The sequence below is a fragment of the Argopecten irradians genome, chromosome 7 (assembly GCF_041381155.1).
Source record: "Argopecten irradians isolate NY chromosome 7, Ai_NY, whole genome shotgun sequence".
Classification (NCBI taxonomy): domain Eukaryota; kingdom Metazoa; phylum Mollusca; class Bivalvia; order Pectinida; family Pectinidae; genus Argopecten; species Argopecten irradians.
The window spans coordinates 39,494,288-39,548,421 of NC_091140.1; the positions used below are offsets into that span (position 1 = coordinate 39,494,288).

General features: G+C 37.9%; 2 protein-coding genes across 2 annotated transcripts; both read right to left on the reverse strand.

The window, feature by feature from the left end:
- Positions 1–25,985: 25,985 nt before the first annotated feature.
- LOC138327213 (E3 ubiquitin-protein ligase XIAP-like) lies at positions 25,986–35,876 on the reverse strand (the record flags this gene model as incomplete). Its single annotated transcript, XM_069273193.1, has 5 exons — positions 25,986–31,518; positions 31,999–32,091; positions 32,223–32,346; positions 34,486–34,664; positions 35,009–35,876. Coding segments are annotated over 5 exons (1,377 nt in total), but the record flags the coding sequence as incomplete, so codon positions are not given.
- Positions 35,877–42,394: 6,518 nt separating this feature from the next.
- Positions 42,395–46,491, reverse strand: LOC138328415 (E3 ubiquitin-protein ligase XIAP-like). The gene is made up of 3 exons (XM_069275218.1): positions 45,108–46,491; positions 44,884–44,976; positions 42,395–44,442 (listed from the first exon to the last, which is right to left on the reverse strand). Exons 1-3 carry the CDS (start codon positions 45,235–45,237, stop codon positions 44,261–44,263), a joined length of 405 nt encoding a protein of 134 aa, XP_069131319.1. The 5' UTR covers positions 45,238–46,491; the 3' UTR covers positions 42,395–44,260.
- Between the last annotated feature and the right edge of the window lie 7,643 nt (positions 46,492–54,134).

Here is a 54,134-nt window from a genome sequence, read left to right on the forward strand (position 1 = left end):
GGTCAACAAGATGGCCGACTGGCGGCCATCTGGGATTTTGATAGTTAAAGTTTGTTACGGCAAACTTCTCAGAAAGTTCTGAAGGGATCTCTTTCTCAAATTTCCTATGTAGGTTCCCCTTAGGATCCCTAGTAGTGCTTATTTGCATTTTGGGATCTTGAATCGGTCAACAGGATGGCGACAGGTGGGCCATCTTGGATTTTGATAAGTTAAAGTTTGTTTACTCGCTATTTTCTCAGAAACGCAACTGAAGGGTTCTTTCTTCATTATTATCATATGTAGGTTCCCCTAGCTCGACCCTAGTTGTGCATATTTCATGTTGGGGACTGATCTCGGTCATACAAGATGGCCGACCAGGCCGCCCATCTTGGATTTTGATTAGTTAACAGCTTGCTTACGGCTAATTATCAGAATAGTATTTCAGGAAGGGATCTTTCTATCAAATTTCATATGTAGGTTACCTAGGACCATAGTTGTGCATATTGCATTTTGGGACCTGATCGAGTCAACAAGATGGCGTCGCCAGGGTAGCCATCTTGGATTTTGATAGTTAAAGTTTGCTTACCGCTATTTCTCAGAATAGTAGTGAAGAAGTTCTTTCTCAAATTTCATATGTAGGTTCCCCTAGGACCCTAGTTGTGCATATTGCATTTTGGGACCGATCGGTCAACAAGATGGCCGAGGCGGCCATCTTGGATTTTGATAGTTAAAGTTTGTTACCGCTATTTCTCAGAAAGTACTGAAGGGATCTTTCTCAAATTTCATATGTAGGTTCCCCTAGGGCCCTAGTTGTGCATATTGCATTTTGGGACAGATCGGTCAACAAGATGGCCGAAGGGCGGCCATCTTGGATGTTTGATAGTTAAAGTTTGTTACCGCTATTTCTCAGAAAGTAATGAAGGTTTTTTTCTCAAATTTCATGTGCAGGTTCCTGAAGGGGTCTAGTGCATTTTCGGACTTATTGGTCAGCAAGATGATCGACAGGTAGCCATCTTGGATTTTGATAATTGAAGTTTGTTTCTGCTATATATGTCAGAAAGTACTGAAAGGATCTTTCTCAAGTTTATATATATAGTATGTAGTAAAAGTTTTGAAAAGCAGGGAAAAGATCCCTCTTTCTGTTGTCAGACATAGATCATTCTTGGTGGTGGGCGCCAAGATCCCTCTGGGATCTCTTGTTTCTATCCTATTTTTAGCCCACCATCATCAGATGGTGGGCTATTCAAATCGCCTTTCGTCCGTCCGTCCGTCCGTCCGTCCTTCCGTCCGTCCGTCCGTCCGTCTGTTAACAATTCTTGTTACCGCTATTTCTCAGAAAGTACTGAAGGGATCTTTTTCAAATTTCATATGTAGATTCCCCCAGGGCCCTAGTTGTGCATATTGCATTTTGGAACCAATCAGTCGACAAGATGGCCGACAGGCGGCCATCTTGGATTTTGACAGTTAAAGTTTGTTACCGCTATTTCTCAAAAAATACTGAAGGGATCTTTCTCAAATTTCATATGTAGGTTCCCCCAGGGCCCTAGTTGTGCATATTGCATTTTGGGACCGATCAGTCGACAAGATGGCCGACAGGCGGCCATCTTGGATTTTGATAGTTAAAAATTGTTACCGCTATTTCTCAGAAAGTACTGAAGGGATCTTTCTCAAATTTCATATGTAGGTTCCCCTAGGACCCTAGTTGTGCATATTGCAATTTGGGACCGATCGGTCAACAAGATGGCCGACAGGCGGCCATCTTGGATTTTGATAGTTAAAGTTTGTTACCGCTATTTCTCAGAAAGTACTGAAGGGATCTTTCTCAAATTTCATATGTAGGTTCCCCTAGGGCCCTAGTTGTGCATATTGCATTTTGGGACCAATCGGTCAACAAGATGGCCGCCTGGCAGCCATCTTGGATTTTGATAGTTAAAAATTGTTACCGCTATTTCTCAGAAAGTACTGAAGGGATCTTTCTCAAATTTCATATGTAGGTTCCCCTAGGACCCTAGTTGTGCATATTGCATTTTGGGACCGATCGGTCAACAAGATGGCCGACAGGCGGCCATCTTGGATTTTGATAGTTAAAGTTTGTTACCGCTATTTCTCAGAAAGTACTGAAGGGATCTTTCTCAAATTTCATATGTAGGTTCCCCTAGGGCCCTAGTTGTGCATATTGCATTTTGGGACCAATCGGTCAACAAGATGGCCGACAGGCGGCCATCTTGGATTTTGATAGTTAAAGTTTGTTACCGCTATTTCTCAGAAAGTACTGAAGGGATCTTTCTCAAATTTCATATGTAGGTTCCCCTAGGACCCTAGTTGTGCATATTGCAATTTGGGACCAATCGGTCAACAAGATGGCCGACAGGCGGCCATCTTGGATTTTGATAGTTAAAGTTTGTTACCGCTATTTCTCAGAAAGTACTGAAGGGATCTTTCTCAAATTTCATATGTAGGTTCCCCTAGGGCCCTAGTTGTGCATATTGCATTTTGGGACCGATCGGTCAACAAGATGGCCGACAGGCGGCCATCTTGGATTTTGATAGTTAAAGTTTGTTACCGCTATTTCTCAGAAAGTACTGAAGGGATCTTTCTCAAATTTCATATGTAGGTTCCCCTAGGGCCCTAGTTGTGCATATTGCATTTTGGGACCGATCGGTCAACAAGATGGCCGACAGGCGGCCATCTTGGATTTTGATAGTTAAAGTTTGTTACCGCTATTTCTCAGAAAGTACTGAAGGGATCTTTCTCAAATTCCATATATGTAGGTTCCCCTAGGGCCCTAGTTGTGCATATTGCATTTTGGGACCAATCGGTCAACAAGATGGCCCACCGGCGCCATCTTGGATTTTGATAGTTAAAGTTTGTTACCGCTATTTCTCAGAAAGTACTGAAGGGATCTTTCTCAAATTTCATATGTAGGTTCCCCTAGGACCCTAGTTGTGCATATTGCATTTTGGGACAGATCGGTCAACAAGATGGCCGAAGGGCGGCCATCTTGGATTTTGATAGTTAAAGTTTGTTACCGCTATTTCTCAGAAAGTAATGAAGGGATTTTTCTCAAATTTCATGTGCAGGTTCCCCTGAAGGGGGTCTAGTGCATATTCGCATTTTGGACCAATTGGTCAGCAAGATGATCGACAGGTAGCCATCTTGGATTTTGATAATTGAAGTTTGTTTCTGCTATATTCTGTCAGAAAGTACGGAATAGGATCTTTCTCAAGTTTAATATATAGTATGTAGTAAAAGTTTGAAAAGCAGTTGAAAAAGAATCCCTCTTTCTGTTGTCAGGACATAGATCAGACATTCTTTGGTGGGCGCCAAGATCCCTCTTGGGATCTCTTGTTTCTATCCTAATTTTTTTATTCTTGTTCAAGTTCGTGAACCTGATAGATAGGTTCTTTAAAAATGGAGTAGTTTGGATTTTTCCATTCTATTTTTTAGCCCAGACCATCATCAGAAGGTGGGCTTATTCAAATCGCCTTTCGTTCCGTGGTCCGTCGTTTTGTCCGTCTCGTCCGTCTCGAGTCCGTCCGTCCGTCCCCGATAACAATTCTTGTTACCGCTATTTCTCTAAAAGTACTGAAGGGATCTTTCTCAAATTTCATATGTAGGTTCCCCTAGTGACCCTAGTTGTGCATATTGTATTTTGGGACTGATCGGTCAAACAAGATGGCCGCCAGGGCAGACCATCTTGGATTTTGATAGGTTAAAGTTTGTTACCGCTATTTCTCAGAAAGTACTTGAAGGGATCTTTCTCAAATTTCATATGTAGGTTCCCCTAGGGCCCTAGTTGTGCATATTGCATTTTGGGACCGATCGGTCAACAAGATGGCCGACCAGGGCGCCATCTTGGATTTTGATAGTTAAAGTTTGTTACCGCTATTTCTCAGAAAGTACTGAAGGGATCTTTCTCAAATTTCATATGTATGTTCCCCTAGACTCCTAGTAGTGCATATTGCATTTTGGGACTGATCGGTCAACAAGATGGCCGACCGGTGGCCATCTTGGATTTTGATAGTTAAAGTTTGTTACCGCTATTTTTTCAGAAAGCACTGAAGGGATTCTTTCTCAAATTTCATATGTAGGTTCCCCTAGGGCCCTAGTTGTGCATATTGCATTTTGGGACTGATCGGTCAACAAGATGGCCGACCGGTGGCCATCTTGGATTTTGATAGTTAAAGTTTGTTACCGCTATTTCTCAGAAAGTACTGAAGGGATCTTTCTCAAATTTCATATGTAGGTTCCCCTAGGACCCTAGTAGTGCATATTGCATTTTGGACTGATCGGTCAACAATATGGCCGCCAGGTATAGCCATCTTGGATTTTGATAGTTAAAGTTTGTTACCGCTATTTCTCAGAAAGTTGTGAAGCGGATCTTTCTCAAATTTCATATGTAGGTTCTCCTAGGGCCCTAGTTGTGCATGATTTGCATTTTGGACCAATCTGTCAACAAGATAGCCCACCGCGTCATCTTGGATTTTGATAGTTAAAGTTTGTTAACGCTATTTCCACAGAAAGTACTGAAGGAATTTTTCTCAAATTTCATATGTAGGTTCCCCTAGGACCCCTAGTTTGTGCATATTGCATTTTGGGACAGGATCGGTCAACAAGATGGCCGAAGGCGGCCATCTTGGATGTTGATAGTTATAAGTTTGTTACCGCTATTTCTCAGAAAGTAATGAAGGTTTTTTTCTCAAATTTCATGTGCAGGGGTGCTTCCTGAAGGGGTCTAGTCGTGCATTTTCGGGACTTATTGGTCAGCAAGATGATCGACAGGTAGCCATCTTGGACTTTGATAATTGAAGTTTGTTTTGCTATATATGTCAGAAAGTACTGAAAGGATCTTTCTCAGTTTAATAATATAGTAAAGTTTAGTAAAAGTTTGAAAAGGCAGGAAAAGATCCCCTCTTTCTGTTGTCAGACATAGTTCATTCTTTTGGGGGCGGCCAAGATCCCTCTGGGATCTCTTGTTTCTATATCCTATTTTTAGCCCACCATCATCAGATGGTGGGCATATCAAATCGCCTTTCGTCCGTGGTCCGTGCGTCCGTCCGTCCTTCCGTCCTTCCGTCCGTCCGTCCGTCCGTTAACAATTCTTGTTAAAAAAAAAAACGCTATTTCATCAGAAAGTACTGAACACGGATCTTTCTTCAAATTTCATATTGCAGAATTCCCCCAGGACCCTAGTTGTGCATAATGCATTTTGGGACCGATCAGTCGACAAGATGGCCGACAGGCGGCCACTTTTGATTTTGGTAGTTTAAGTTTGTTACCGCTAGTTTCTCAAAAGAACTGAACGGATCTATTTCTCAAATTTCATATGCAGGTTCCCCTTGGACCCTAGTTGTGCATCTGCATTTTGGGACCAATCGGTCAACAAGATGGATGCCAGGCGACATCTTGATTTTGATAGTTAAAGTTGTTACTGCTATTTCTCAGAAAGTACTAAAGGGATCTTTTTCGAATTTAAATAAATAGGTTCCCTAGGGCCCTAGTTTTGCGCATATTGCATTTTTGGACCGATCGGTCAACAAGATGGCTACCAGTGGCTATCTTGATTTTGGTAGTGGAAAGTTTTTTGGTAACCCTAATTCTCATAAAGTATAGAAGGGAACTCAAGGCAAATCCAACATCACAGGTTTCCTCCCTAGGGGGGCCCAAGTTATGCATATTGCGTTATGGGACCCAAATCGGTCAACAATAGGCCTCCATCCCTAGGATTTTGATAGTTAAAGTTTGTTATTGCTATCTCTTAAAAAGTACTAAAGATATGAATCTCTCTTCCAATTTTAAAATGTATGTTCCCTTAGTGGCCCTAGTGTGCATATTTGTCATTTTGTAACCTGATCCTCATAATTCCATATGTGATTCCCCTAGAGGTCTAGTTTTATATTAGACTGTGTTGTTGAAAAAAGATTTTGTAAAGCAGGGTATAGATCCCTCTTTCCAATGTCAGACAGAGAATCATATCTTGGTGGCGCCAAGATCCCACTGATTCCTCTTCGTTCAAATTTCATTATGTAGGTTCCCCCTAGGGCCCTTGTTGTGCATATTGCATTTTGGGACTGATCGGTCGAACAAGATGGACGCCAGGCCTGTCGGCCATCTTGTGATTTTAATAGTTAAAAGATTGTTACCTCCGCTATTTCCCAAAAAGTACTTGAAGAAATCTCTCTCAAATTTCATATGTAGGTTCCCTTCTAGGACCCTAGATGTGCATATTGCCTATTTGGGACAAATCTCGGTCAACAAGATGGCCGCCAGGGCAGCCATCTTGGATTTTGACAGTTAAAGATTGTAACCGATATTCCGAGGAAAGTACTGAAGGGATCTTTCTCAAATTTCATATGTAGGTTCCCTAGGACCCTAGTTGTGCATATATTGCATTTGGGACCGATCGATCAACAAGATGGCCGAACAGGCGGCCATCTTGGATTTTGATAGTTAAAGTTTGTTACCGCTATTTCCTCAGGAAAGTACTGAAGGGGATCTTTCTTAAATTTCATATGTAGGTTCCCCTAGGACCCTAGTTGTGCATAATTGCAATTTGGGACCGATCAGTCAACAAGATGGCCGACAGGCGGCCATCTTGATTTTGGATAGTTAAAGTTTGTTACCGCTATTTCTCCAAGAAGTACTGAAGGGATCTGTTCTCAAATTTCATATGTAGGTTCCCCTTGGGCCCCTAGTTGTGCATATTGCATTTTGGGGACCAATCGGTCAACAAGATGGGTTGCCAGGCGACCATCTTGGATTTTGATAGTTAAAGTTTGTTACTGCTATTTCTCTCGGAAAGTACTGAATGGGATCTTTCTCAAATTTCATATGTAGGTTCCCCTAGGGCCCTAGTTGTGCATATTGCATTTTGGGATGATCGGTCAAAAAACAAAAAGATGGCCGTCAGGCTGCCATCTTGGATTTTGATAGTTAAAGTTTGTTATCGCTATTTCTCAAAAAGTAACTGCAGGAATCTGTCTCCAATTCATATAAAGGGTTCCCTAGGGCCCTAGTTTTTGTGCATTATTTCGAATTTGAGGACGGATCGCAAGATGGCTAGGAGCCATCTTGGATTTTGCATAGTTTGAAGTATGTTGCTGTCTATTTCTTCAAGAAAGTACTGAAGCGATCTGGTCTCAAATTTTATATGTAGTATGTTTGCAAAAGTTTGAAATGCAGAGAAAAAGATTCCCTCTTTCCATTGTCAGACATAGATCATTCTTTGGTGGGCGCCAAGATCCCTCTGGGATTCTTGTTTTCTATCCTATTTTTTTTATTCTTGTAGTCAAGTTCTCTGATCTGGATTAGATAGGTTCTTTAAATTGTAGTTGGATTGGATTCTGTTCCTTCTATTTTTTTAGCACCATCATCAGATAGTTGTGCATATTCAAAATCGCCTTTCGTCCGTGGTCAACAAGATGGCCGTCCGTCCTTCCGTCCGTCCATCTTGGATTTTGTTAGTTAAAATTTTGTTACCGCTATTTCTCACATTTCTCAAAAGTACTGAAGGAATCTTTCTCAAATTTCATATGTAGGTTCCCCTAGGGCCCTAGTTGTGCATATTGCATTTTGGGACCTCGGTCAACAAGATGGCCGACTGGCGGCCATCTTGGATTTTGATAGTTAAAGTTTGTTACCGCTATTTCTCAGAAAGTTGTGAAGGGATCTTTCTCAAATTTCACATGTAGGTTCCCCTAGGGCCCTAGTTGTGCATATTGCATTTTGGGACCAATCGGTCAACAAGATGGCCGACTGGCGGCCATCTTGGATTTTGATAGTTAAAGTTTGTTACCGCTATTTCTCAGAAAGTTGTGAAGGGATCTTTCTCAAATTTCATATGTAGGTTCCCCTAGGGCCCTAGTTGTGCATATTGCATTTTCGGAATTTATGGGCAGCAGATGATTCGTCAGGTTAGCATCTTGGATTTTTGATAATGGAAGTTTGTGTTTCTGTATATATGTCAGAAAGTACTGAAGGATCTTTCTCAAGTTTAATAGTATAGTATGTTTAGTAAAGTTTGAAATGCTAGGGAGAAAGATCCCTCTTTCTGTTGACAGACATAGTTCATTCTTTGGTGGGCGGCAAGATCCCTACTGGGATTCTTGTTTCTATCCTATTTTTAGCCCACCCCCATCATCAGGGGTGGGCTATTCAAATTCCGCCTTTCGTCGTGGTCGTCGTCCGTGCACGTCCTTCCGTCCTTCTCGTCGTCGTCCGTCCGTTAACAATTCTTGTTAACGTATATTTCTCAGAAAGACTCAAGTAGGATCTTTTTACAAATTCTATATAGTTAGATTCCCCCAGGGCCTAGTTGAATTATTAGCATCTATGGGTCCACAAATCCAAGGTCAAACAAGCATTGGACCGCTCAGGCGGCCATCTTGGGATTTTGACAGTTAGAAAGTAATTGTTCACCAACTAATTTTTCTAAGTAAAAAAGCCTGTGCGTAGGGATAGTTGTATCTCAAATCTTTCATATGTAGGTACCTGAGGCACCTTTAGTTGTTGCCTAGTTGCATTTTTGGGCACCGATGTTCGGCAGACACAGAACTCCGGATGGACCGAATTTGGCGGGCCTTCTTGGATAGATTGATTAGGTTAAGTTTAGTTACCGCTCATCGTATGTCAGCACGAAAGTACGGATGGGATTCGCCTATATCTAATTCATAAATTTCGACAATGGTAAGGTACCCCTAGAGGATACTCCATAGTAGGTCATATAGTCATTGTTTGGAGAACCGATCGGCGCAACATAGATCGGCCGTGGCATATTGCAGGGCCTCTTGTTGTGCATAGATTGCTATTTTGGGACCAATCGGTCAACAAGATGGCCGACTGGCGGCATCTTGGATTTTTTGAAATAGCTATTTTTCAGAAAAGTAGCAGGCATGCTGGGGTGCTCAAAATTTTTGTTATACCGCTATTTGCTCAGGACAAATCGGCTGTGCCATCTAAGGGATCTTTCTCAAATTTCACATGTAGGTTCCCCTAGGGCCCTAGTTGTGCATATTGCATTTTGGACCATCTGTCAACAAGATGGCCGACTGGCGGCCATCTTGGATTTTGATAGTTTAAGTTTGTTACCGCTATTTTTCAGAAAGTTGTGAGGGATCTTTCTCAAATTTCACATGTAGGTTCCCCTAGGGCCCTAGTTGTGCATATTGCATTTTGGGACCAATCGGTCAACAAGATGGCCGACTGGCGGCCATCTTGGATTTTGATAGTTAAAGTTTGTTACCGCTATTTCTCAGAAAGTACTGAAGGGATCTTTCTCAAATTTCACATGTAGGTTCCCCTAGGGCCCTAGTTGTGCATATTGCATTTTGGGACCAATCGGTCAACAAGATGGCCGACTGGCGGCCATCTTGGATTTTGATAGTTAAAGTTTGTTACCGCTATTTCTCAGAAAGTACTGAAGGGATCTTTCTCAAATTTCATATGTAGGTTCCCCTAGGGCCCTAGTTGTGCATATTGCATTTTGGGACCAATCTGTCAACAAGATGGCCGACTGGCGGCCATCTTGGATTTTGATAGTTTAAGTTTGTTACCGCTATTTCTCAGAAAGTTGTGAAGGGATCTTTCTCAAATTTCATATGTAGGTTCTCCTAGGGCCCTAGTTGTGCATATTGCATTTTGGGACCAATCTGTCAACAAGATAGCCCACCGGCGGCCATCTTGGATTTTGATAGTTAAAGTTTGTTAACGCTATTTCCCAGAAAGTACTGAAGGAATTTTTCTCAAATTTCATATGTAGGTTCCCCTAGGACCCTAGTTGTGCATATTGCATTTTGGGACAGATCGGTCAACAAGATGGCCGAAGGGGGGCCATCTTGGATGTTGATAGTTAAAGTTTGTTACCGCTATTTCTCAGAAAGTAATGAAGGTTTTTTTCTCAAATTTCATGTGCAGGTTCCTGAAGGGGTCTAGTGCATTTTCGGACTTATTGGTCAGCAAGATGATCGACAGGTAGCCATCTTGGATTTTGATAATTGAAGTTTGTTTCTGCTATATATGTCAGAAAGTACTGAAAGGATCTTTCTCAAGTTTAATATATAGTATGTAGTAAAAGTTTGAAAAGCAGGGAAAAGATCCCTCTTTCTGTTGTCAGACATAGATCATTCTTTGGTGGGCGCCAAGATCCCTCTGGGATCTCTTGTTTCTATCCTATTTTTTAGCCCACCATCATCAGATGGTGGGCTATTCAAATCGCTTTTTGTCCCTGGTCCGTCCGTCCTTCCGTCCGTCCTTCCGTCCGTCCGTCCGTTAACAATTCTTGTTATCGCTATTTCTCAGAAAGCACTGAAGGGATCTTTCTCAAATTTCATATGTAGGTTCCCCTAGGGCCCTAGTTGTGCATATTGCATTTTGGGACCAATCGGTTAACAAGATGGCCGCCAGGCAGCCATCTTGGATTTTGATAGTTAAAGTTTGTTATCGCTATTTCTCAGAAAGTACTGAAGGGATCTTTCTCAAATTTCATATGTAGGTTCCCCTAGGGCCCTAGTTGTGCATATTGCATTTTTGGATCGATCGGTCAACAAAATGGCCGCCAGGCTGCCATCTTGGATTTTGATAGTTAAAGTTTGTTATCACTATTTCTCAGAAAGTATTGAATGAATCTGTCTCAAATTTCATATATAGGTTCCTCTATGGCCCTAGTTGTGCATATTTCGATTTGGGACCGATCGATTTACAAGATGGCCGCCAAGGAGCCATCTTGGATTTTGATAGTTGAAGTTTGTTACTGCTATTTCTCAGAAAGTACTGAAGCGATCTGTCTCAAATTTTATATGTAGTATGTTTGCAAAAGTTTTGAAAAGCAGAGAAAAAGATCCCTCTTTCCATTGTCAGACATAGATCATTCTTTGGTGGGGCGCCAAGATCCCCACCCTCTGGGATCTCTTGTTTATTCTTGTTCAAGTTCGTGAACTGGATAGATAGGTTCTTTAAAATGTAGTTTGGATTTTTTCCATTCTATTTTTTTAGCCCACCATCATCAGATGGGGGCTATTCAAATCGCCTTTCGTCCGTGGTCCGAGGTCGTCCGTCCGTCCGTCCGTATAACAATTCTTGTTATCCGCTATTTCTCAAAAAGTACTGAAGGGATCTTTCTCAAATTTCATATGTAGGTTCCCCTAGGACCCTAGTTGTGCATATTGGTATTTTGGGACTGATCGGTCAACAAGAATGGCCGCCAGGCAGCCATCTTGGATTTTGATAGTTAAAGTTTGTTACCGCTATTTCTCAGAAAGTACTGAAGGGATCTTTCTCAAATTTCATATGTAGGTTCCCCTAGGACCCTAGTTGTGCATATTGCATTTTGGGACTGATCGGTCAACAAGATGGCCGACCAGGCGCCATCTTGGATTTTGATAGTTAAAGTTTGTTACGGCTATTTCTCAGAAAGTACTGAAGGGATCTTTCTCAAATTTCATATGTAGGTTCCCCTAGGACCCTAGTTGTGCATATTGCATTTTGGGACTGATCGGTCAACAAGATGGCCGACCGTGGCCATCTTGGATTTTGATAGTTAAAGTTTGTTACCGCTATTTCTCAGAAAGTACTGAAGGGATCTTTCTCAAATTTCATATGTAGGTTCCCCTAGGACCCTAGTAGTTGTGCATATTGCATTTTGGGACTGATCGGTCAACAAGATGGCCGACCAGCCGCCATCTTGGATTTTGATAGTTAAAGTTTGTTACCGCTATTTCTCAGAAAGTACTGAAGGGATCTTTCTCAAATTTCATATGTAGGTTCCCCTAGGACCCTAGTTGTGCATATTGCATTTTGGGACTGATCGGTCAACAAGATGGCCGCCAGGCAGCCATCTTGGATTTTGATAGTTAAAGTTTGTTACCGCTATTTCTCAGAAAGCACTGAAGGGATCTTTCTCAAATTTCATATGTAGGTTCCCCTAGGACCCTAGTTGTGCATATTGTATTTTGGGACTGATCGGTCAACAAGATGGCCGCCAGGCAGCCATCTTGGATTTTGATAGTTAAAGTTTGTTACCGCTATTTCTCAGAAAGTACTGAAGGGATCTTTCTCAAATTTCATATGTAGGTTCCCCTAGGACCCTAGTTGTGCATATTGCATTTTGGGACTGATCGGTCAACAAGATGGCCGACCAGCGGCCATCTTGGATTTTGATAGTTAAAGTTTGTTACCGCTATTTCTCAGAAAGTACTGAAGGGATCTTTCTCAAATTTCATATGTAGGTTCCCCTAGGACCCTAGTTGTGCATATTGCATTTTGGGACTGATCGGTCAACAAGATGGCCGACCAGCCGCCATCTTGGATTTTGATAGTTAAAGTTTGTTACCGCTATTTCTCAGAAAGTACTGAAGGGATCTTTCTCAAATTTCATATGTAGGTTCCCCTAGGACCCTAGTTGTGCATATTGCATTTTGGGACTGATCGGTCAACAAGATGGCCGACCAGGTAGCCATCTTGGATTTTGATAGTTAAAGTTTGTTACCGCTATTTCTCAGAAAGTACTGAAGGGATCTTTCTCAAATTTCATATGTAGGTTCCCCTAGGACCCTAGTTGTGCATATTGCATTTTGGGACTGATCGGTCAACAAGATGGCCGCCAGGCAGCCATCTTGGATTTTGATAGTTAAAGTTTGTTACCGCTATTTCTCAGAAAGTACTGAAGGGATCTTTCTCAAATTTCATATGTAGGTTCCCCTAGGACCCTAGTTGTGCATATTGCATTTTGGGACTGATCGGTCAACAAGATGGCCGACCAGCCGCCATCTTGGATTTTGATAGTTAAAGTTTGTTACCGCTATTTCTCAGAAAGTACTGAAGGGATCTTTCTCAAATTTCATATGTAGGTTCCCCTAGGACCCCAGTTGTGCATATTGCATTTTGGGACTGATCGGTCAACAAGATGGCCGACCGGTGGCCATCTTGGATTTTGATAGTTAAAGTTTGTTACCGCTATTTCTCAGAAAGTACTGAAGGGATCTTTCTCAAATTTCATATGTAGGTTCCCCTAGGACCCCAGTTGTGCATATTGCATTTTGGGACTGATCGGTCAACAAGATGGCCGCCAGGCAGCCATCTTGGATTTTGATAGTTAAAGTTTGTTACCGCTATTTCTCAGAAAGTACTGAAGGGATCTTTCTCAAATTTCATATGTAGGTTCCCCTAGGACCCTAGTTGTGCATATTGCATTTTGGGATCTGATCGGTCAACAAGATGGCCGCCGGTAGCCATCTTGGATTTTGATAGTTAAAGTTTGTTACCGCTATTTCTCAGAAAGTATTGAAGGGATCTTTCTCAAATTTCATATGTAGGTTCCCTAGGACCCTAGTTGTGCATATTGCATTTTGGGACTGATCGGTCAACAAGATGGCCGCCAGGTAGCCATCTTGGATTTTGATAGTTAAAGTTTGTTACCGCTATTTCTCAGAAAGTACTGAAGGGATCTTTCTCAAATTTCATATGTAGGTTCCCCTAGGACCCTAGTTGTGCATATTGCATTTTGGGACTGATCGGTCAACAAGATGGCCGCCAGGCAGCCATCTTGGATTTTGATAGTTAAAGTTTGTTACCGCTATTTCTCAGAAAGTACTGAAGGGATCTTTCTCAAATTTCATATGTAGGTTCCCCTAGGGCCCTATTTGTGCATATTGCATTTTGGGACTGATCGGTCAACAAGATGGCCGACCAGGTGGCCATCTTGGATTTTGATAGTTAAAGTTTGTTACCGCTATTTCTCAGAAAGTACTGAAGGGATCTTTCTCAAATTTCATATGTAGGTTCCCCTAGGACCCTAGTTGTGCATATTGCATTTTGGGACTGATCGGTCAACAAGATGGCCGACCAGGCAGCCATCTTGGATTTTGATAGTTAAAGTTTGTTACCGCTAATTCTCAGAAAAGTACTGAAGGGATCTTTCTCAAATTTCATATGTAGGTTCCCCTAGGACCCCCAGTTGTGCATATTGCATTTTGGGACTGATCGGTCAACAAGATGGCCGACCGGTGGCCCATTGGATTTTGATAGTTAAAGTTTGTTACCCGTGCTATTTTCTTAGAAAGTATTGAAGTGGATTGTTCTCAAAATCATATGTAGGTCCCCCTAGGACCTTGTAGTGCATATTGCATTTTTGGGACAGATCAGTCAACAAGATGGCCGCCAGGTAGCCATCTTGGATTTTGAAGTTTGAGTTTGTTACCCGCTATTTCTCAAAAAAGCACTAAAGGGATCTTTTTCATATGTAGGTTCCCCTAGGACCCCAGTTGTGCATATTGCATTTTGGGACTGATCGGTCAACAAGCATGCCGCCCAGGTAGCCCAGACAATGGACTTGAAATAAAGATAAACGAAATAACTCCCCTCGCGAAAACTCACATCACGATAAGCTACAGTAAGGGACATCTTACACAAAAATCCATAAGTTACGTGATCCTTAAGTGACACCCAGTTTGTAGCATAAATGGGATCATGTGGACTGGGGAATCGGTCACAAAGATGGCCCGACCTGGTGGCCATCTAGGATTTAGATAGAAAAAAATTTTGTTATATACCGTCAAAATTCTCAGAAAGTACAGGAAGGGATTTTTCTCAAATTTTCCATATGTAGGTTCCAATAGGACCCCCAGTTGATGCTTATTGCATTATATAGGGAATGAACGGACTAACAAAGAAAGGCCGACCGGTGGCCATACTTGGAAATTGAAAGTTTTAAAGATTTGTTAACCGGCTAATTTCTCTCAGAAAGGCACTGAAAGGGATCTTTCTCAAATTATCATAAGAAGGTACCCCTAGGACCGCCAGCTTGTTGCAAAATGCATTTTGGGACTGATCGGATCAACAAGAATGGCCGACCGGTAGGCCATCTAGGATTTTGATAGTTTAAAGTTTGTTACCGCTATTTCTCAGGAAAAGTATTGAAGGGATTGTTCCTCAAATATCATATGTAGTGTTCCTCTAGGACCCTAGTCTGCCTATTGCATTTTGCGACCATCCATCTTGGATTTTGAATAGTTTAAAGTTTTGAAAAGCAGAAAAAAATGAATTGTAAGTTTGAAAAGCAGAGAAAAGATCCCTACTTTCATTTGTCAGAACATAGATCAATCTTTGGTGGGCGCCAAGATCCCTCTGGGTAGATCACTTGTTTTTATACTATTTTTTAAGCTCACCTGGCCCGAAGGGCCGGTGAGCTTATATTCATGGCGCGGCGTCCGTCGTCCCGTCCGTCTGTCCGTCCGTTCATCCGTCAACATTTCCTTTAAATCGCTACTAGTCATAGAGTTCTGCATGGATTGTAACCAAATTTTGCCACAAAAACATCCTTGGGGGAAGGGGAACAGAACTTGTATAAATTTTGGCTCTGACACCCCGGGGGCAGGAGGGGCGGGGCCCAATAGGGGAAATATAGGTAAATCCTTTAAATCGCTACTTGTCATAGAGTTCTGAATGGAATGTAACCAAATTTGGCCACAAACATCCTTGGAGGAAGGGGAACAGAACTTGTTTAAATTTTTGCTCTGACCCCCCGGGGCGCAGGAGGGGTGGGGCCCAATAGGGGAAATAGAGGTAAATCCTATAAATCGCTACTTGTCCTAGAGTTCTGCATGGATTGTAACCAAATTTGGCCACAAACATCCTTGGGGGAAGGGGAACAGAACTTGTATAAATTTTGGCTCTGACCCCCCGGCGGCAGGAGGGGCGGGGCCAAATAGGGGAAATAGAGGTAAATCCTTTAAATCGCTACTTGTCCTAGAGTTCTGCATGGATTGTAACCAAATTTGGCCACAAACATCCTTGGGGGAAGGGGAACAGAACTTGTATAAATTTTGGCTCTGACCCCCCGGGGGCAGGAGGGGCGGGGCCCAATAGGGGAAATAGAGGTAAATCCTTTAAATCGCTACTAGTCATAGAGTTCTTCATGGATTGTAACTAAATTTTGCCACAAACATCCTTGGAGGAAGGGGTAACAGAACTTGTATAAATTTTGGCTCTGACCCCCCGGGGGCAGGAGGGGCGGGGCCCAATAGGGGAAATAGAGGTAAATCCTTTAAATCGCTACTAGTCATAGAGTTCTACATGGATTGTAACCAAATTTGGCCACAAACATCCTTGGGGGAAGGGGAACAGAACTTGTATAAATTTTGGCTCTGACACCCCCCCCCCCCCCCCCCCCCCCCCCCGGGGGCAGGAGGGGCGGGGCCCAATAGGGGAAATAGAGGTAAATCCTTTAAATCGCTACTTGTCATAGAGTTCTACATGGATTGTAACCAAATTTGGCCACAAACATCCTTGGGGGAAGGGGAACAGAACTTGTATAAATTTTGGCTCTGACCCCCCGGGGGCAGGAGGGGCAGGGCCCAATAGGGGAAATAGAGGTAAATCCTATAAATCGCTACTTGTCCTAGAGTTCTGCATGGATTGTAACCAAATTTGGCCACAAACATCCTTGGGGGAAGGGGAACAGAACTTGTATAAATTTTGGCTCTGACCCCCCCGGGGGCAGGAGGGGCGGGGCCCAATAGGGGAAATAGAGGTAAATCCTATAAATCGCTACTTGTCCTAGAGTTCTGCATGGATTGTAACCAAATTTGGCCACAAACATCCTTGGGGGAAGGGGAACAGAACTTGTATAAATTTTGGCTCTGACCCCCCGGGGGCAGGAGGGGCGGGGCCCAATAGGGGAAATAGAGGTAAATCCTTTAAATCGCTACTTGTCATAGAGTTCTACATGGATTGTAACCAAATTTGGCCACAAACATCCTTGGGGGAAGGGGAACAGAACTTGTATAAATTTTGGCTCTGACCCCCCGGGGCCAGGAGGGGCGGGGCCCAATAGGGGAAATAGAGGTAAATCCTTTAAATCGCTACTTGTCCTAGAGTTCTGCATGGATTGTAACCAAATTTGGCCACAAACATCCTTGGGGGAAGGGGAACAGAACTTGTATAAATTTTGGCTCTGACCCCCCGGGGGGCAGGAGGGGCGGGGCCCAATAGGGGAAATAGAGGTAAATCCTATAAATCGCTACTTGTCCTAGAGTTCTGCATGGATTGTAACCAAATTTGGCCACAAATATCCTTGGGGGAAGGGGAACAGAACTTGTATAAATTTTGGCTCTGACACCCCCCGGGGGCAGGAGGGGTGGGGCCCAATAGGGGAAATAGAGGTAAATCCTTTAAATCGCTACTTGTCATAGAGTTCTACATGGATTGTAACCAAATTTGGCCACAAACATCCTTGGGGGAAGGGGAACAGAACTTGTATAAATTTTGGCTCTGACCCCCCCCCGGGGCCAGGAGGGGCGGGGCCCAATAGGGGAAATAGAGGTAAATCCTTTAAATCGCTACTTGTCCTAGAGTTCTGCATGGATTGTAACCAAATTTGGCCACAAACATCCTTGGGGGAAGGGGAACAGAACTTGTATAAATTTTGGCTCTGACCCCCCGGGGGCAGGAGGGGCGGGGCCAAATAGGGGAAATAGAGGTAAATCCTATAAATCGCTACTTGTCCTAGAGTTCTGCATGGATTGTAACCAAATTTGGCCACAAACATCCTTGGGGGAAGGGGAACAGAACTTGTATAAATTTTGGCTCTGACCCCCCGGGGGCAGGAGGGGCGGGGCCCAATAGGGGAAATAGAGGTAAATCCTTTAAATCGCTACTTGTCATAGAGTTCTGCATGGATTGTAACCAAATTTGCCACAAACATCCTTGGGGGAAGGGGAACAGAACTTGTATAAATTTTGGCTCTGACCCCCCGGGGGCAGGAGGGGCGGGGCCCAATAGGGGAAATAGAGGTAAATCCTATAAATCGCTACTAGTCGTAGAGTTCTGCATGGATTGTAACCAAATTTGGCCACAAACATCCTTGGGGGAAGGGGAACAGAACTTGTATAAATTTTGGCTCTGACCCCCCGGGGGCAGGAGGGGCGGGGCCCAATAGGGGAAATAGAGGTAAATCCTTTAAATCGCTACTTGTCCTAGAGTTCTGCATGGATTGTAACCAAATTTGGCCACAAACATCCTTGGGGGAAGGGGTACAGAACTTGTATAAATTTTGGCTCTGACCCCCCCAGGGGCAGGAGGGGCGGGGCCCAATAGGGGAAATAGAGGTAAATCCTATAAATCACTACTTGTCCTAGAGTTCTGCATGGATTGTAACCAAATTTGGCCACAAACATCCTTGGGGGAAGGGGAACAGAACTTGTATAAATTTTGGCTCTGACCCCCCGGGGGCAGGAGGGGCGGGGCCCAATAGGGGAAATAGAGGTAAATCCTTTAAATCGCTACTAGTCCTAGAGTTCTGCATGGATTGTAACCAAATTTGGCCACAAACATCCTTGGGGGAAGGGGAACAGAACTTGTATAAATTTTGGCTCTGACCCCCCCGGGGGCAGGAGGGGCGGGGCCCAATAGGGGAAATAGAGGTAAATCCTATAAATCGCTACTTGTCCTAGAGTTCTGCATGGATTGTAACTAAATTTTGCCACAAACATCCTTGGGGGAAGGGGTACAGAACTTGTATAAATTTTGGCTCTGACCCCCCGGGGCCAGGAGGGGCGGGGCCCAATAGGGGAAATAGAGGTAAATCCTTTAAATCACTACTTGTCCTAGAGTTCTACATGGATTGTAACCAAATTTGGCCACAAACATCCTTGGGGGAAGGGGAACAGAACTTGTATAAATTTTGGCTCTGACCCCCCCGGGGGCAGGAGGGGCGGGGCCCAAATAGGGGAAATAGAGGTAAATCCTTTAAATCACTACTTGTCCTAGAGTTCTACATGGATTGTAACCAAATTTGGCCAGAAATATCCTTGGGGGAAGGGGAACAGAACTTGTATAAATTTTGGCTCTGACCCCCCGGGGGCAGGAGGGGCGGGGCCCAATAGGGGAAATAGAGGTAAATCCTTTAAATCGCTACTAGTCATAGAGTTCTACATGGATTATAACTAAATTTTGCCACAAACATCCTTGGGGGAAGGGGTACAGAACTTGTATAAATTTTGGCTCTGACCCCCCCGGGGCCAGGAGGGGCGGGGCCCAATAGGGGAAATAGAGGTAAATCCTTTAAATCGCTACTAGTCATAGAGTTCTACATGGATTGTAACCAAATTTGCCACAAACATCCTTGGGGGAAGGGGTACAGAACTTGTATAAATTTTGGCTCTGACCCCCCCGGGGGCAGGAGGGGCGGGGCCCAAGAGGGGGAAATAGAGGTAAATCCTTTAAATCACTCACTACTTGTCCTAGAGTTCTACATGGATTGTAACCAAATTTGGCCCAAACATCCTTGGGGGAAGGGGAACAGAACTTGTATAAATTTTGGCTCTGACCCCCCGGGGGCAGGAGGGGCGGGGCCCAATAGGGGAAATAGAGGTAAATCCTATAAATTGCTACTAGTCCTAGAGTTCTGCATGGATTGTAACCAAATTTGGCCACAAACATCCTTGGGGGAAGGGGAACAGAACTTGTATAAATTTTGGCTCTGACCCCCCGGGGGCAGGAGGGGCGGGGCCCAATAGGGGAAATAGAGGTAAATCCTTTAAATCGCTACTAGTCATAGAGTTCTACATGGATTGTAACTAAATTTTGCCACAAACATCCTTGGGGGAAGGGGTACAGAACTTGTATAAATTTTGGCTCTGACCCCCCGGGGCCAGGAGGGGCGGGGCCCAAGAGGGGAAATAGAGGTAAATCCTTTAAATCACTACTTGTCCTAGAGTTCTACATGGATTGTAACCAAATTTGGCCAGAAACATCCTTGGGGGAAGGGGGAACAGAACTTGTATAAATTTTGGCTCTGACCCCCCGGGGGCAGGAGGGGCGGGGCCAAATAGGGGAAATAGAGGTAAATCCTTTAAATCACTACTTGTCCTAGAGTTTTCTCATGGATTGTAACCAAATTTGGCCAGAAACATCCTTGGGGGAAGGGGAACAGAACTTGTATAAATTTTGGCTCTGGTCCCCCGGGGGCAGGAGGGGCGGGGCCCAATAGGGGAAATAGAGGTAAATCCTTTAAATCGCTACTTGTCATAGAGTTCTACATGGATTGTAACCAAATTTGGCCACAAACATCCTTGGGGGAAGGGGAACAGAACTTGTATAAATTTTGGCTCTGACCCCCCGGGGGCAGGAGGTGCGGGGCCCAATAGGGGAAATAGAGGTAAATCCTATTAAATTGCTACTATGTCGTAGAGTTCTGCGTGGATTGTAACCAAATTTGGCCAGAAACATCCTTGGGGGAAGGGGAACAGAACTTGTATAAATTTTGGCTCTGACCCCCCGGGGGCAGGAGGGGCGGGGCCCAATAGGGGAAATAGAGGTAAATCCTTTAAATCGCTACTAGTCCTAGAGTTCTACATGGATTGTAACTAAATTTTGCCACAAACATCCTTGGGGGAAGGGGTACAGAACTTGTATAAATTTTGGCTCTGACCCCCCCGGGGCCAGGAGGGGCGGGGCCCAAGAGGGGAAATAGAGGTAAATCCTTTAAATCACTACTTGTCCTAGAGTTCTACATGGATTGTAACCAAATTTGGCCAGAAACATCCTTGGGGGAAGGGGAACAGAACTTGTATAAATTTTGGCTCTGACCCCCGGGGGGCAGGAGGGGCGGGGCCCAATAAGGGAAATAGAGGTAAATCCTATAAATCGCTACTTGTCGTAGAGTTCTGCATGGATTGTAACCAAATTTGGCCACAAACATCCTTGGGGGAAGGGGAACAGAACTTGTATAAATTTTGGCTCTGACCCCCCGGGGGCAGGAGGGGCGGGGCCCAATAGGGGAAATAGAGGTAAATCCTATAAATCGCTACTAGTCATAGAGTTCTACATGGATTGTAACTAAATTTTGCCACAAACATCCTTGGGGGAAGGGGAACAGAACTTGTATAAATTTTGGCTCTGATCCCCCCCGGGGGCAGGAGGGGCGGGGCCCAAGAGGGGAAATAGAGGTAAATTCTTTAAATCACTACTTGTCCTAGAGTTCTACATGGATTGTAACCAAATTTGGCCAGAAACATCCTTGGGGGAAGGGGAACAGAACTTGTATAAATTTTGGCTCTGACCCCCCGGGGGCAGGAGGGGCGGGGCCCAATAGGGGAAATAGAGGTAAATCCTTTAAATCGCTACTAGTCATAGAGTTCTACATGGATTGTAACTAAATTTTGCCACAAACATCCTTGGGGGAAGGGGAACAGAACTTGTATAAATTTTGGCTCTGACCCCCCGGGGCAGGAGGGGCGGGGCCCAAGAGGAGAAATAGAGGTAAATCCTTTAAAATCACTACTTGTCCTAGAGTTCTACATGGATTGTAACCAAATTTGGCCAGAAACAATCCTTGGGGGAAGGGGAACAGAACTTGTATAAATTTTGGCTCTGACCCCCCGGGGGCAGGAGGGGCGGGGCCCAATAGGGGAAATAGAGGTAAATCCTATAAATCGCTACTTGTCCTAGAGTTCTGCATGGATTGTAACCAAATTTGGCCACAAATATCCTTGGGGGAAGGGGAACAGAACTTGTATAAATTTTGGCTCTGACCCCCCCGGGGGCAGGAGGGGCGGGGCCCAATAGGGGAAATAGAGGTAAATCCTTTAAATCGCTACTAGTCATAGAGTTCTACATGGATTGTAACTAAATTTTGCCACAAACATCCTTGGGGGAAGGGGAACAGAACTTGTATAAATATTTTGGCTCTGACCCCCCCGGGGCCAGGAGGGGCGGGGCCCAAGAGGGGAAAGTAGAGGTAAATTTCCTTTAAATCACTACTTGTCCTAGAGTTCTGCATGGATTGTAACCAAATTTGGCCACAAACATCCTTGGGGGAGGGGGAACAGAACTTGTATAAATTTTGGCTCTGACCCCCCGGGGGCAGGAGGGGCGGGGCCCAATAGGGGAAATAGAGGTAAATCCTTTAAATCGCTACTAGTCATAGAGTTCTACATGGATTGTAACTAAATTTTGCCACAAACATCCTTGGGGGAAGGGGAACAGAACTTGTATAAATTTTGGCTCTGACCCCCCGGGGGCAGGAGGGGCGGGGCCCAATAGGGGAAATAGAGGTAAATCCTTTAAATCGCTACTTGTCATAGAGTTCTACATGGATTGTAACCAAATTTGGCCACAAACATCCTTGGGGGAAGGGGAACAGAACTTGTATAAATTTTGGCTCTGACCCCCCGGGGGCAGGAGGGGCGGGGCCCAATAGGGGAAATAGAGGTAAATCCTATAAATTGCTACTAGTCGTAGAGTTCTGCATGGATTGTAACCAAATTTGGCCAGAAACATCCTTGGGGGAAGGGGAACAGAACTTGTATAAATTTTGGCTCCCCCCCCCCCCCCCCCCCCGGGGCTGGAGGGGTGGGGCCCAATAGGGGAAATAGAGGTAAATCCTTTAATTCGCTACTAGTCATAGAGTTCTGCATGGAATGTAACCAAATTTGGCCAGAAATATCCTTGGGAGAATAAGAACTTAGAGTTTGTATAAATTTTGGCTCTGGTCCCCGGGGCAGGAGGAGCGGGGCCCAACCAATAGGGGAATTATAGGTAAATTCTATAAATTGCTACTTAATTGTCCTAGAGTTTTGTATGGATTGTAACTAAATTTGGCCACAAACATCCTTCGGGGTAGGAGAACAGAACTTGAATAAATTTTGGCTCTGACCCTCAGGGGGTAGGAGGGGCGGGGCCCAATAGGGGAAATAGAGGTAAATTCTATCAAATGCTACTTGTCCTAGAGTTCTTCATGGATTGTAACCAAATTTGGCCACAAACATCCTTGGGGGAAGAGGAACAGAACTTGTATAAATTTTGGCTCTGATCCCCTGGGGGTAGGAGAGGTGGGGCCCAATAGGGGAAATAGAGGTAAATCCTATAAATTGCTACTAGTCGTAGAGTTCTGCATGGATTGTAACCAAATTTGGCCAGAAACATCCTTGGGGGAAGGGGAACAGAACCTGTATAAATTTTGGCTCTGCCCCCCCCGGGGGCTGGAGGGGTGGGGCCCAATAGGGGAAATAGAGGTAAATCCTTTAAATCGCTACTAGTCATAGAGTTCTACATGGAATGTAACCAAATTTGGCCAGAAATATCCTTGGGAGAATAAGAACAGAGTTTGTATAAATTTTGGCTCTGGTCCCGTGGGGCAGGAGGGGCGGGGCCCAATAGGGGAAATATAGGTAAATTCTATAAATTGCTACTTAATTGTCCAAGAGTTTTGTATGGATTGTAACTAAATTTGGCCACAAACATCCTTGGGGGTAGGAGAACAGAACTTGTATAAATTTTGGCTCTGACCCCCAGGGGGCAGGAGGGGCGGGGCCCAATAGGGGAAATAGAGGTAAATTCTATCAATCGCTACTTCTCATAGAGTTCTGCATGGATTGTAACCAAATTTGGCCACAAACATCCTTTGTGGAAGGGGAACAGAACTTGTATAAATTTTGGCTCTGACCCCCAGGAGGCAGGAGGGGTGGGGCCCAATAGGGGATTTAGAGGTTAATATTAAAATTCCTTCAGAAAAGAAACAATGAACCTGTATTCAGAAAATTATTTGGCATTACAAACCAGGTGAGCGATATAGGCCCTCTGGGCCTCTTGTGTTCTTATCCTGTTGTTCGAGTTCGTGAACTGGATACTTCCAAATTCGAAATTTGTGCATCTTGCTTTTGGCTTTAAATGTTTCAACTTTTGTTAGGAACTTTTTGGGTTATTTTTTTTTCCAAATTATCTCCCTTAGATCAGTTTTACGGCTACGGGTCGCAGCCTGTCTAGGTGGTTGGGGGGTATGTAACGAAGCTGCTGTGCGCTTCGTTGCTATATATTCCGGAAATTATATTAACCGAGACTTTGGCGGGAATTTGCTGTGCACGAGATCTCGGGACTGCGCTGAGGCTTTCAGTTTTTCTACCGGGCCTTGAGAGGTGAGGGTTGTGTGTTTTTGCAACCTATGTAATTTTTATATATTTGTCGCCCATCCTTTCCCTAATTTGCTGTTATCATATAGTATGGAAATGCATCAACATTACTGTGTGTGTATTTGTCGCTGTCAGCCGATATTTTTGCTATATTTTTGAGGTTGAAATACTCGTGAAATTGTGCAATGTCGGACTTGGCATGTCTCGCTTTTAGACGGGTTTCGATAGTATTTAAAAGTCTTCACTCTTGTGTTGAGAGCCGTTGGTAGGCTGGAAAAGAGTGGGAGCCTCCTGTGTTGAGTTTCGGGGTTAACCGTTAAGGAGATATTTTGAGAATCTTCGATGGAGAACGGTGTTTGTGAAATTGGAGGTTAAGCTATCGATAATCGGCCCGGTGTGTGTAGCGCCACGTGCTCGGTCTTTCATTGATGGGTAGGAGTTAATTCTGATAGCGGAAACGTGAGAATATTAGCAGCAAAATTGTCCATTTCACAGTACTTCCCACTGGGCCACGCGGGTATTTTCTTGTTGTCACCTTTACACATGTTAAATATTAATAAACTGTTAAATGAATTTGATGTCGTCCATTGTCCATACTCACTAGTACCTTTGAATATTGTAGCGAGACATAGGAATCTGCAAGCTAACGCGGCAGTCGAACCCAGAGCAAAACAAATTAATTGTATCATTCTTACTCTACGCTAATGACTCCGGTCGTAGCGAAACAAGTCGTTACACTAACTTGACCCAGAACTTGAACCTTCCGTCATCTCGGATTTCCTAAATCTCGCACCAAAATAAACCTTGTATTGTAAGATACTAACCGTGTATTCTCTCTCTCTCTCTATATATATATATATATATGGCAGGTAATATCGCAGTCATAATAGCGCATTTTTCTAATGTTCTTTGTTTTTCCCTGTTTAAACTAATGATGTTTGTAAGTCTATTTCACTTCATAAGTAAAGAAGTAAATCTAACAGTGTGGACAAAAGATGGTCGAATTTTCGAGGCGATCTGCCCCTTTGTCAAGACACAAGAAGAACAAATAAAATTACATGTTAAGGACGGTCACAGACGTACATAAAAAGTGACCGTCTTTAACATGTAATTTTATTTGTTCTTCTTTTGCCTTGACAAAGGGGCAGATCGCCTCGAAAATTTGACAATCATATGTCCACACTGTTAGAATTACTTCTTTGCCCTATATTTTCTACTTTAAGAAATTCGTATCCTACAGACATATGTCTATAAGGATATAGTGTTACATGGGAAATAACTGTTGATATTACATCCTTGACCCGTGTTTCACTTCTTAAGTAACGTATACTGGAATATAACTAAGTTTATAAAATATGTATGCATAAGGCCTAACTTCAGGTATTACTGTTGAGTAATAGATTGTTAAGTGTAGTGTTTAGAACAAAATATCCAACCGCTGTATTTGGGACAGCTCTTACATTGTACTACTGTTGTGGTTGGTCTGCAATGACTGAATGTTCTACATTAGATCTACTTCCGTAAAGTAGAATTTGCTATTGACAACTAAACACATCCACAAAACATAAACCTAAACCTGAGTATTGTGAACAGAGATATGTGCCATATAACACTCCCGTACATACACTAACAGTGGCATAATCAAAGTTTAAAGAAGAGGGAAAATGTATTTCAGTAACAGATTTTCCATTTTTGGTCTGCTGATTATACTGCAAACTCGATACTTCAGGGGTTCCTATCACTTACGATCTGAAGAGACCGTAAGTGATAGAAACCCCTGGAGTATCAAGGATGTTTATACCCGAACGTAGGCAGAGTTTAGTTTTGAACATCACCCAGGAATATATTTTTTTACCAAAATGTTGAAAATATAACAAATAAAACTTATTGCTGATGGTTGAAATGGATTTAAAACAACCTGTGATCGATGGTAACGATTATTGTATTACCATAACGAATGTAATAGATAAAACAGTAAAAGAAATCAAGTTACTATGCCTCTTCAATACGATTGTCGAGGCGGCCTCTCTCATTATTTAAAAAAAAATGTCATGGCACTTTTTAATCGAAAGGTTCGGGCAAATTCTTTTTTAATAAAACAAATCTGTGATGACACATTTTAGCCGGGCAATTATTTTTTTTGATAAAAAAAAAACTGTCATCACACTTTTCAGTCAGAAAGTGACATGACATTTTTTACTCAATGAAGGGATATGGAGTTTCAGTTGCGTTAACTCATGGGAAACCTTAGAACTGATAAAACCATTGTAATTAATTTGCCGAGGTACAGGTACACACAGCAGCACATTGTTTGATAGCAGCATTCGGTGTTGTAAATGACTATCCAGCATGTAAGTACGAACATTGTTGATTTTAAATAGCACCAAAATACGTAATAAAGTTTCTATAAAACTTGGCAATGAGATGTTTAAAACCTCCAATGTCAAATACATTACAAAATGTAAGCACTCCCCATAGAATGTTACACTATAAATTGCGTCAAATATGAACCATTTTACAATGCATATTGTCATTTTATATGCTGGTAATTAATCAACATTACATTTGTAATTGCTTATCGAGAGCTTTGAGTCTAGACAATAAAAAAATAACGAGTCATACATGTGTAATCAATCGTTACAGGAGACTCTGGAGTTAAGGATACTCATTTCCCTCTACTCTATTAGATTGCTGCTGTCACTTGTCATACCAAACTGGACTTTTTCATATATCATTGTGGAATCGAATGAGATGATAGACTATATCTGAAATTCCCTGAGGTGAAAAAATGTCCTGAACTTATATTCTTTATCTTTTTTCTAGTTTAAGAGTCACATTCTGTGGACCGACCTTGAAGGAGGGACAATATTTACATAAAATCGTTCAATGTGTTTACAAACCGAATCGGTTAAAATATGATATGGTAGTAAAATATTATTGTTGGATTAAGGAAATGTATATGAATGCGATCTCCATACGAGCTGGCAATTGATTTCATACAAAATGTCCTGACAGAACTCTAGTTATCCATGTTGGTATAGAGATTTGTTAATGTCAGTGGCATATATACATAACTATATGACAAGTTGAGTTGTACTCTTCATAAGTTTGGTGTAGCTGTACACAGACCTACCAAGAAAAATATATTGAATGATTCACGAAGCTTTATTCTTCTCTTTTATTCTCTCTAATTTTTCGCTTAACTGTACCTAAGCAAGGTGTCATGGAAATATGTTTGGTCACCAACCGTCAACTTAAAAAGGCCAGTGGTATAGAATAACTTATTTTCGATTTACATGCTTACACGAATGAATATGCAAACGTCGATCAAAATTTTAATTAGGTTTAAAATTTTGATCTTCTTTCAAAAAGCAATGACGTGTTTAAAATGAGGACAAACTAATTATCTCGTAAATTCACATAGAGTTCGACTTGTTTCCATAACGTTAAATGGGTAACAATGTAATGTTAATTAAAGTACTGTTTGTTAGGCTAAGCGTATTTGTATCCCTTAGTGTATCTAGTTCATAATTTGAAATAGATTGGTATAAATAGCTTAGTTCTTCTTTTAATCGTAGTTTCTTATGATCACGAAAATATATAAACTAGTTTATAAGTAAATATATCTAATTCAACTTTTTATTACTAAATTGTGAACATGTACACACAACGTTTGTATCAGATATATCGAGTATTTTGTTTGGCATTTTATTTTAATTGTGGACATATTTGTTAAAACACTCTTTCTATCTTTCTTTTCGATATTTTTGGGAAAATAAATTTGCACACATTCCTATGAAATTAATTGTATTATATCAAATATGCTTTATGTATACCACAGTTATCTCCCTTTAATTGCGAGTATATCTCACTACACATCATGACTTAATATAAATATAAATGATTAGTATTCAATGTTTTTGTGTCACCATTTATCATTGTTATCAACGATCACGATTTAATCACGATCATCGAAACTTTCAGTACTGAATAGTCAGTAGGTTATAAAATTTGTTTTCTCAAAAGTTGCCAGCTAAAAAATGAAATGGTCAATGATAACCCGCTGGTTGCTATGTTTTGTATCTAATTAAATTTCCAAGCAATATTTGGAATCTTGATATATGCTGCTAATTTCATGTTAGTTTTCTTATCGTCATGCAGCAAAGATCTATCCAGCTACAGGAAAAGTTCCCTTACGCTTTGTAAAACATTTGTAAATGTTTGCACAGTGTGCTAACGTAGACATCAAAATAACTTTTCAGAGTTGAAATAGCAATTGACTAACACAGATTCAATAAATGTATCTGATTAAAACAGGGAGCTTAAGAAACTGTTAACATAATTCAAGAAACTGTTGAAATAATCTTTAAATTCTATTCACATCATAATAATAAAGCTTGTGTATTGCTTACAATGTTTGGAATGTATCAGCTCTGTATACATATGCATTTCTTTTTCAAACATGTTTTGCTTATTCTCTGTTTTTTGTTGTTACAGTGGATTTGTGTTTCAATAATCGTGACTGAGTTATGATGGTGAAATATGATATAATGTTCACTATAACAATTAATTAGCTTGGCAGCTGAGCTGTCAAAACAGTTTTAAGTATGTTGTAGTTATCTCCTTTGACTACACATTTTGATAGTAAATGTATACTATAAATGGAAATAAAACAAAATAAATGTTAAACAAATTAAACCAGTAACACATCCATGTAGAGTGACATTCATTAATTTGAATATATTGCCCATACAAATGTCAATGTGTTTACCCAATTTTTTACCCAATTCTTGTTTAGATATCTATATATATATATATACATTAATTTTGCTTGATTATATACAATAAGAGTTGCCATCTATATTATTTGTTTGCCAAAGGTAACAAAAACATATTCTATACAATTATTTTTTTATATTTATCATCCACATAATAATACATCATTGTGTTCTAACATTTCTTGATAACATGATTTCAAAATGCAATTTTGAGTTTCTATTAGTTTCAACCAATACTTAAATATTTTAAATTTTCTGAAGAGCATCTACCAAGTTCTAAGTAAACCATAGTATTACAAGCATGTTTACGTACGCCAAGTAAACGTTTACAAAACATAGTATGTATCTTTTCAACGCCAGCCGCTTTATGAAAACTCCATATTTCTGAGCCGTATTTTAAAATACTATTGACATAAGTATCACAAACTGAGTTTCTACGTGAAAATAATTTTACGACATACTTTAATAACTGCAAATAATGCTTTTCTGCTTTGATCTGCTATATTTTTTGTGGAATTTTTCTAAACTTTACAATTTAGTAACATTCCCAGGTAATGAAATCCATTGACAATATTCAAATGACTTCCTTTATATGTCCAATTTTCATTATTTCTCAAAATTCCACGATTTCTAAAAACAATAACCTTTGTTTTATCTGTATTGACTGTTAAATCCCATTTTTAGTATACCTTGCTAATGAATTCAACATATTTAAATGTATCTTGTAAGCCTTCTGGTGTTTTTTTGGAAAATCATCATATCATCTTCGTACATAAGCAGGAACAAATTTAAGGTCTGGATTTCAATAGATGGACAATTGTCAATTAAAAACGGCATCTCACAATCATTAACATATAATGAAAATAATAATGGTGACAAAATGTCTCCTTGAAAAATTCATTTTTACAATTGAAATGATTAGATAATGAAATATTATGCTTGACACAACATTTCACATTTTCATATAATGACATCATTTATATTAATAACTTAACCCTAACTAACATACCATATACTCAACATTTACAATAGATAAATTACAAATTATCACTATCAAAATATCACAGTTATGTTGTACAAATACATAAGTAAAAAAACCTATCAATACCTGTACTTGAACATTACATTCATACATTAACTCTATATACTAAAATAACATTATTAAAGATGCTCCACCGCTGACAAATAGTATTTTTTTCAATATCAAAAACAGTAGCAGACGATTCAGTATTTTTCTTCAGTTACAAAAGTTACTTACTTTACACCATTACCAACATTGAGAAGTTTCAGCTTCTAATTTTACTTCAAGTTAAAGATATGAAAAATACTTAATTGCATCCCGAAAAAATTCCGTGGCACTATATCCTATATGGAATGAAGTACCGATTGCGCCTACACCAAAGGCAAAATAATCTTCTTTTTTTATTTTTATTTTTTTTGTGTTAATTAGACATATATATACACTATTAAACGCCAATTATTGTTCAAATGATGAATATAATTTATTCTCTGTCGGCGGTGGAGCATCTTTAATTGATTAAACAGGAAGCAAAACATGTTTTTTTTAAAGTGAACAGTCGGGCAAGGATGGCTAAAGTCGGTAAAATGGTGTGAATGTATCCAGTATAATTTCTTATGAAATGGAAAAATAAAATCTCTCGTCAAAATCTGTCTGCGTACGAAGAAATTAATTTAAAGTATGGAAATTCTAAAACGTCCTCCCGGATCACTATGTCCGTGGTTACATTTCCACGCAGCCTCGCTTTCAATGCTTTCAACTTTTCTTTACTTTAATGGTCAGAACTGGGAAACTAAGCAGAACTTGACCGTCGTATTAATATGTGAGAACTTTTGGAAGGCCAATGAACGCATTTAGACTGGTTTTCTTTGCCCGACTATTCACTTTAAACAATAAGATATACGAACTTCAATATAACATTAAAGCTCAAAGACACGAAAAAAAACCCAGGCCGATAATCAAGATAACGGGATCAAGTTTTATAGGGATGGAACAACATGCTTTTAAAAATGTTTGACAGTTAGCGACAATGTAACCAAGAGATCGCTTTGATTGAGATACGTAATTGACCTTTTGGTATTCACATTTTACAGTGTTTAACCAACCATTCAAAACAGACGGTGGTGTATCAAACAGGTACGTCAGTTGTGATTTTATGTACGTTATTCAGATTTGAAAATGGTGTCACGTTTATGGGGAAACAACAGCGGATGACGTCAGAAGCAAAAGAGAAAAGAAAACCTCTCCTTGATTCTTAAGTATGAAAATTACGGCACATATAACTTTTAAAGAACTGCCCTTATTTAACCGCCTGACCGTATTTACCCAGATTTCTCCTATCTGGACTCAGTTTAGTACGCTCCCGTGCTTTCCGCCACTGATTTCGACTTCGATGTTGCATTAACGTATCGGCCAATCAAAAATACCAGTCATATGAAAATGCCTGATGTCCAGTCCTTTTGTTTAAATGTTTTGCCAATAAAAGTTTTTGAGTTCATGAATATGTATATGGAAATTATGGTTATGCATAGAAAAGTCTCGAATGATGAGCAAAGTCAACCATTCCACAAATAAATGTCCGCCAAGTATCACAACACATTACTATCAAAATTGTTTATAACTTGGTCCAGATTGCGTATAAATATGTGATATAACTTATTTAGGAAATGTATAACGCTATTTTACCCGTTTTTAGTTCCTGACAAATTGGACACTTTGTGAGACGAGTTTCACAGTCTACACAGGTACCATAGATGGCAACAGGGCAAGAAAACCATCTCCAACTCATTTTCCAAACACACTTTGCATTTCAAACGCATACGAAGATCTTCTATTTCGGCCTCTGTAAAACATTAACACAATTTAATAAACAGTGATCGTTTATAGAACACTTTGGACAAAACAAAACGATCAGCCTGAATAGTACGACTTGTCTACACCAAGGGAAGGATGTAAAATGTAATATTTCTTTCCGCTAATTAGTATTAAAGAGGAGAATACGAACGTTTCTCCTGCATAACTCAAATAATAGTATAAATTACTTCGTTTTACGTACATTGTGCGTGCATGGCAAAATGTCATAGAATTGAGTATGATTACCGATGACAAAATTCTATCCTAAAGTACCTAAGATTATCCAAAAAAAATGTCAAATGACTTACGACAAATTTGGACCATCAGGGTTATACCATTTTTATGTGCACATATGGATATAAGTAGTGTTTTGTTTTACCTAAAAGTTCACTGTCACTGATGCTGACATATATCTGTATATGTATAAGCAGCATAAATCACTGTTTTAATGAATAAAGGTGATACAGACCTCTTTGTATCCTTTCATCCTCTGTCATTTTCTGTTTTATCTTCTCTTCAATATCCTTCATATCTATTAGGCACTGCAGGGGCTTGTTAAACTCTGTAACCATGATATTCGTAGAATCATTAAACTGATCGTCAAACATTGTTATTTTGTATAGTTACAAGAAAAATCCGTACATTATTTATATGTTAATAGTGCTCTGGTTATTGTAACGGTTAATCGCTTACCTTTCCCAAAGAACATCTGAATAGCCTTTCTTATCGTCTCCGTCGTGTAGCCCATGTCCATGGCACGGGTAACGGTTTGACGATCAAACGTGCAGTCCTGGTTTAGTATCATCGACATCGAGAGCTGAGTGTAAAAGAAAATTTGTACATATATATTAAACTGAAATAACCTAAGGATGCATTTATAGACACTAACCACTAATGTTAATTATCTAGAGGGAATAGATATAATTTTATAGATGCTATCTTCTTATCGGTTTAAGTCTCCTTCAACCTACACCCAAGGAGTTTTCAGATTTGCAAATAAAATTTACATTATCTTTAGCAATTTCTCATATGCAAAATTTGTCAAAACATTACACTGTTGTTTGTAGAATTGTTTTATATGACGATTATAAAGATATACACATTTGAAAAGTCAAAGTATTCCCGTATTTCTTTTTCTCGTATATTTTTTGGAAATAAATTATCTTACCATAGAAGAATATGGAAGATAAATACATAATTATGTCCGTTTGCCCGTTTTTGAGCTATTATATGACAAAATGTTGGATTGTATAGGAATTTTGCCGTTTTGACCATATACACGTTAAATTAAAGCCATAATTCCATAATGGGTTGTTTGAGAATGTAAGAAATCTTGCAGAATTAATTTTACAATTATTGTCTTTAAAACATATCATATCAATAAGAAAATGGTTGTTCTTTCAAACAGAACAATTGGGGTACATTGCATATGCCTCATTATATATCTGTTCTTTACCAGTATTTCAGTATTCCAACATTTTGAGAATTGCAATACTTACAATGCATACGTTTTAATTTTGCAAGTACAAATAAGCCCTGGCAGTACTGCCAAAATAATTATTATTACATCTGCAGTGCAAAGGAAAGAGGACAAACCATCAGTTGCTGTTGTAGTCTACTATTTCATTTACATATTTACAGTGTTATTGTTAATTGCAAGCGATTTGTGCAGGTATGTGTTCCATCTACACATACGAAACGCTTAAAAAAGAAGAATTTCACAATGCATAAGTTCTGTGTTGTAACTAATGTTTATAACCCATCATACATGTTTGTCCGTCCATTTCAATGATTCCAACAGTTTAATTCAGCAAACCTTTTGGTTTATAATAGATAACATAAGAAAAAATATCATGTCAATTTTTTTGCGCAGTAATGGCAAATATATTTGAATAACTTTTCGGCATAACCTGTTTATGGTGTTTCCCTTATTTACATGCATTACGTCTATGTGTGATCATGTAATACAGTTGAAATTCAAATTCTCATACATCTATCAACTTTATATTATACAACTTATAAGCTCAAACAATTAGCACTAATAGTGTAAAACAAAACATACGTTCTTAACAGAAATGATAAAATTTCGTTTGGAATACTCTGATGAATTTGGTAAATGATAAATAAGATTATTGTATATCATCATAACCACCATCATAATAACCTATGCTAAGAAATTTTTATTGTTGTGAATTTTACTTCTTATAATTTACTTGATTCTAAAAGGGACATATTTCACGCTGTGTCATAGCATAGAACATGTGTCTTAAATTGAATAACCTTGAATTAACTTGAAAATATTTTTATGTTATGGAGATATAACACGAAAAATCTGAGTGTACTCTCATCATAAACCGTTTCACGGTTATTTAGAGTACAGTCCAATCTGTCCATACGACCATCTCTATGAAGCAACCCACTGCTCTAAGTGACCGTTTCTATTCCCCCGAGCGTTTTTAACAAAATGTTAAAATTGCACCGAGAGAATAGACATTTTGTTGACGTCGTGTCGTCACGAGGCTGTATTACAGATTCAGGCGACATGAGAGTATTTCATTAGACCAGCCATTATTACACGTGAAAGTATGAAAGAAAGCCTCAGGCGACATGAGTGTTTTGCATAAGACCAGTCAGTATTACACGTGAAAGTATGAGGGAATATGATAATTTGCATCGTGAAGGGAAACAGAAAATGTTTTTGATGAAAACATTAAAGCAATTATTCATGAGAATGTATTTTTATGTTACAGTGAACAATAAAACTATCGGACTCTTTGATTTAACTTATTTCCATCTACCATACATAACTACATTGTAATTTCATATGTTTGTTTGTTTAATATCACTGACCACGGTATTGAATCAATGTGCCGAACGTTTTTACGCTGAGAAGTGTCATCAACTTTATCTGCATGATTACATATCTACTCAGTATTAAAGTAAAATGCTGAATTACCTGTAGCTGCGAAGTGATCTTCCCTGATTGGACGTCCACGATGAACCGGTCGCGTTTCAGTTGTTGCATGAAGGTACAGAAAGGGAACCATCGGGCATGTTCGTCCCAAGGGTCATCATGAGGCTCCCATTCTCGTAAACCTCCGCCACAGTAGAAACATCGCACAAAGTCATCAATACCTGCAGAGTGAAAGTGATATGATGATCAATTAATTCAAAATTTAACATGTGATCTAATTCACTTACACCGTAAATCAATGCTAATGACTAGCTATTTGCATCATATTAGTGTTTTTTTCCTGATGAATTTTTTTGTCTCCTACGACCTGGTCCCATACATCTTTAGTGGATCTATTTTACTTGCAACTTAAATACAAAAAACCTACCTAATTATGACAATCGAGTTTCCAACTGACCTGCTTGTATCTAAATGTATATCTTCATTATCTTTAACATCTAATTAGTGTTAAAAATACGCACAATACTGACATATTTTCTAGTTTATGTTATATATAATGGCCTACCAGTATAAAATAGTCCACAATTTGCTAGCTGATCCGGACGTTGATTCAAATAGCTTGGCCAGTTCCGGTATGTTAGAAGTCGTGCAGCTAAGACAGAAAATTGGGGATATTTCGGCCTCGTTTCAGTAACCCCTAATGATTCCATTACCGGGATACACTCTTCCTGTTCATTTTCCTCTACTAGTTCTTCATTAGGCCCCGATGGAATTGACAAGTCTTCGACCAAGTTAGCACTGACCAGTGGATGTGAAGGGATGGAGGACGTACATTCATTATATTCTGTACTATTGGTACCTGAGGTGGTACTATTGGTACCTGAGCTAGTATTTTGTACGGTCCTAGGTGACGCCGTGTCGTTAATACTACTATGGGGAAGACTACCTTCAGTACTGGTTCGATCATGACTTTCTTGAGGATACAGCTTTCTATCTTGGTTTGAATTGATATCTAAAGAAGATGGTGGGTGATTGTTGGCCTTCTGCTGATCATAGCTTTTTATATATTTATCCGAATCAAAATGTCCACCTGTAGCGCCAGTCGGTGTTGATATGGAAACGGCTTCAAGTTGGTGAATCAAGTCATCCTGATCAGTGGTGACTTCCTCTGCATCACCACTTCGGACGAGTGGACAAAGCGGTGACTTTGTGGAATGGATAAAAAATGGGACATCCCCCTTCACCCAGCCATGATGTTTTAATCTACATTTATAGCAGACAACTTCATCCCTGTTTCCCTCATAATAAAAGCCTGCTTTCACTAGATCGGTAGGAGACACTGGGGAGTTAAAAGGAAAGAAGAAAAAGCTCGCAAGCCTCGATAATTCAACTTTCCATGTGATCGTTTTCGTTTGACTTTCTTTCTTGGAAATATTTTACTGGAGTTAATGGCAATATGTTGGTTTTTTCAATCTGAAACGTTAAAGCAGAAATATTGGACTAACTAAACGATTGGTACAGTCGTAACTCGTTATCTCAAAATCGAAGTCGAAATTCCGGTTGAGTCGAATTAATTTTGAGGTCCCGTTTTTTTCCTTCTTTGTGTATGTTTTTTAAGATTGGATGACTCGAAACTCCGGTTGAGTCAAAGTCAATTCCTGGTCCCTAGAACGGATATTCAGTGAAACAAATGGTCACTATCTCGAATTTAATTTCAGTCAAAGTTTTACATTGAAAAAAAATTACGTAAATATAACATGGATACAAACAATAGATAATTATACTGTAGGTTTGTCGTAATTTTTCTAGTTTGGTTTGTCTGCATATATCAGGAGCGGTATATACTAGGCCCTATGGGACAAAATTACATAACAATCAAAGACCTGCTACTTATGAAAAAAAAATTGTTTATTTATACCACTCTCATGTATGGCTTACATAATTAAGTGTCACTTTTCTATTGTGACATTATCTGTACAATAAGACTCGAAACAGCGGGGTTTACACCAATCACAACGCACACATGGCTCATTTCAGCGTGGATGATCATGACCGGAAGACAGTGTTGGTTTATGAATCTATTGGAAACGAAATCTGTTTTTCTTAAGGGAATTGTATGGAAAGTTTGATAGTGGGCAAAAACTAATTCAACAAACCCACAATGTTAAAAGTTTAAACTAGTCGTTGCCCCTTATGTACTGGTATCTTAGTCATACAATTTATTTCTTCGTTGGTATAGAAATCTACTTTCGTTTCATTCACCGTAATTTATATTAACCAGTATCAGTGAACATGTATGAGAGCCGGTAACGGAGAGTGTAGTCTGCTTACGGTAGGTGAAAACTATTGTTTATTTTGCTATATTATTTTGAAATACCATAATTTTATTTGTTCAGCTAATTTTATTCCGTATAAGTTTGATGTATGAACCATTGAAGTCAGTATAACCACCTACGGGAAATCAGGATGTTTGCCTATTATCGTGACGATCATATTATCGTAATTCAACTTTTTTTATTTATTTAAAAAAATCCCAAAACATCTGAAAAACATATAACTAAAAGATTTAATACAAACCTTATAAGTTAGAAAATCATGATACTATGCTAATCACCGTAATAGGCATGTACCTGGCTGTAATAGCCATAAGATAAGGACCGTTAAAAACCACGTTCTGATCAAACCTAATGACATTACGTTTAAGTCGAATTCCGGATGAGTCGAATTATTTTCGTTGGTCCGTTGAATTTCGAGATAACGAGTTTCGACTGTATATTTGTTCTTGTGTCAGATTTAGTCATTTATGTCGCCTCAGCAAGATAAGTAACATGCTAAGTCGACTTATTAGCAACATGATTAAAACCAGAACTTCGAATACGCTCTGATACTTTAGGAAGCTTGACCTGGAGCGTAGAGTTCTGGTTTTAATTAGATTGACTTATGATTATAAGTTTAGCGAGAAAATTATAATAAAATGTTGCCTTAATCATCATGACAAGTCGACATAGTTATCACAATAAGTCGACTTAATTATTAAGGGAAGTCGACTTAATTATCATAATAAGTCGTTTTATCGGATTTGTTTGGCGAGATAATTATCTCGCTAAACATTAAGTGTTGGCGGGAATATGCCACCATCAATACTGTCTCTTACATATAGTATACATACCTTTTCTCTGTTATCTGCTCTACCTCCCTTCTGGTATGTGCTCTAAAATCTGTCTGGCCGAGATCTCAGACGTGTATTATTTACATACTCTACTAATTTAGCGGGAAACACCTGTTACTAAATATAGACATCGCTGTCAATATTGCAACATAAAACGTGTATTTTTTCCAACGGTGGCATTTTATAACGTTCAATCCTGCTTTAATTATACTTTTTTCAAAATTTAATTTTGATAATATAAATTATATATGTTAGTGTCCTTACTGATCGATCAAGAGCTTTTAATCTCATTCACCATCAAAATGTTGAAAATTATACCAACAATACATATTTTTTTCTATTTTACACAGACACATTTTGTATTAAATACATTTTGGCAATACTGCCAAAATAATAATTTTGGCAATACTGCCAAAATAATACATTTTGGCAATACTGCCAAAATAATACATTTTGGCAATACTGCCAAAATTCATTTTATGTACGTCTACAGTGCGGTGAAATGATAACCAACGGTCGAAACATGAAGCCAAAATGTGGTTTACAATATCAGTCCACATTTTCACAGTGTTATTAGTAATTGTAAAGGGACTTCTGTAGATATGTTTCCATATAAACATACATAAGGCATAAAAACAAGAATTTCGCCTGTGTTGTTATTAATGTATATAAGACATCATACAAATCATACAAATCATACAAATCATACAAAAAATACAAATCAAACAAATCATACAAATCAAAACAAAGCATTCAAAATCAAACAAATCATACATATCATACAAATCAAAAGAATTCATACAAATCATACAAGTCGGACTTAATCCATCAAACATAATGATTATAGAAATTATAGCTATATAGATCACTGAAGAAAAAAATAACTTAAAAATTTTTCGCCCATTCATGACACATATAACGTTAAATGCATCTTCGTAATTTTCGTCAATTAATCAATTTAAACCAAACGAATGATATTTATTGTCGTATTTACTTCAGTTAAACATCCTTAATTTGAAAAATATATTAATAATCATAGTCAATGATAATATAAAAGAGACATTTTCTCGATTGATCAGGTAAACATAACACGTCACCTTATTACTGTATATGTAGATGTACTGTCATCCTTGATATGCCAGGTGTTACAGGTACTCATCCACACCTGGATTATGTCGTAGCAAATCTGACGGTTCTAAGTGTGACAACAAATAAGCCAGTTAGTTTGATCCTTTATTATGCATCATCATAATCGAATAACAGTACACTGTATGACTTTGTTGGTCGAAGCTCTCTGTAATCTTCAGAGTAAGTCTTTGTACACGCGCTAGACCTGTGATTGGTCAGTTTATTTTCTCCTGAAATGACTTCAGATTCACAATGACGTATAGTCAGTGGTGACAGACTGAGAGTGGAAGTAACCACTGGCAGATCAAGGATGTATTTCATTTATTGTAATTATTAATCTATGAAACAAGACATCCCTTTTAATACATTATTGTTATAATGGTAAACTTTCATAACATGGTTGTTCCAATTCCATATCTCGCCATCTGTTTAAGGTCATTAAATACCTTATACGTATATTATCATGATATGTAATATGACTGAAGTAAAGGCCTTAAGGACACAGCCAACTGTTTTAGTAACTATTAATTATGCAATGTGAAAAAAAGCGAATTTGATTGAAATAACAGAGACATTTTTTTTTTTATTTTAACCCCCATTTCAGAAGAGGGAAAATGTATTTCTGTAACAGATTTTCCGTTTTTGGTCTGCTGATTATACTGCATCCTCGATATTTCAGGGTTCCTATCACTTACGATCTGAAGAGACCGTAAGTGATAGAAACCCCTGGAGTATCGAGGATGTTTATATACGAACGTAAGGAAAGTTTAGTTTTGAACATCACCCAAAAATATATATTTCTTTACCAAAAGGTTGAAAATATAACCAACAAAATTTATTGCTGATGGTTGAAATGGATTTAAAACAACCTGTGATCGATGATAACGATTGTTGTATTATCATAACGAATCTATTAAATAAAAGAGTAAAAGAAATCAAGTTACTATGTCTCTTCAATACGATGGTCGAGAGCGGCCTCTCATTATTTGTTTTTAAATGTCATGGCACATTTAAATCGAAAAGAGTCGGGCAAATACTTTTTTAATAAAACAAACCTGTGAGGATACTTTTTAGCCGAGAAAAAAAATTTGATAAAAATAAATATGTCATGACACTTTTCAGTCAAAATTGGTATAAATGGCTTGGTTCTTCTTATAATCGTAGGTCACGAAAAAATATAAACCAGTTTAAAAGTAAATATGTATAATTCTTACAGACTAGTGTTTGTTACTGTGTAGACAGTGTTTGCATCAGATATATCGAGTATTTTGTTTGGCATTTTATTTTAACTGTGGACTTATTTGTTAAACAATAATAGTTTCTTTAAATCTTTCTTTTCGATAGTTGGCGAACAAACTAAGTGTTGTTTTGGGGAAAATGAATTTATGCACATTCCTATGAAATGAGTTGTATTCTATTAAATATGTTCTAAGTATTCCACAGTTATCTCCCTTTAACTACACGTCATAACGGAAAATTAACTTAAATTGATTGGTTTAGCTTGTGTTGCCATCATTTAACATTGTTAGTAACGGTCACGATTTAATCACAATAATCGAGATTTTCAGTACTGAATAGTCAGTAAGGTAAAGTTACAAAATATGTTTTCTCAAAAGTTGCAAGCTAAAAAATGAATTGATAACCCGCCGTTTGCTTCTTTGTTTTGTATCAAGTTAAATTCCCCAGCAATATTTGGAATCGGTTGTAATATCGCGTTTGTTTATCAATAAACATTAATATTCTTTTAGAATTGTATTTTTTTCGTCCTCACATAATTATTAGAGCATGCGTGTCTATCTTGTTTTTTTTTTAATTTTATGTTTACTACTTGCAGTTTGCAACTGAGAAAGTCTTAATATAAGCTGCTAATCTCATGTTACTTTTTTGTCGTCGTGAAAAAAACTATCCAGCTACAGGAAAAGTACCCTTACGCTTTGTAAACCGTTTGTATATTTTGGTACAGTGATACTTAAGTCGACATCAATATAACTTATCAGAGTTAAAATTAGCAATTGACAACTAACAATATATCTCTGATTTTAATAAGGAGCTCAAGAAACTGTTAAAATAATCTTAAATAATTCATAAAGCTTGCACATCAGCTTACAATGTTTGGTGTGTGTGGCAGTTCTAGCTGTATTCATTCCTTTTTCTACTAAAAGCGGAATGAAAACGGAACATAGAAAAACACAAAACATAGAGATTAAGTTCAACATTCTCTTTGCCTTTTCTCTGAGCTTAGCATTCACTGCATAAAACTCTTTTTTATTTTGTTATTAGCAAAAGCATTATTGAAACTGTTCGTCTGTACTAGACCTGGATACCTTGCACTAACACAAGTTCACAAATTATAAAATGGCTTTCAACAGAACAATTAAAATTGCAAAAAAATATCGTCATATCATTGTTTTATTTTTATTCACTGCCCAATCAAAGGGTTAAGCTTCCGCGTAGCCCACTTAGCTTTTTGGGAAGCTAATACTTGTTATAGTAAACATGTTTAGGCGTGTTGTAGTTATCTCCCTTAGACTACACATTTTGATAGTAAATGTATAATGTATTTGGAAATAAAACAAATGCAAAACGTAATATCAATGTTAAATAAATCACACCAGCAACACATCCATGTACAGTGACATTCAATAATGTGAATAAATTGTCTCTACATATGTCAATGTGTCTACCAATTTGACCCCTCACCCTCTTTCGATTCCACTCATCCTTCCTCTAGTCCAACCTTTTATTCTCTTTTCTACCACATCATCTTGCCTAAAACTCATAACATCTTAGAAGTAACCTAGCATATATAGCAGGGATCTTCAATACTGGGGAATGGTATATGTAAGAATGAAACATACAAACTTAGATGTGACATGTATTATGCATATTTGGTCCTGATGGCAGTGTGATTTCCAATATACATTTACTGGGGAAGAGTACGGGCGTATTCGGAATAAAACAATGCATTTATGGTCCTATGGCAGTATGATATGAAGGTTTATTTACCAGAAGATGAAATAGTTCCCGATTGTCTGTTTTCTGTTCTAATGAAGTTGATCCTCCCTCATTGATCACAGTACATTTGCTGCCTTCCTTGCCGATATATGACATCACAATAAATTATCCTGACGTCAATGAACGTCTATTTACACTATAAACGTCCATTATAATCGATTATGACGTCACATCTAAGGAGATATCTCTTCGATGTAATTTGACACAGGTTATTGCACCAAGGATATCTTATCCCCTGGCCTCCCAAAAATAGGCATTACCATGCCCGCCGCGCCCGGTCATTTTAAACATTTTATTTTTAGAAGGATAAGATTTCAAACAATAACGGGACAATGTTGCAACGCAGCCACCAATAACGATGTTTTACTAAGTATACCAAATACAGTTACATGTGCATTACATAGCATAGTAGGATAATTATTGAAACTTTGTTCACAGGAAATTATTAATTATCCTAAAAGTGTTCAGTATGTAACCATTTCTTAGCTAAATAAAGTATTGGAATAATAGCCGGAGAAATATACGTACACTTTAAAGGATATTATATTCTTTATATTCATATGGGTAACCGTGTTGCCTTATTAGGTCTTGTGAAGTAGAACTCTAAGACAACCATGTAGGATTCGCTTTTGTTTATTAAGACATCTGCATGTACATGTATGTGGAATACAGTCAGTATGATCGCTACCAAGTTTAAGTTTTTATTACCTTTGAGTCTGTTGACTCATCAGTTGGACATACCCACATACATAATACATGACATTCTTGAAAATGGTATACAATGCAATACAAACATAAAGGTAAACAGTATTACATTCGGAAGAGTATAACTAATTAATTGATAAAGATCTATTTCAGTTAGGAGCTTTGATGTATTTTGTTAAGATCTGTAGTTTGATACATTAATATGTATTAGTTTATACATACTCGGATTTTTGAAATAATAGTTTTTCATTTTTTACGGAAATCAGAGTTACATGGGCATTTTAAAACAAAATGAAATTCATCTTCAACATCATTATTATTCTTCAATGTTGTGGAATGTTTCGGTAACGGCCCTTTTCTTCATTAAGATTGCGCGCAGAGATTCGTATTTTGGAAATGTCGTTGAGATGATCTTTTAAATTTGGTTTTCTTAAATAGTATTGTAAATTAGAATAAGACATGCGTACAAGAATCCTTTTGAAGATATTTTATCAGTTTAAGACAATCTTGTTTATATATATATATATTTACAATTTACAAACATTTACAATTAATTCATCTATGACATGTAATACACAGAATGTACTTTATGTAATTACGTGCCCAGGTTGTAATGAGTACTATATTGGAGAAACAGGAGACCAATTAAGAGGCAGGGTCCGCGTTCACAAACAACATATACATTCTCCTGAATATAGGAAAATCAAACTAAGTGAACATCTTGATGTATGTGGACAAAAGAACTTTAAAATATTTCCATTTTACAAAATGTACACAGACACTACTTTAGAAAGAAAAGAGAAAGAAAAGTATTTTATCAAATTATTTAAACCTAAACTAAATAGTCTAATTTAAGACTTACCTCCCCTTTATATATTGTGACGTCAACAAACCTATGACGTCATCATGTATTGTTGTTGTTATTGTTACCATGTAAGCATCTGAAGATAAAGTGAAAGCGCTAATGCTTAACGAAGACTTCGTCGTTTGTGCATTTTTTTTCTATATATATATATATATATATATACATTAACTTTTGCTTGATTATATACGAGTTGCCATCTATATTATTTGTTTGCCAAAGGTAACAAAAACATATTCTATACAATTTATTTTTTTATATTTATCACCCATACATCATTGTGTTCTAAACACATTGGAAACACATCAGAAGTCACTTAATATCGCTGTAAAATGATAAATGAAACTGTAGGCCATAACTTGGCTTCTTGGTTTCACTAGTACACACATTTCATTGTAGACATTATTTTGTGAGTTTTACCAGTTCTGCCAAAATTCATTTTGAGCAGTTGCATAACTTTGTAAAACTAAAACCTATGCATTTTTAGTATTCTAACTCTCTTTTGTGGTAAATGACATAATAAAACCTCTCCTTGATTCTTAAGTATGAAAATTACGGCACATATAACTTTAAAAGAACTGCCCTTATTTACCCGCCTGACCGTATGTATCCAGATTTCTCCTGTCTGGACTCACTCTAGTAAGCTCCGTGCTTTCCGCCACTGATTTCGACTTTGATGTTGCATTAACGTATCGACCAATCAAAAATACCAGTCATATGAAAATGCCTGATGTCCAGTCCTTTTGTTTAAATGTTTTGCCAATGAAAGTTTTTGAAGTTCAGGAATATATATGGATATTATGATAATGCATAGAAAAGTCTCGAATGATGAGCAAAGTCAACCATTCCACAAATAAATGTCCGCCAAGTATCACAACACATTACTATCATAATTGTTTATAACTTGGTCTAGATTGCGTATAGATATGTCATATAACTTAGGAAATCATACTGTTATTTTTACCCGTCTTTTGTTCCCGACAAATTGGACACTTTGTGAGAAGAGTCTCACAGTCTACACAGGTACATAGATGGCAACAGGGCAAGAAAACCATCTCCAACTCATTTTCCAAACACACTTTGCATTTCAAACGCATACGAAGATCTTCTATTTCGGCCTCTGTAAAACATTAACACAATTTAATAAACAGTGATCGTTTATAGAACACTTTGGACAAAACAAAACGATCAGCCTGAATAGTACGACTTGTCTACACCAAGGGAAGGATGTAAATTGTAATATTTCTTTCCGCTAATTATATTAAAGAGGAGAATACGAACGTTTCTCCTGCATAATCAAATAAACTAAAATGTACACAGATTTGAGTATAATTAGTATGGATAGCAAAATTCTATCCTAAAGTACACAGGATTATTGAAAAAAATGTCAAATGACTTACGACAGGTTTGGACCATCAGTGTTATACCATTTTTATGTGCACATATGGATATAAGTAGTGTTTTGTTTTACCTAAAAGTTCACTGTCACTGATGCTGACATATATCTGTATATGTATAAGCAGCATAAATCACTGTTTTAATGAATAAAGGTGATACAGACCTCTTTGTATCCTTTCATCCTCTGTCATTTTCTGTTTTATCTTCTCTTCAATATCCTTCATATCTATTAGGCACTGCAGGGGCTTGTTAAACTCTGTAACCATGATATTCGTAGAATCATTAAACTGATCGTCAAACATTGTTATTTTGTATAGTTACAAGAAAAATCCGTACATTATTTATATGTTAATAGTGCTCTGGTTATTGTAACGGTTAATCGCTTACCTTTCCCAAAGAACATCTGAATAGCCTTTCTTATCGTCTCCGTCGTGTAGCCCATGTCCATGGCACGGGTAACGGTTTGACGATCAAACGAGTAGTCCTGGTTTGGTATCATCGACATCGAGAGCTGCATGTAAAAGAAAATTTGTACATATATATTAAACTGAAATAACCTAAGGATGCATTGGTAGACACTAACCACTAATGTTAATTATCTAGAGGGAATAGATATAATTTTATAGATGCTATCTTCTTATCGGTTTAAGTCTCCTTCAACCTACACCCAAGGAGTTTTCAGATTTGCAAATAAAATTTACATTATCTTTAGCAATTTCTCATATGCAAAATTTGTCAAAACATTACACTGTTGTTTGTAGAATTGTTTTATATGACGATTATAAAGATATACACATTTGAAAAGTCAAAGTATTCCCGTATTTCTTTTTCTCGTATATTTTTTGGAAATAAATTATCTTACCATAGAAGAATATGGAAGATAAATACATAATTATGTCCGTTTGCCCGTTTTTGAGCTATTATATGACAAAATGTTGGATTGTATAGGAATTTTGCCGTTTTGACCATATACACGTTAAATTAAAGCCATAATTCCATAATGGGTTGTTTGAGAATGTAAGAAATCTTGCAGAATTAATTTTACAATTATTGTCTTTAAAACATATCATATCAATAAGAAAATGGTTGTTCTTTCAAACAGAACAATTGGGGTACATTGCATATGCCTCATTTAAATATCTGTTCTTTTCCAGTACATAATGTATTTCAGTATTCCAACATTTTGAGAATTGCAATACTTACAATGCATACGTTTTAATTTTGCAAGTACAAATAAGACCTGGCAGTACTGCCAAAATAATTATTATTACATCTGCAGTGCAAAGGAAAGAGGACAAACCATCAGTTGCTGTTGTAGTCTACTATTTCATTTACATATTTACAGTGTTATTGTTAATTGCAAGCGATTTGTGCAGGTATGTGTTCCATCTACACATACGAAACGCTTAAAAAAGAAGAATTTCACAATGCATAAGTTCTGTGTTGTAACTAATGTTTATAACCCATCATACATGTTTGTCCGTCCATTTCAATGATTCCAACAGTTTAATTCAGCACACCTTTTGGTTTATAATAGATAACAGAAGAACAAATACCATGTCAATTTTTTTTGCGCAGTAATGGCAAATGTATTTGAATAACTTTTCGGCATAACCTGTTTATGTTGTTTCCCTTATTTACATGCATTACGTCTATGTGTGATCATGTAATACAGTTGAAATTCAAATTCTCATACATCTATCAACTTTATATTATACAACTTATAAGCTCAAACAATTAGCACTAATAGTGTAAAACAAATCATACGTTCTTAACAGAAATGATAAAATTTCGTTTGGAATACTCTGATGAATTTGGTAAATGATAAATAAGATTATTGTATATCATCATAACCACCCTCATAATAACCTATGCTAAGAAATTTTTATTGTTGTGAATTTTACTTCTTATAATTTACTTGATAAATATGACCGTGTAAAAATCAATCACAGAAAAAAGGAATGTTAATTGGTAAATGGATTCAGTAGATTTCAAAACTACACGTTTTTGTCATGTACACATTTCGTGTACAGCCAAATCTACTACTATCATAACAACAGGTTTTCGTCAACAAAATATGTACTACTATAGCATCCCTATAACTATAGGTTTTTGACACAAAAACTGTACGTACATATTTTGCTGACGAAAACGTGTTACTAGTAACACAATTCTGTCAGTCCGTTTTCGGCCATCGTAGAATAGACATTTTGTTGACGTCGTGTCGTCACGAGGCTGTATTACAGATTCAGGCGACATGAGAGTATTTCATTAGACCAGCCAGTATTACACGTGAAAGTATGAAAGAAAGCCTCAGGCGACATGAGTGTTTTGCATAAGACCAGTCAGTATTACACGTGAAAGTATGAGGGAATATGATAATTTGCATATACACATTTGAAAAGTCAAAGTATTCCCGTATTTCTTTTCCTCGTATATTTTTTGGAAATAAATGATCTTACCATAGAATTTTGTTTTAAAACATGTACAAGAACTATATGTACCAGTTAAGAAACTAGAATATTAATTCAGTGTTTGTTAATATCCTCCTTATCCAATACTGTCTCTTAAATTGAGTATACATACCTTTTCTCTGTTATATGCTCTACGTACCTCCCTTCTGGTATGTGGTCTGAAATCTGACTGTCAGAGATCTCCGACGTGTATTATATATGTACCTACTAGTGTTTCCCACAGGAAAAAAAAGGGCATGGTGCTGGGTTTTGAAAAGGGCACCTTGACCGCGATAAATAACCATCAGAGGGGCACAAAGGTTATATCGACAACTTCCAATACAAGGGGAAATCTTTTAAAACTGTCTTGTTGTTTATTTAATTCTGGTTCAACTTAATATCATTTAAATGCTTTAAACTCTCTGTGTTGCTAAGTAATATCAGGACATCTATTTAATTATTCTGAGTGAAAAAAATGATTTTGAAAATTGTAATCTGCAGATCATATGATCATGACTATAATTGATTCACAATAAAGATCTAAATTTCATTTATATTAATTAAAAGAATGGGAAAATTCAAAATGTATTCCTTTATTTCAATCCAATTACCTTTATTTTAATATATATCTTTATTTACATATTAAAAATACTGTATTGATTTGAATAAGATAACATGTTTCATAATAATGGACAATTAATTAAAATAATGTTCTAAATTTACAAGCACTAAATTAAGAAAATACAGATAAGTGTTAGAGTAGTATGCGAAATATTTCAATTTAATCTGATAGAGAAAAAAGTTGATTTCTTTTTAATTTGATTTATTTTAATTACTTTGCTATTAATAATTTTATTATTATTAAGATATCTTTTCTAAAAATAAATTCACACCGAAATTCTAAAAAAAATAATACCGTTTTCATTTTTAAAAACGTGAATATTAGTAAAATCCTGAAATTCAATACCTCCGGATCTACTATTACAATACACCCAAAATGGCGGCCATTACGATTGCAAGTCTTGTGACATCCATCCGATATAGATAGGCCTATTTAACATTAAAAACGTGAGTAAATCATTTACAGTTGTAAGCAGTATTTGTTTTTGAAGTAATGCTCACTAGCTGTAGTCATAAAACTTATTGAAAGGCCAGCTGATCGTTTTCTAGGCTGCCGATCGGCTGCTTGACTTCAGCTTACGTAATACACAGACCTGAAAGTGACACCACAAGCCAAGGTGGAAATAGCCCAAGGCTGCTAATTAGGGCCACTGGGGTGTTGGTCAGGGGGTCAGGGAGTGGTCACACTTCTTTTGTTTACTTAATTAACAAGCCACTACCTGGTATTCTGGTAGTTTAGTAGAAGTGTACTGGGGACAAACAGGGCCCAGCGTTATGTCATAGGGGCATGGCGTCAGGTAAAAAGGGCACGGCTCGGCGCCATGCTATTCGGGGCTGTGGGAAACACTACCTACTCTACTAAGTTAGCGGGAAAGACTTGTTACTTAAATATAAACATAGGCACGGCTGTCAATATTGCAACATTATGTCGTCATAATTCCATTTATCAAATAGAAGACAAACACAAAATTGATATTTACCAAGACTTAATTTTAATTGAAAATATCCAATCAATATTCAATCAATAACAACCTTCATAATAATACTTAGCATTCAATGGAAATATTAAACTATATTTGAATATATTTTTAACCTAATAGGAATGGCAGAAGTTGGCCAAAGCTTCAACATGAGAATTAAAAACAGCTAATATTAAAATGGAAACTGGGAACAGGAAATTCCACAAAATAGAAGCTGTTGTATATAATAGACTTACAAATTCTATATCAGCATTTTCTGTTGCTCCAAGTGAAACACCGCCAAAATGAAGAAATGCGTTACAGTCAGGACAATTCCAAGAAAAAATGGCCAAATATAAAAAATAAATTTGCTGCGTAAAGCCATATCAAAAATGGCATATAAAATGCTAAAATAACAAGATGCACTACAAATAAGTGCCAAGCCATATCAAAAATGGCATATAAAATGCTAAAAATAACAAGATGCACCATACAAATAAGTGCCAAAATAACAAATATGAGGAAGAGCAGATGTCAAAATGAGCCAATTGCTCTGCTGGAAGCGTAACCAAACAAATGTACGCACAAAAATTATGCAAATCGCATAAAAGAGGACACCGACCCAACCAAAATTTGGGCGTATTAGGGCGACCACAAATAAAACCAGCAATATTCAAACTCTTCCTCCAAACATATACAATCATTGGATGCATAGCAAAACTAAATCAATCAATTAAATTTGTATTCAATTTTTTTTTTTTTTTTTTTTTTTTTGATTTTATGATTGTCCTGGCTGCAAGCACCAAACTTAACGAAACCGTGCCCCAAACAATTACAAACTTAATTTGCTTAAAACTAAAGCACCAGCAAGTGCCTAATTCGCCCAAAAGGAGAAGAAACTCTTTCTGTGCTAGTTACAAATGCTGCAAACGATACAAAAAACAGGATTTAACTATTCCGACTCATGTGAACATTGTCCGAAAAACAAAACTTAGTTCTTTATCAGTTATTTCTGGAGGTCTCATATTGTAACACCAACTCCTCACTACCATTGGCAAGGACCCTATCTGGCTAATGTATTCTCAATGGAATCAGTTGTAACTGTTAAATAAACCTTCACCCAGCCAGATTATGGCGAGGTAAAAATGGGCTGACAACTCCAGTCTATTGGTAGGGGATACATATACTGAAAAATTCGGTCATCAAATCCTATACATTTCAAGCCTTATGCCGTTAAACTCACATGAATTAACCTGTGCTACATTCATTCACCACAAAAATGTATTAACTTATTGGGCTTGGTGGTTCAACAATTGTAAAAGGCGAGCTGGAATATTAAATACACGACTACTAACCACTGATAATATACCTCGTATTAACTTAAACTTAACAACTCTGGTAATAATTGAGGATAGGCAGATGGCATATTCAACTATTTCATTTAGTCTTAACATGAATTTAAAGACATCTGTTTGTTTTATGACCAAGTATTGTTTACTTTACTAACTTCCTGAATATCCTTACATTTAGAGGAGACCACAACTCCTGGTACAACCTTGATCCACCATCGCAATGAATTGTGTACGAAACCTTTTTAAGGCGAAACTGTTCGTCATAAAATTTTCATGTCAGTCCCCCAGTTCTCCTGGCCCCTAACTTAACTGTATGCATATACTTTAACAACCAGAAAATCATCACTCACGGGATGGGCAGATATATAGACTGGAAAATGAAAATAGTAAAAAGCATCCGTCCACATATCAATGTCATTTATCTTCACACTCTTTTGTTTTTCTTACATTACCCAACTGCCCGTTAACAACAGAAAAATGTTTATCTTCAACAAATTGGGGCAGGTTTTGACAAAAGCTGCCCAAGGCGCAACAAATTCCCTAATGATTATCTTTTGTCTTTTAGTGCATGATACTGAAACAGCCCCAAATCGTCACAAACGCCGCTTTGAACCTGATGTAGGAATGGGTTTAAAATTGGGCTTACAATTTCATGCCAAAGATTGTAATGAATTCCTGAATTAACTAGTACCTTCAGGCCGGGGAGTTGTGCAAACCAGCTCAGTTATGCCTGATGGGACTGCTTCCACTAGCAGTTGGGCAACCCTGGACAGTCACCCGCCTCAAAACAGTCTACTAGGCTGGTGCTGATCGATTTAATGGTACCTTGGACCGGTTCACTGTTACCCTTTGACTTTTAAACATATCTTATTTGTCATAATTGTTACAAACATGTATTAGGTCAGTTTTTTCCAACTAGAGCCTTTCTTTTCCAATCAACATAATAATATTTTACATGTGATGACAAACATTTCTAAAGGTATAATTACATAATTACGTGTTATATTATGTTCAGAGTGATTTGAACAACAAGATATATAATATGGTATTATAATATATATGTAGAATTCCAAATCTACAGCAGGACTTATCTAAATGAATGCACAAGTTCAAAAACAAGACAGTTTGACATCCAAAGCCAAGTTTTTCAATACCATAAATAAATAAAATTTAAATTTTCTTGTAAAACTAAATCAATTAACACTTGGCAGCAAATTCTGTATGGGCAGCTGCAAATTTTTTAACATACAAAAAAAATAAAAAAGAAATGGTTTAGCATTTTCACAAGTTGTAGCCACCAGGAATTTATACAAATATTTGAATTTGGTGCGCCAGAATTTACACGGAAAGCGGGGGGAGGTGCATCGTTTAGATAGAGAACTACACTGATGACTTTAATTTAGGTATGAATAATATTAAATTTTCATTTCTCCATAATTAAAATAACATGGTAGACTCATAAGATATAGACTGAGAAAAGAGCTAGTTTAAAGGAAGAAAAAGAGTTAAAGAATTTAACTTTAACATCTAAGTTGTTCGAGCTATCTTTAAGTAGTGGGAAAGAAAAGATTTTGTTGTAGTGGAGTCGATAAATTGGAATTTGGAAACTTTCACAATTTCTTAAAGTATAAGGATTATGATATGGCCTAAGTAGGAAGGGTAATAAGTTATTTATCTTATAAAGTAACTGTTTGTAGTTTTCTTTTAGCTCTTCTGTCTGAAAGGGGTTCCAAATTTGTTTCAAAATATAATGATTCATTTCTAGTATAACACGGTAATCCGCTAATAATTAGCCTGAGAACATCCCGTCCCAAACTTCACATGCATATTCAAGGAACAGGTAAAATAAAAGACTTATAAATTCTTAAAAGAGCATCAATGCTTAAAAAAAACATAGATTTGATTTTCCTTAGGATATTATTATTATTATTTATTATTTTTTTTTTTTTTTTTTTTTTTTTTTATAACATTGAGATTTATAAATTTCATTGATGTGATCAGACCATTTAGCATTTGAATTAAAATGACCTCAAAATGTCTATGAAAACTACTAAAATTCTAAAAATGTTCCATCAAAAAATTAAGTCCAAAATATTTGTCAATGTTATCAAAATTTTGATATAAAAATTACCCTCAGTTTTATTAGGATTAAAAGAAAACAAGCCACGTTTTTTGCCCATTCGATTTGAAATTTATCTAAATCCCTATGTAAATGTCTGATTTCTTTAATTCACGACATGAAGATGTATGACTTTTATAAGGGTAGTGTCATCAGCGAGAATAAAACGTGTTGGTTGAATTGAAGTTTGATTAAGAAGTAATCAGTCAGCTAAATCATTTATATAAATAAGGAAAAGAAGTGGTCCAAGAATTGAGCCTTGAGGGACATCTTCTACTATATCATATACAATATCAGAAGAAGAATTGTTTTATAAATACGTTTTTTGATATGGTCTTTCTCTTAAGTAATTTTTCTAACCAGGACAATAGGTTACCCAATCAAAATTACCCATATGATTTTATTTTAATTATAAGACATTTGTGCCAGACTCTGTCGAATGGCTTAGAAATGTCACAGAATATCATACAAATACCGGGTTATGAGATTTAGACAAATGTTATGGTATATTTATTTCAATTAAATTAGTATACTATTGAAATGACCAGGCATAAATCCAGCTTGAAACTGGTAAAATTAAAATTATTTATTACTTATTAAAATAAGATATGCACGTGCTTAAAACATTACCCTTTTAAACACTTTCCCAAACTGTGAACAGTAGAAAGGAGAGGAGAAATGGGACGATAGTTTTGATAATAGAATGTCTATCTCCTTTTTTAAAGAGAGGGCATAACTTTAGCCATTTTCCATTCATTTGGAAAATATACAGGTAGATGAAAGAACCTTTAAAGAGGTTTTTACAAACTGTATCAGCCATGTATTTAAGTCTATGGTGACTTATTACCATTCTTCACCTGAAGCATTTTTCCAAGCTTTTTAATTAATTTTAAAATAACATCACAAATTTCATTAGAAGTAACAAGTAGATTATTTTAAAACACTATTAGTTTCAACTTGTAAAATAGGCACATTGCTATCGTCAATATTAGTAACTAACCCTACAGAAATATTCATTTAAATAGATATTGCCTTCTGTTGGGCCTGTTTATCATCGATAACAATGTTACCCCCAACTAGCTATCGCTCCTGCTGGAGCTGTAACACTTCGAATAGTTACTGTGGACCATTCTCACTCCGACTGGCTGCTGCACTCAACGACATGGACAACCATTCTTGTTTCCTTACATCAGGGGCGACAGGTAGAGAGCCCTCGAGGGTCGCTTTCCCTTTACCCGCACGGACTGAAACTCAAATAAGGACATTATAGAAAACACATTGTCGACATTATCCGACATACAAACATGCCCCTACATCCTCCGGTAAAACTCGGCAATGTGGACATTTACTCCTATCAGCGTTTATGCATATATATACGCCCGGGGCACCGAGGGATGACACAACAACTTACACATGATCTAAGGGCAGCAACTCCCATCAAAATCAGACAATACCAAAGTCCAAATCACAACTTAACGAATTAAATTAATTCGCCACTTACATTAAAAATATGGACCGACTTACAGTCTCGAATATATATCACGATACGGAATTAAAATAGTAAATACTCAAAATCAATACCTAATTCATGTCTTCGCTAATGCCTAACTCCGTTTGCTCGATGAACTAGAAGTGCTCAAGATTAATGTCTACAATAATATAAAAAATACCGAAATAAATTCCGGTATGGGAATAAATTGAGTAAAATTCCGGCAATAATATTAGCCGGACGATGCCAGGAAAACACAAGCATTACTTTTTAAACCTGTTGTTCAACAACTGGAACCGGGACGAACACACGTGTATCGATGGTAGGATGGCCATGGCCGCACCATGCGGTCCGGCTGACTCTGACACACGATATATCAAAATCGAACGACATCCGCTTCAATAACAAACCAATTTCTGTA

Excerpts from the sequence above, each read along its gene's own strand:
- LOC138328415 (XM_069275218.1), bottom strand. The coding sequence starts at position 45,237 with ATGCAGCTCTCGATGTCGATGATACCAAACCAGGACTACTCGTTTGAT. Across the intron at positions 44,977-45,107 it reads TCAGATGTTCTTTGGGAAAG|AGTTTAACAAGCCCCTGCAG; the intron begins GTAAGCGATTAA and ends TCATGGTTACAG. Across the intron at positions 44,443-44,883 it reads GGATGAAAGGATACAAAGAG|AGGCCGAAATAGAAGATCTT; the intron begins GTCTGTATCACC and ends AATGTTTTACAG.